Genomic DNA, 72,089 nt, shown 5'->3' on the forward strand with positions numbered 1-72,089 from the left:
GAAGATGTTACCTAGTAAGGTAACGAAACTTCTGGAAATGAACCTTGCAGCTCAGCGAGCAAACCTACATCCAAGTTCATGAACAGTTTACTGGACTAGTACTGGACTAATATCTCGAATGAAAGGGTTGTCTGTTAAAGAAACATTGAGCTGGATATGCTTATATCCTTATTATAAGACAAAAGTGACTTTGATTGAAGCGTATTAGATCCTAAGTGGTCTTGACTGAAAGAATACTTCCTCTTGCAGGAGACTCTAGAATAAAGGTCAATGTTTAAAAAGTTATGACAGAAATGAGGAGACTGTGATGAGTCTTTAGAACTAAGGCAGTGGAATCCTTGAATATTCTTAAGACAGAGGTAAATTACCAAGAATCCAAGTAAGGGATGAACAGTTATCATGGATAGGTGGGTGGGAATGTGGAAAAGTCAGATCAGCCATGATCTTAATGAATGTTGAAGCATTCCCATGAGGCTGAGTGATCTACTCTTGCTCATAATTTGTGTGTTCATGCATAAATGTACAGAATGAACTTCTGGTGGGGGACATAAATGTCCATCAAACATTGCTTTGGTAGCACCACTACTGACTGAAGATTATAACTACCAGACTGGGCCTGCAGAAGGTAGTGAAGGAACCGACAGATGGGGAAAAGTATGTCTACTCATTATACTGCCTGTACCAGGTACATCTGTTAATGACAACATACGTAGGAGTGACCACCACGCATTCTTTATGGAGATTTGACTTCCCACTGAGGATACACTTGATTATGTTGCTTGGTACAACCACAATGCTGAATGGACTAGGTTCAAACAGATATCATAACTCAAATTTGTGCATCCATGAGATACTGCAGCCATCAGCACAGAAGAATTGTGTTAATCATGTACTATGTTCGATAAATATCTGCATACTGATTGACTGTTAAGAATCAGCTTATTTAAGTTTTAAACCAGGCATATTGATTTTGATTAGTGAGGCCTAACTAGTCAGCATTAATGGGTGAATTCTCCATAGCAACACTCTATATCTCAGAGTCTGCTTGCCAACACTCTCCTCTTGTGTAGTACAAATATTAGATTTCCCCATGAATTGGTAGTCTTGCAGATGAAAAGCTTTGACAAATTGTGCATTTTTTTCAGTAATACTTATGGACAAATTAACTGAACTCAAAAAGGGGACTGAGGAAAACAATTCATGTCACAATAGCAGCATTTAACCAAGTGTCACATCAAAGACCCCGAACAAAACTGGAATGTCCCCTATTCAGAGTCATACCAAGCACAAAAAAAAGTTGTGATTGTTTGAGGTCATGCATCTCACTGCAGGAGCTTCTGCGGGTAATTTCCTAGATCAAATCATCTTCAATTGATTCAAAGATTTTCCTTTTATCGTGTGGAAGAAGTGGGGATGTTCTCTGATGACTGCAATGACCTGGTTATTGAAGCTTAGTTTGGTTTCCTCAGGTCCTGATTTTGCTACTGCTTTTGTCTAAAGACGGATGAAAGATCTGAACTCCAGAGATGAGGAGAGAGTCACCAGCCTTGACAAGAATTCATGAAATGACATGAATCTGCTACTATTCTTTACTTTTGGAGTTACCATTATTTGGAAACTGCACTGGACTATCCATCTAAATATGGTGGCTCGTAGAGAAGATCAGAGACTGAGAATCTTGCAATGAATAACTCATGTCTTGACTCCCAAAACCCTGTCCACCATCTATAATGTTTCTCGAAGAGAAAAAGGCAAGGGCATCAGTTCCAGGAAATCTTGGACGTCAAGGGATTGAGAGTTTTGTGAAAAAAGAGTAAGGAAGCAAAAATATAGAGAGTGTAGGAGATTGCTTAAAAAGGAAATTAGGAGGGCAAAGAGGGGCCATGAAATGCTGTTGGCAGATGGAATCAAGGAAAGACCCCAAGGCTTTTAATAACTATATTAAGACAAAGAAGATTACCAGGGAAAGGATGGGACCATGAGGGACAAAAGGGACAACACGTGCATGGAGCCAGTAGATGTGAGTGAAGTCTCATATGAACACTGAAATGAATTCTCTTGGGTTGGTGAGGTTTTAGAACACATTAAGATTAATAAGGCAGTATTAGATCTTTTAATGAGCATAAAGGTGCACAAATCCTCAAGGCCTGATGAGCTATATCTCAGGCTGCTGTGGGAGGCAAGGGAAGAAATTGCTGGAGCCCTGGTGGCGATATTTAATACCTCACCGGTGACAGGTGTAAATGCCAGATGACTGCAGGACAGCTAATGTGATTCCTTTGTACAAGAAGGGCAGCGTGGATAGGCCAGGTAATTACAGATAAGTTAGTTTGATGTCGGTGGTAGGGAAATTATTGGGGAAATGTCTTAAGGACAGCATTAACCAAAAATTGGAAAGGCATGGTCAGATCAAAGATAGTCAGTATGGATTTGTTAAAAGGAGATCCTATGACTAACTTATTTGAACTTTTTGAAAGTATGATGTGATGCATTTTGCAAGGTCTGGTAATGGAAGAACATAGGGAAAAACAATGACTGCAGATGCTGGAATCCAGATTCCAGAATGGAGTGGTGCTGGAAAAGCACAGCAGTTCAGGCAGCATCCAAGGAGCAGGAACACCGACGTTTTGGGCAAAAGCCCTTCATCAGGAATAGAGGCAGAGTGCTTGCAGGTGGAGAGATAAATAAGAGGAGGGTGGCGGTGGGGAAAAAGTAACATAGAGTACAATAGGTGACTGGGGGTGGGGATGAAAGAAATAGGTCAGGGAGGAGGGTAGGGGACGTTAGCAAAGAGTACAATAGGTGGATGGGGGTGCGATGAAGGTGATAGGTCAGAGAGGAGGGTGGAGTGGATAGGTGGAAAAGAAGATAGGCAGGTAGGACAAGTCATAGGGACAGTGCTGAGCTGGAAGTTTGGAACTGGGGTGAGGTGGAGGAAGGGGAAATGAGGAAACTGGTAAAGTCCACATTGATGCCCTGGGGTTGAAGTGTTCCGTGATGGAAGATGAGGCGTTCTTACTCCAGGCGTCTGGTGGTGAGGATGAAGGAGGCCCAGGACCTCCATGTCCTCGGCTGAGTGGGAGGAGGAGTTGAAATGTTGGGCCACAGGGCGGTGTGGTTGATTGGTGCAGGTGTCCTAGAGATGTTCCCTAAAGCGCTCTGCTAGGAGGTGTCCAGTCTCCCCAATGTAGAGGGGACTGCATCGGGATATTGGTGGATGTGCAGGTAAAACTTTGATGGATGTATAAAGTTAAAAATCACACAACACCAGGTTATAGTCCAACAGGTTTAATTGGAAGCACAATAGCTTTCGGAGCAACGCTCCTTCATCAGGTGATTGTCGCTCGGAAAGCTAGCGTGCTTCCAATTAAACCTGTCGGACTATAACCTGGTGATGTGTGATTTTTAACTTTGTACACCCCAGTCCAACACCGGCATCTCCAAATCATGACTACTTTGATGGATGTGGAAGGCTCCTTTAGGGCCTTGGATGGAGGTGAGGGTGGGCGCAGGTTTTGCAATTCCTGCGGTGGCAGTGGAAGGTGCTAGAATGGGAGGGTGGGTTGATGAGGGCTGTGGACCTCACCAGGTAGTCACTGAGGGAGCGGTCTTTGCGGAAGGCAGAAAGGGGTGGGGAGGGAAATATATCCCTGGTGGTGGGGTCCATTTGGAAGTGGCCAAAATGTCGGTGGATGATTTGGTTTATGCGAAGGTTGGTAGGGTGGAAGGTGAGCACCAGGGGTGTTCTGTCCTTGTTACGGTTAGAGGGGTGGGGTCTGAGGGTGGATGTGCGGGATGTGGACAAGATGCGCTGGAGGGCATCTTTAACCATGTGGGAAGGGAAATTGCGGTCTCTAACGAAGGAGGCCATCTGGTGTGTTCTGTGGTGAAACTGATCCTCCTTTGAGCAGATACAGCGGAGGTGGAGGAATTGGGAATATGGGATGGCACAGAAGAACATGTGTAATAAAAGGCCTCTGGTGAGTTCTGAGGGAAAAAGGGACCTTGGTGTACAAGAACATAGATCATAGAACATAGAACATAGAAAAATACAGCACAGTACAGGCCCTTTGGCCCTTGATGTTGCGCCGTTCCAAGCCCACCTAACCTACACTAGCCCACTATCCTCCATATGCCTATCCAATGCCCGTTTAAATGCCCATAAAGAGGGAGAGTCCACCACTGCTACTGGCAGGGCATTCCATGAACTCACGACTCGCTGAGTAAAGAATCTACCCCTAACATCTGTCCTATACCTACCACCCCTTAATTTGAAGCTATGCCCCCTCGTAATAGCTGACTCCATACATGGAAAAAGGTTCTCATGGTCAACCCTATCTAAACCCCTAATCATCTTGTACACCTCTATCAAGTCACCCCTAAACCTTCTTTTCTCCAATGAAAACAGCTCCAAGTGCCTCAGCCTTTCCTCATACGATCTTCCTACCATACCAGGCAACATCCTGGTAAACCTCCTCTGAACCCGTTCCAGTGCCTCCACATCCTTCCTATAGTATGGCGACCAAAACTGCACACAATACTCCAGATGTGGCCGCACCAGAGTCTTATACAACTGCAACATGACCTTAGGACTCTGGAACTCAATTCCTCTATCAATAAAAGCCAGTACGCCATATGCCTTCTTCATAGCACTATTTATCTGGGTGGCAACTTTCAGAGATCTGTGCACCTGGACACCAAGATCCCTCTGCTCATCCACACTACCAAGTATCCGACCATGAGCCCAGTACCCCATCTTCTTGTTACTCTTACCAAAGTGAATCACTTCACACTTACCCACATTGAACTCCATTTGCCACCTTTCTGCCCAGCTCTGCAGCTTATCTATATCCCGCTGTAACCTGCCACATCCTTCCTCACTGTCAACAACTCCACTGACTTTCGTATCATCCACAAACTTGCTCACCCAACCTTCTAGCCCCTCTTCTAGGTCATTTATAAAAATGACAAACACCAATGGTCCCAAAACAGATCCTTGCGGAACACCGCTAGTAACTGCACTCCAAGATGAACCTTTACCATCAACTACTACCCTCTGTCTTCTTCCAGCCAGCCAATTCCTAATCCAAACCTCCAACTCACCCTCAATGCCATACCTCCGTATTTTTTGCAGTAGCCTACCATGGGGAACCTTATCAAATGCCTTATTAAAATCCATAAATACCACATCTATTGCTTTACCCTCGTCCACCTCCTTAGTCACCTTCTCAAAGAATTCAATAAGGTTTGTGAGGCAGAACCTGCCCTTCACAAAACCATGCTGACTATCCTTGATCACATTATTCCTATCCAGATGTTCATAAATCCTATCCCTTACAATTCTCTCTAAGACTTTGCCCACAACAGAAGTGAGACTCACCGGCCTATAGTTACTAGGGTTATCCCTACTCCCCTTCTTGAACAAGGGATCCAGATTTGCTACCTTCCAGTCTTCTGGCACTATTCCTGTAGACAACGAGGACATAAAAATCAAGGCCAATGGCTCTGCAATCTCCTCCCTTGCTTCCCAGAGAATCCTAGGATAAATGCCATCAGGCCCAGGGGACTTATCTATTTTCACCTTTCCAGAATTTCCAAAACCTCTTCCCTACATACCTCAAAGCCATCCATTCTAATTAATTGTGACTCAGTATTCACATCGGCAACAATGTCCTGTTCCTGAGTGAATACTGAAGAAAAGTTTTCATTCAGTGTCTCCCCAATCTCTTCAGCCTCCACATGCAACTTCCCACGACTATCCTTGACTGGATCTATTCCTACCCTAGTCATTCTTTTATTCCTGACATACCTATTGAAAGTCTTAGGGTTTTTCCTAATCCTACCAACTAAGGACTTAACATGTCCCCTCCTTGCTGCTCTTAGCTCTCTCTTCAGATCCTTCCTGGCTACCTTATAACTCTCAATCGCCCCAATTGAACCTTCACGCCTCATCTTTACATAGACCACCCTCTTCCCTTTAACAAGGGATTCCAATTCCTTATTAAACCACTGCTCCCTCACACAACCCTTTCCTCCCTGCCTAACAGGTACATACTTATCAAGGACACTCAATAGTTGCTCCTTGAACAAGCTCCACATATCAATTGCGCCCTTCCCTTGAAGCCTACGTTTCCAAACCACGCATCCTAAGTCATGCCTCACAGCATCATAATTTCCCTTAATTGAAGATCCTTGAAGATGTCAGCACAGATAGACAGGATGGTGAAGAAAGTATTAGCTAGGGTTTCGAATATAGGAGCAAGGAAGTCTTACTCCAACTTTATAATACATTGGTTAGGCACAGATGGAATACTGTATGAAATTCTAGTTGCCACACTATTGAAAGGATGTGATTGCATAAGCTGGGTTTGTTTTCCTTGGAGTAGAGGAGGCTCAAGGGGGTATCTGATTGAAGTATACAAAATTATGAGAGGTACATAACATTAGAATGTAAAACCTAGGAGCAAGAGTAGGCCATCTGCCCCTCCGTACCTGCTCTGCCATTCAGTAAGATCATGGCTTATAATCCTTTTGTGGACTCAGCTCCATTTATCCACCCTCTTATCGTATCCCTTAATTCCTTTAGTGTTCAAAAAAATCAACTTTAGCTTTAAAAACATTTACTGAAGTAGCACCAACTACTTCACTGGGCAAGGAATTCCATAGATTCACAACTCTCTGGATGAAGAAGTTCCTTCTCAATTCAGTCCTAAATCTGATTTTGAGGGTGTGCCCTCTTAACTTAGTTTCACCTGCCAGTGGAAGCATCCTCTTTACTCAGTCTCTCCTGGTAAGACAACCCCCTCAACTCTGGAATTAACCTAGTGAACCTCCTCTGCACCTCTTCCAGTGCCAGTACATCCTTTCTCAAGTAGGGAGACCAAAACTACAATCGTACTTCAGGTGTGGCCTCACCAGTACCCTGTACAGCTGCAGCATAACCATCTATGCTACTTTCTCCCCACCCCCACCCTCCTCTCATTTATCTCTCCACCCTGCAGGCACTCTGCCTCTATTCCTGATGAAGGGCTTTTGCCCGAAATGTCGATTTTCCTGCTCCTCAGATATTGCCTGAACTGCTGTGCTTTTCCAGCACCACTCTAATCTAGAATCTGGTTTCCAGCATCTGCAGTCATTGTTTTTACCTGCAGCATAACCTTCCCATTTTTAAACTCAATTTCTATTGGCAATGAAGGACAAAATTCCATTTGTCTTCCTAATTACTTGTTGTACCTGCAGAACAACTCTCTGTGATTCATGCACAAGGACACCCAGGTACTTCTGCATAGCAGCATGCTGTAACTTTTTTACCATTCAAGTCATAATCCTTTTAACTGTTACTCCTACCAAAATGGATGACTTCACATTTATTAATATTGTATTTCATCTGCCAGACCTTAACTCACTTAAAGTATCTATGTTCTTCTGTGAGCAATTTTGGACACTGCAAGGATGTGCTGGCCTTGGAGGGGGTCCAGAGGAAGTTAGTAACAATGAACTCAGGAATTAAGAGCTTGTCATATGAGGAGTGATTGAGTGTGCTGGGTCTATACTCACTAGTGTTTAGAGGGATGAGGGGGATGTCATGGAAACTTATAGACTACGTGGAGGTGTGGATACAATGGGCATGGCGAAGATGTTTCCACTGCTGAGAGAGACTAGGACCCAAGGCACTGTCTCAGAGTGAAGGGAAGACCATTTAGAATTGAAATAAGAAGGATTCAGCTAAAGGGTGGTGAAGCTATGTAATTTGCTGTAGAAGGCTGTGGAGGCCACTTCATTGAGTGTCTTTCAGATAGAGATAGATAAATTCTTGATTAGTAAGGGGACCATGGCTTACAGGGAGAAACGAGGAGCATGGGTTGTGAAACATACCAACCATGGTTGAATGGTGGGCTGCAGATCTATTTCTATTCCTATATCTTATGCTCTTGTGGATATATTGCACTTAGATATCCAGAAGGCGATATCTAATGAGGTGCCACATCAAAGTTCATTGTAGAAAATAAAAGCTCATGGTGCAGGGATAATATATTGGCATAGATCGAAGGTTGGCTGGTTGACAGACAAAAGAGAGTTAAAATAATGGGTTTCTTTCAGGCTAGCAAGTTGTCACGATTGCTGTTCCACAGATGTGTGTTGGGGTCTCAACTCTTTATGGTTTATCTCAATGACTTGGATAAAGGGATCAGAAGTATGGTCGCTAAATTTGCTGATGACACAAAGATAGGTAGGAAAATGTGAAGAGGTTATAAGAAGCCTATGAAGAGATACAGATAGGTTAAATCAGCAAAGAAAGATCTGACAAATGGAGTACAATGTAGAAAAGTGTGAAATTGTCGATTTTGGCAAAGAAAAGAATAAATGTATTATCTAAATGGTGAGATGCTGCAGAGCTTTGAGCTTCTGCAGAGCTTTGAGATGCAGAGTGATCTGAGTCTCCTAGTGCATAAATCATAGAAAATTAGACACAAAAATAATCAAGAAAGCTGATAGATTGTTGTTGTTAAATGTAAGTGAAATTGAATGCAAGAGGGAGGTTATGTTTCAGTGATAAAGGTATTGGCAAGACCATATCCGAAGTACCGTAGAAAAAGAAGGTTAAGTTAAAGCTGCCGTAATCCCAGAGGATCATAAGACTGCTCTCTGATTAGAGAGAGATGACTGGTGGTATGCTTAACCAAAGGATCACCACTGTGACAGAACTATCCCTTTAAGAGATGAATTTGTTCTGTTCCTCTTGTAGAGGGCTTTTGTCACAGTGGTGCTGAAGTCTTTCTTTCATCAGGCAGTTTCTAAGTAGCCTTTGGGTTTATCCCTGGGTGTTGTTTTTAGAGTGAGACAAAACAATCATGAGTGGGCAGGGTGAGGGTCACACAGACATAGAAGACTTTGGTTTTGTTTTCAGTTGATTTTTGTTAGTTAGCTTCTGGAACAAATAAGGAAAGTTTTCCTCTTAGACATTAGAAGGGGCAGATTGTTTCTTCCAGTGTTTCTTTCTATTGGACTGGAGAGAGATAGTACAAGAGAAGAATAAAAACCGGAAGAACTGTGGGTGCTGTAAATTGGAAACAAAAACAGAAATTGCTGGAAAACCTCAGCATGTCTGGCAGCATCTGTGGAGAGAAATCAGAATTAACGTGTCAGGTGGAGTGACCTTCCTCAGAACTGGTGGTAGCCAGGAAAATGTTGGTTTATATTCAGAAGATAGAATGGGGGGATGGTGTAAGGAGTGAACGATAGATGACAATAGAGCCTAAAGAGCGAGAAGAACAGTTGGACAGACAAAAGACTGGATAACAATCCGGCTTGGAGGGTGAATAGCGATTAATGTTAGTGGCTAACAGTGGGTTGTGTGTTACAGTAGATTGTGATAACAAGGCCTGGTGTATAGGGGTTGGGGTAGGAAAATGGGAGAGCTCAAGCTCTGAAGCCATTGTACTGGATATTGATTCCAGAAGGCTGCGGGGTCCCAAGCAGAAAGTGAGGTGCTGTTCTTCTAGCTTGAGTCAGCAGACCTAAGACAGAGATGTTGGCCAGGGAACAGGATGGTGTGTTGTCGTGGCAGACAACTGGAAGTTCCGGATCTTTTTTGCAGACAGAATGTAGGTGTTCTGTGAAGCAGTCACCCAGTCTATGCTTCATTTCCCCAGTATAGAGGAGACCACATTGTGTGCAGTGAATGTAGAAGCCCAGATTGTGTGAGGTGAAGATAAAGTGATGGTTCACCTGGAAGGTGTCTTTGGGCCCTTGTATACCAAGGATGGAGAAGGTAAATGAACAAGTGTTACCCTTTCTGCAGTTGAGGGGAACATGCCGTGGGGCTTTGGGGGTGTTGTTGGGAGAGAACGGTCCATGCAGAAGGCTGATAAGGGAGGGGAAGGGAGTATTGTAAGAATAATAACTGTTTTGTTGCATTGCATTTTTGCCAAAGGGTGTGTTTATGTGATGCTGCCTTTCTTGGTGATTCACAGTTAAATAATACATTTTCTTAAGTATGTCAGTTGAGTAAAGTTATTCCAATTCTTCATTTTGTTGCATTTCAATTGCATCATATGTATAAAGTGTGTTTTGATTAAAGCTTAGTGGTGAACCAATTGAATCAATCTGGAACACAGCGCCTCTACACTTGCTTTTGAGATAAAAGTAAGGGTCTAGGCTATTTTGATAAAACATTTTGTGGGAAGCTGGTCTTCTCACTTACACCACACTTCAGGTGATGGGCAAGGCTGAGAATGCAGAACTTTCATGGTAACCTCAACTGGTGGTATCAGTCTGCATCACAAACCAGTGTCCAGCCAACTGAGCAGTACTGTTTACCATATTTATGGAAGGATACTAATGTGTTGGGAGCAGTTCAGAGAAGGTTTACTATACTAAAACCTGGAATGAACAGATTGCCTTATAAGAAACTGTTAGACACCCTGGGGTCTGTACCATCTAGAGTTTAGAAGAGTCAAATGTGACTTAATTGCAACATATTGCAACCTTAATTCCTGAGGGAATTTGACTGCATAGGTGTTGAAAGAATGTTTCCTGTTGTGCAAGAATCTAGAACTAGTGTTATAGTTTAGACATAAGGGGGCACCCATTTAAAACAGGAATGATTTTTTTTCTCTCAGAGGGTTGTGAATCATTAGAACTCCCTTCCTCAAAAGGAAGAATCTTTAAATATTTTTACGGCAGAGGTAGATAACTTCTTTTCACTGAGGTGATGAAAGATTATTGCTGATGAAAGATTATCAAGGATGTGTAGGAAAGAAGGGTTCAGGTGAAAATCAATCCATAATCTTATTGAATAGCCTAGCAGGTTCGAATGGCTGATGGCCTACTCTTGTTCCTTGTTTGTATATTCCATTAGTTAGTCAGTTCTGTATCCATGCTAATCCTGTATCCATATCACCATGAACACTTATTTTAGGACAGCCTAAGTGTCTGGAACAAAATTAAATAATCCTCCTGTCCGCAGTTGCTGCCACTATGTTTGCTCACACTGTACCACTGTCCAAATAGATTGCACACATTTAGTTCCATTCATACTTAGCTTCTCACTCTCGTACCATTACCGCTGATATTGCTCAATGCTCTGTACTTGTCCTTGAGTTGACTCCACAAAATAGACTGTGTGCAGCTTTTTGCAGGTACTTACAGGTGTAAAAAAGAAAATCATCAGCCCCTTTGGTTCTTTTGCCAATTACCATAAATCAATCTCCTCAGGTTCCTGACCAAACTGCCAATGGAAATGGTTTATTCCTATTTACACTGTCAAAACCCCTCGATTCGGTTTTTGTATAACTCAACCAAATCTCTTCTTGGCTTTCTCTAGTTTTGATGTGGCAGCATTGTAGAAATTTGTTCTGATTAGTTCATTAGTTTTTGAATTGTATAGCTCTGTATTTAGCACGTTTTACCATACAGATATGTTGTAGTTTCACTGAGTTGATCATTCATTTATGGATACAACTGGTTGTCCCCAAACTCCTCTCCTCCCCCCCCCCCCCAGCACACTGAGCATCTTCTCTTATGATCTTCACAATTTATTTGCAAAATCAGAGTATTCTGGATCCTGGAAATTTAAAATAAAACAAAAAAATTATAGTAAGATTTCACAGATCAACTGGCGTCTGTGGAGGTCTGTGACTTATTATTGGACTGAGAAAAAAACTAAAAATACAATTGGTTCTGAGACACAACTACTGGGAAGAAGATTAAAAGTATAAGCCTGTATTTGGATGGAGAGAAAATGGGATTAAATACAAACAACTTAAATTGCAAGGTCAAAGAAAGAAAGAAAAAAGATCTCTCCAGGGAAGGTATAAGTGGTGGAATCCTGAATAGCAGATGCCGAAAAGCAAAGAATAGAGAAAAATTGCCGACATTTGAAATGTTCATTGTATAGAAATGAGCAGTTGTAGAAAATGGGTGTGCTTTGCTGAGATCAAATCAATGCAAACAAGACATAGTGAGGGACATTGGATATCTGGGGTGGAGAAAGACTTAATCAAAGTGGAGGACAGTGTTCATGCTCTGAAGTTGTTGAACTGAATTTTGATCCTGAAAAATTGTGAAGTTCCTAAGCGGAAAAGGAGATATTTTTTGTCCAGCTCAGATTGGGCTTCTCTGGAGTACTGCAGCTTGCCTAGCTAGAAATGTTAGCATGAGAGCAAGATGATGTGTTGAAATGTCAAGAGGAGAAAGGTATAAAAGGGGCATAAGGGGCAACCTTTTCAGAGGGTGGCGCATGTATGGACTGACCTGCCAGAGGAAGTGGTGGAGGCTAGTAAAATTATAACATTTAAAAGGCATCTGAATCGATATATGAACAGGAAAGGTTTAGATGGATATGGGCCAAGTGCTGGCAAATGAAACTAGGTTAGTTTAGGATATCTGGTCGGCATGGATGAGTTGGACGTAAGTGTCTGTTTCCATGCTGTGCATCTCCATGACTCTATGACTCCAGTACTGAAGGACTGTCGTACTTCAAAAATGTAGAACCAACAATGCATTGTGGCATATAGTTCCTGAAGAAAAATGTTATTTCAGTTTTTTGATCAATCACTGAACAGAAGTACTTTTCATGCATAACATCATTCATTCTGGGACTTGTAGCCTTCAATTCGGCCTTGCTCTGCTGAAGAATATCACTTGACGATTTTCACTTGTGGGTCATTACAGTGTTGATTTCATTTTACTACTGCATCAAAAAGTCATCAAATCATTTCTATCAAAAAGACAGGTTATTAAGTGCCCTAAAATGTTACAACATTGTAACTCTGTACAGAACAGCTGAGTACTCTGTACCCCAATATCAATTGCCAGTCTGTCTTTAAATAGAGATGAGGACAATTTAGTAAGTTGTTGCTGAAGGGAATTGAGCTTCAAAATGCAGGGCTAAGTTAGTGAACCAGCACTTGTCTTTTGTTAGAAGTGTTCTCAAGCAGATGGAAGCATGGAGAACAGAGGAATGATTTCGCTGTTGTTTGTACTTATGTATGCTTTGCAGTATTTTTTTAGGAAAACATTATAACTCAGGCAGCATTAATGATAGAATAGCTAATTATATAACTATACCACTTAGACTGCCTCTTTTATGTTTGTTTTCTTTACAAATGTTCTCGTCGACTGATTTTTATGACTTTTTAAAGGTTCAGTGCTGAATTGCAGAGGCATGACAAGAGTGACTGCCTTGACATTGAGACACCATTTGATTTAATTTTAGCTTCAAGGATCATGAACAAAATTGAAGTCACTGGGAATCACGTGGAAAACACTCCACTGGTTGGGGTCATACCGAGCATGAAGAAAGGTCATGTAGTTGTTAGAGGGCAATGCTATACATGGTCATCAAGGTACTGCCTGAGACCAACTGTCTAAATTGGAAGTTTACTGCTGTTTCTTCATTAATACTGGTCAAATTCGTGGAACTCCCTTCTTAAATAGCACTGTGGGTGAAGTGGTTAAACAGGCAGTTCACCACTGATTTCAAAAGGACAATTTGCAATGGGCAATAAATGCTGACAGAGCCAGCAATACCCACACCCCCAAAACAAAACAAAACAATACAAAAAAAAGCTTCTTCATCAATTATCTTCCTTTAATACCTCCTCATATACTTAAGCAATCACACCTGCATGTAGCAAGACTTTGAAGCTTGGGCTGATAGATAACAAGTGACTTTTGCACTGAATAAGTATATGCAGAAGGATCTTGGAGTCCAAGTCCATAACTCCCCGAAAATGGCAACGTAAGTGGATAAGGTGGTAAAGAATGCAAATGGCATGCTTGATTTCCTCGGTTAGGGAACTGAGTATAAAAGTTGGCAAGTCATGTTACATCTGTGTCAGATTTGAGCTAGGTCACATTTCGAATATTGTGTGCAGTTCTGGTTGCCATACTGGAAGAAGGATATGGAGATTTTGGAAAACGTTCAGAAGATGTTTGTTACGACGTTGCCCAGATTACATAGAACACAGAACAGTACAGCACAGAACAGGCCCTTCAGCCCACGATGTTGTGCCGACCACTGATCCTCATGTATGCACCTTCAAATTTCTGTGACCATATGCATGTCCAGTAGTCTCCTAAATGTCCCCAATGACCTTGCTTCCACAACTGCTGCTGGCAACGCAGTCCATCCTCTCACAACTCTCTGTGTAAAGAACCCGCCTCTAACATCCCCTCTATACTTTCCTCCAACTAGCTTAAAACTATGACCCTTCGTGTTAGCCATTTCTGCCCTGGGAAATAGTCTCTGGCTATTGACTCTATCTATGCCTCTCATTATCTTGTATACCTCAATTAGGTCCCCTCTTCTCCTCCTTTTCTCCAATGAAAAAAGTCCGAGCTCAGTCAACCTCTCCTCATAAGGTAAGCCCTCCAGTCCAGGCAGCATCCTGGTAAACCTCCTCTGAACCCGCTCCAAAGCATCCACATCTTTCTTATAATAGGGTGACCAGAACTGAACACAGTATTCCAAGTGCGGTCTAACCAAAGTTTTATAGAGTTGCAACAAGATCTCACGACTCTTAAACTCAATACCCCTGTTAATGAAAGCCAAAACACCATATGCTTTCTTAACAACCTTGTCCACTTGGGTGGCCATTTTAAGGGATCTATGTACCTGCACACCAAGATCCCTCTGTTCCTCCACACTGCCAAGAATCCTATCCTTAATCCTGTACTCAGCTTTCAAATTCGACCTTCCAAAATGCATCACCTTGCATTTATCCAGGTTGAACTCCATCTGCCACCTCTCAGCCCATCTCTGCATCCTGTCAATGTCCTGCTGCAGCCTCCAGCAGCCCTCTATACTGTCAACGACCCCTCCAACCTTTGTGTCATCTGCAAACTTGCTGACCCATCCTTCAATCCCCTCATCCAAGTCATTAATAAAAATTACAAACAATAGAGGCCCAGGGACAGAGCCCTGTGGAATACCACTCACCACAGACTTCCAGGCAGAATATTTTCCTTCTACTACCACTCACTGTCTTCTGTTGGCTAGCCAATTCTGAATCCAGACAGCTATATTCCCCTGAATCCCATTCCTCCTGTCCTTCTGAATGAGCCTACCATGGGGAGCCTTATCAAATGCCTTGCTGAAGTCCATATACACCACATCCACAGCTCGACCCTCATCAACCTTTCTAGTCACATCTTCAAAGAACTCTATAAGGTTTGTGAGGCATGACCTGCCCCTCACAAAGCCGTGTTGACTGCATTTAATCAAGTCATGCTCTTCCAGATGGTAATAAATTCTATCCTTCAGAATCCTTTCTAACACCTTGCAGACGACAGATGTGAGACTTACTGGTCTGTAATAGGGATTTCCCTATTTCCTTTCTTGAAGAGAGGAATTACATTTGCCTCTCTCCAGTCCTCAGGTACGACTCCAGTGGAGAGCGAGGATGAAAAAATCTTCGCAAGTGGCGAAGCAATTGCATTTCTCATTTCCCAAAGCAGCCGAGGACAAATCTGGTCCGGGCATGGCGACTTGTCAATCTTAATGATTGACAAAATTTTCAGCACACCAGCTTCCTCTATCTCTATCCATTTCAGCATGCACACCTGCTCTTCAAAGGTTTTATTCACTACAAAGTTTGTTTCTTTTGTAAAGACAGAAGCAAAAAACTCATTTAGGGCTTCCCTACCACCTCAAACTCCACACACAAGTTCCCTATGCTATCCCTGATCAGCCCTACTCTTTCTTTGACCATTCTCTTATTCCTCACATAAGTGTAAAATGCCTTTGTGTTCTACCTAATCCGTTCTGCCAAGCCTTTCTCGTGCCCCCTCCTGGCTCTCCTCAGACCATTTTTAAGCTCCTTCCTTGCCTGCCTGTAATCCTGTAGAACTGAGCTTGACCCTAGCTTCCTCCACCTTATGTAAGCTACTTTTTTCCTTTTGAAGAGAAGCTCCACCGTTCTCGTCATCCAAGGTTCCTTTATCTTACCACTTCTTGCCCGTCTCAGAGGGACATATTTATTCATCACTTGCAACAAATGTTCCTTAAACAGTCTCCACATGTCTATAGTGCCTTTATCATGGAACAATTGCTCCCAATCCATGCTTCCTAACTCATGTCTAATCGCATTAGAACATCAAAGGCTGAGGGGCGACCTTATAGAATCATAGAATCCTTGCAGTGTGGAAGCAGGCCATTTGGCCCATCAAGTCGGCACCATGCTTCTGAAGAGCATCCCAATCACACCCCCATAATCCTGCATTTCCCATAATCCATATAGCCTGCATGTCGCTGAACGCTATGGGCAGGTTGAGCATGGTGAATCCACCTCATGTAGGTAAAAACAATGACTGCAGATGCTGGAATAGAGGCCTCTATTCCTGATGAAGGGCTTTTGCCTGAAACATTGATTTTCCTGCTTCTCGGATGCTGCCTGAACTGCGTGTGCTTTTCCAGCACCACTCTAATCCAGAATCCACCTAATCTGCACATCTTTGAACTGTAGGAGGAAACCAGGGCACTTGTAGCAAATACGCACAGACACAGGGAGAATGTGCAAACTCCACACACAGTTGCCCGAGTCTGGAATTGAACCTGGGTCACTGGAGCTGTGTGGCCATTGCTGACCACTGAGCCATCATGCCACATCCAGGTAGAATAGTCAGAATCTTCTTCTCAAATACTATAGTTGATAGGTGCCTGGAACGTGCTGCCAAGAGAGGTGGTGGAAGCAGATAACTAGCAAAGTGCTAGTGTACAGTGTGACATTTCCATTTATCCCATTTCTTTTACAATAATATGATTAAGATTGCTAATTTACTAACCAAAGGCACCATTTTTATTTGTGTTTACAAAATTTAAAATTACATTTAAGGGATGTAGATTGTGTAAAAAAAAACTTTAGATTAAATCTAAAGTCTAACTTTCCCTTGTTACTTAGATATGATTTTTTAAAAATTCTGAAGATTTAAATTTATCTAAAATAATAAAATTATTATTATTGTCCAAGAATTCCTGTGTCGCCGAGCTGGGAAATTGTCTTGCAAACGTTTCGTCCCCTGTCTAGGTGACATCCTCAGTGCTTGGGAGCCTCCTGTGAAGCGCTTCTGTGCTGCTTTCTCTGGCATTTATAGTGGCCTGTCTCTGCCGCTTCCGGTTGTCGCAGGAATTCACAGGAATTCTTGGACATCATCAGAAATATACACATAGACAAGAAAGAAACTATGGTCTCATTCGATGTAACGGCACTGTTCACCTCCATCGACAAAACCCTAGCCAAAGAAACAATAGCCAACCTGCTGGACAGACAGAACAGACAACAGAATGTTGAACCTATGAACAAAGATGGCATACTTAACTACTGGACTTGTGCCTCACAACACACTTCACATTCAACAATCAAATATACGAACAAATCAACGGAACACCCATGGGCTCACCGATCTCTAGACTCATAGCAGAAGCAGTAATGCAAAGGTTAGAACAAACAGTCTTACCACAAATTCAACCCAACCTCTGGGTCAGATATGTGGATGACACCTTTGTAATAATTAAAAACACAGAAATAGAGAACACACACCAAATCATCAACACCACACTCACAGGAATCTGATTCACTTGAGAGGAAGAAAAGGACAAAAGAATGACTAGGGAAGGAATAGGTCCAATCAATGATAGTAATGGGAAGTTGCGTGTGGAGGCTGAAGAGATTGGGGAGGCGCTGAATGAATACTTTTCATCAGTATTCACTCAGGAACAGGACATTGTTGTCGATATGAATACTGAGGCACGAATAAGTAGAATGGATGGCTTTGAGATATGTAGAGAAGAGGTGTTGGAAATTCTGGCAAGGGTGAAAATAGATAAGTCCCCTGGGCCTGATGGCATTTATCCTAGGATTCTCTGGGAAGCAAGGGGGGAGATTGCAGAGCCATTGGCCTTGATTTTTGTGTCCTCTTTGTCGACAGGAGTAGTGCCAGAGGACTGGAGGCTAGCAAACGTGGTTCCCTTGTTCAAGAAGGGGAGTAGGGATAATCCTAGTAACTATAGGCCAGTGAGTCTCACTTCTGTTGTGGGCAAAGTCTTAGAGAGAATTGTAAGGGATAGGATTTATGCACATCTGGATAAGAATGATGTGATCAAGGATAGTTAGCATGGTTTTGTGAAGGGCAGGTCGTGCCTCACAAACCTTATTGAATTCTTTGAGAAGGTGACGAAGGAGGTAGATGCGGGGAAAGCGGTAGATGTGGTATATATGGATTTTAGTAAGGCGTTTGATAAGGTCCCCCATGGTAGGCCACTGCAGAAAATACAGAGATATGGCATTGAGGGTGAGTTGGAGGTTTGGATTAGGAATTGGCTCTCTGGAAGAAGACAGAGGGTAGTAGTTGATGGCAAAGGTTCATCTTGGAGTGCCGTCACTAGCGGTGTTCCGCAAGGATCTGTTTTGGGACCATTGCTGTTTGTCATTTTTATAAATGACCTGGAGGAAGGGTTAGAAGGTTGGGTGAGCAAGTTTGCGGATGATTCGAAAGTCGGAGGAGTTGTAGACAGTGAGGAAGGATATGGCAGGTTACAGCGAGATATAGAGAAGCTGCAGAGCTGGGCAGAAAGGTGGCAAATGGAGTTCAATGTAGCTAAGTGTGAAGTGATTCACTTTGGTAAGAGTAATAAAAAGATGGATTACTGGGCTAATGGTAGACTACTTGGTAGTGTGGAAGAGCAGAGGGATCTTGGTGTCCATGTACACAGATCTCTGAAAGTTGCCACCCAGGTAAATAGTGCAGTGAAGAAGGCATATGGCGTACTGGCTTTTATTGGTAGAGGAATTGAGATCCGGAGTCCTGAGGTCATGCTGCAGTTGTATAAGACTCTGGTGCGGCCGCATCTGGAATATTGTGTGCAGTTTTGGTCGCCATACTATAGGAAGGATGTGGAGGCACTGGAACGGGTGCAGAGGAAGTTTACCAGGATGTTGCCTGGTATGGTCGGAAGATCCTATGAGGAAAGGCTGAGGCACTTGGGGTTGTTTTCTTTGGAGAAAAGAAGGTTTAGGGGTGATTTGATAGAGGTGTACAAGATGATTAGGGGGTTAGATAGGGTTGACAGTGAGAACCTTTTTCCACGTATGGAGTCAGCTATTACAAGGGGGCATAGCTTTAAATTAAGGGGGGGTAGATATAGGACTGATGTTAGGGGTAGGTTCTTCACTCAGCGAGTCGTAAGTTCATGGAATGCCCTGCCAGTAGCAGTAGTGGACTCTCCCTCTTTATGGGTATTTAAGCGGGCATTGGTTAGGTATATGGAGGATAGGGGTTAGTGTAAGTTAGGTGGGCTTTGATCGGCGCAACATCGAGGGCCGAAGGGCCTGTACTGCGCTGTATTCTTCTATGTTCTATGTTCTATGTTCTATGACAACCAACTCCCATTCCTAGACGTGATGGTATAGAGAACACCGAATGGAGAATTCACCACAAAGGTTTACAAGAAAGCCTCACACACAGACCAAGTCCTAAACTATGAAAGCAACCACCCCAACACACACAAACAAAGTTGCATCAGGACACTATTTAAAAGGGCCACAACACACTGCAGCACACCAGAACTACAAAAAGAGGAAGAGGAACACCTATACAAGGTATTCGCCAAAAACGGATACCCTCGCAATTTCATCAACAAATGCCTAAGGGAGAGACAACGGAACGAGGACATGCCACAACCCAAAGGACTAGCCACACTACCATACATCAGGAGCATTTCTGAACTGACAGCCAGACTACTGCGACCACTCGGACTCATAACAGCACACAAACCAACAGCCACGCTCAGACAACAACTCACCAGAACAAAGGACCCGATTCCCAGCATGAGCAAAACCAATGTCGTGTACAAAATCCCATGCAAGGACTGCACAAAACACTACATCGGACAAACAGGAAGACAGTTAACGATCCGTATACATGCTCACCAACTAGCCACGTAACAACACGACCAGCTATCCTTAGTAGCCACACACACAGACGACAAGCAACATGAATTCGACTGGGACAACACTACCATTATAGGGCAAGCCAAACAGAGAACAGCTAGGGAATTCCGAGAGGCATGGCACTCATCCACAGATTCTATCAACAAACACACCGACCTGGACCCAATATACCGGCCACTGCAGCGGACAGCTCGAACTGACAACCGGAAGCGGCAGAGACAGGCCACTATAAATGCCGGAGAAAACAGCACAGAAGCGCTTCACAGGAGGCTCCCAAGCACTGCGGATGTCACCTAGACAGGGGACGAAACGTTTGCAAGACAAATTCCCAGCTCGGCGAACAGAACCACAACAACGAGCACCCGAGCTACAAATCTTCTCCCAAACTTTGAATGTAAAAAAAAGATTGGCTGAAGGGCTTTTTCTGCACTGTAGATACCTGTAATTCTGTGAAAGGGGGTTGATCATATCTGCATACTCCAATTTTAAAAATCAGAATGAGGATTATACAAGTGGGATTGCACGTGAAAACCTGCAAACTCACCAGTCACTGCCATAATTTATTAGGTCATCTTTACTTGTGGGAATCTGAAATAAATTTTATTCTGCAGTGAAACCTCTATCAAGACTTCAAATTAAAGTTAGAGGAGAGCCTTTTTTTTATCAAAGCACTGGTTTGTCAAGATGAGTGGTGCCATTGTTCAGAATATTCTTTATTTCCATTATTTGCATCCAGTTTTAGGACATGATATTTTCTGGTTATATGAGCAGTTCATATGCTGTCTCATAAACACAGGAAGAAGGAGCAGGAGCAGGCCATTCATCCTCGTGAGCCAGTCACAGCATTCATTTAGCTTCTGGCTGAATACCTTCCCCTGCACCATATTCCTCATTATCTCCATATTAATTCACATCATTAGAATCTGGAAATCTATTGATTTTTGACTGGAACATGTTCAATGATTAAGTTTCCACAGCCCATTGAATCAAGAATTCCAATGATTGACCACCCTCTGAGAGAAATGAAACAGAAACAGAAATTGCTTTACACACTTACCATGTGTGGCAACATCTGTGGAGAGAAAACAGAGTTAATAGAGTCAGAGTCCTACAGCATGGAGACAGGCCTTTTAACCCAAACTGGTTCAGACCGACCAAAATATCCAACCATGTGAACCTCATTTCCCTGCACTTGACCCAAATCCTTCTAATTCTTTCCTGTTCGTGTATCTGTCCAAAGCCTTTTAAATGTTGTTGACATACCCGCCTCAACCATTTCTGCCAGCAGATCATTCAATATGCATACCACCTTCTGTATAAAAAGGTTTCTCCTCAGGTTCCCTTTTATTCTTTCCCCTCTCACTTTAAATCGATGCCCTCTAGTCCTTGATTCCCCAACCCTGGGAAAAAGACTGAATGCATTCACCTTACTATGCATCTCATGATCTTATACATTTCTGTAATATCCCCCTCAGTCTCCTACACTCTAAAGAAAAATGTCCTAGCTTGACCAACCTCTCTTGACAACTCAGATCATTGAGTCCAGGCAAAATCCTTGTAAATTTCTGCTGCAATCTTTCCAGTTAAATAAAACCTTTCCCATAACAAGGTGACCAAAATTGAACACAGTACTCCAAGTGCGGCCTCATCAATACCCTGTATGACTGTAATATAACTTCCCAACTTCTGTACTCAATGTCCCGACTGATGGAAGCCAATGTGCCAAAAACCTTCTTCACTGCCCTGTCTGCATATGACTCCACTTTCAGAGAACTGTGAACCTGAACTCTAAGATCCCTCCGTTCCACTACACTACCTTTCACCACGAAACACCATGAAACCATGTTTCAGGTCTTTCTTCAGAACTGATTGGAGCTAGATGAAGGTACTATATGTGCTGAAGGTGGGGGTTTGCTGATGATACAGGAAGAAAGGATACCTGGAACTGGAGCCCAAAGAGACAGAACAGCAATTCGGCAGTCAAAGGGGTGAATAATGTTGAGCTGGACAGAAAGAAAAGCTGATAAGAGACCATTAGTCAGTGAAAATGGGTTGACTGTGATGACAGGGCTAGGGATGTGGGGGTGGGTAAAGATGTGGAATGTAATGTTCAGGCTCTAAAATTAGTGAATTCAATATTGGGTCCTCAATATTCATCTGTAAACTCTTTATCTCCTTATCACAGCCTGCTTTCCCTTCTATTTTAGTATCATCCATGAATTTTGCTTTGTTACCTTCTGTCACTGTTTGAGATCATTTATATAGATTGTAAATAGTTGAAGTTTGAGAACTGAACCCTGCGGCACCCCACAAGTTACAGTACGGCATCCAGAGAAGAACCTTTTTTATCCCGACTCTCTGCTTTCTGTCAGTCAGCCAATCCTCTATCCAAGTCAATACTCCATCTCTAGCCCCCTGGGATCTAACCTTCTGGGTTAGTCTTTTATGCAGCACTTTGTCAAATGCCTTCTGGAAGTCTAGATATATCACATCCACCAGATTTTCATTATCCACCTTGCTTGTTACATTTTCAAAGAACTCCAGCAGATTTGTCATGTATGATTTCCATTTCATGAAACAGTGCTGATACTGGTGAATTGAGCTTTGTTTTTCCAAGTGTTAAGCTATCTATTCTTATATGATTGATTCTCGCAACTTCCCCACTATAGAGGTCAAATTAACTGGTCTACAGTTTCCCACTTTTTGCTCATCTCCCTTTTTCAATAAGGGTGTTGCATTAGCATGTTTCCAATCCACTGGTACTTTCCCAGAATCTAGTGAATTTTGGAATATCTTAAGTAATGCATCCACTTTCTCTGCTGGCACCTCCTTTAATAACCTCAAATGCAGGCCATCAGGTCTGGGACTTATCTACCTTCAACATTATCAGTTTACTTAATCTCCTTTCCCTAGTTGTAGTGCCAAGTTCCTTTGTAGTAACTGCAGTTTTTTGGGAAGTAATTATTGTCTTCACCTGTGAAAACAGAAACAAATATTGGGTTAAGCATTCTGCCATTTCTGAGTTTCCCATTATTACCTTGCAATTTTCATCCTCTAAAGGGCCAACATTTACTTTCACTATTCTCTTTCTTTTTATCTACTTATAGAAGCTTTTGGTATCAGTCCTTATGTTTTATGGTAGTTTCCTTTTGTAGTTCACCTTAGCTCTTCTGATTTTGTTTTTAGTAACCCTTTGCTAATGTTTAAAGTTCTCCCAATCCTCCAGAGGTGCTAGTATGCAGTATGCCCTAGTTTTTGCCTTTATGTTTCCCTTGACTTATTCATTAACAATTCCTCTTCCTCTCAGAAATATACTATAATTAATAAGCATTTCGTATCACCCTCAGCATTTTCCACTGTTCATCAACTGTCTTGCCCTTTGCTTAACTCCTTCCTGAGGCCCATATGATTATCTTTGCTCAATACTAAAATTCTGTATGTGACTCTGTCTTAGTCTTTCAATCTTAATTCGAAACTCAGCATCTGGATGGGTATATGAATAGGAAGGATTTAAAAGGATATTGGCCAAATGCTGGTAAATGGGATGAGATTAATTTAGGATATCTGGTTGGCATGGACAAGTTGGACTTAAAGGTCGTATCTGTGCTGTACATCTCTATGACTCTGACTCCTTCCAAGAGGATCCTGAATGACGAGACCTTTATCAGTCCTCCTCATCACATTGTACCAAATCTAATGTAGAAGTTCTCTAGTTGGATCCATGACATGTTGTTCTAAGAAACAATCTCTCATACACTCCATGAACATTTCCTCAAGGTTAGTCTTGCCAAGTTGATTAATCCAGTCATTACGCAACTGGAACAAACAGAGTTGTTATCTCTAGTTTGTTGCCCGTGCCACATGCTAGTAAAGTGAGGAACAGGGAGAGAGAGCAGAGCTGAACATGTGGCTGCAGGAATGGTGCAGGAGGGAGAGTTTTGGATTATTGGATAATTGGAGCTCTTTCTGGGGAAGGTGGGACTTCTACAAACAGGATGGTCTTCAACTGAACCAGAGGGGTACAATATCTTGGGGGGGGGAAATTTGCTCGTGGTCTTCAGGATGGAGGAGGATGAGTTAAACTAATGGGAACCTGAATTGTAGTTCCAGTGTACAGGAGGTTGAGGGTAGTGAGGTCAGGGATAGGTTTACACGGTCACAAGAGGGCACTGGCAATCAGGATATTGGTTTGAAAAGTATGTACCTGAGTACCAGGAGCAACCAGAATAAGGTGGGTGAATGTGCAGCATGGGTTGGTACTTTTGATGTGGCCATTTCAGAGACATGGCTGGAGGACGGACGGGAATGGTTATTGCAGATTCAGGGATTTAGGTGTTTCAGCAAGAACAGAGAAGATGGTAAAAGAGGCGGGGGTGTGGCACTGTTAATCAAGGGTAGTTTTACAGCAACTGAGATAATGTTTAAGGACTCATCCACTGAGGGAGTTTGGGCTGAGGTTAGAAACAGGAAAGGAGAGGTCACCCTGTTGGGAGTTTTCTATAGGCCTCCAAATTATTCCTTGGATGTAGAGGAAAGGATAGCAAAGATGATTCTCAGTAGGAGCGAGAATAACAGAGTAGTTGTTATGGAGGACTGGGAATACTATAATTCAAGTAGTTTAGATGGCTCAGTTTTTGTCCAATGTGTGCAGGAGGGTTTTCTGATATAGTATGTAGACAGCCAATAAGGGGTGATGCCATATTGAAGTTGGTACTGGTGGAATGAACCTGGCCATGTATTAGATTTGGAAGTAGGTGAGTACTTTAGTGATAGTGACCATAATTTGGTAATGTTTACAACAGCAATTGGCAGGGATAGGTATATACCGCAGGGAAAGAAGGATAAGTGGGGGAAAGGCAATTATGATGTGATTGGGCAACATTTAGGATGCATAGGATGGGGAAGGAAACTGCAGGGAATGGACACTCTTGAAATGTGGAACTTATTCAAGGAATAGCTACTGTGGGTCCTTGATAAGTGCATACCTATCAGGCAGGAAGGTAGTTCTCAAGAGAGGGAGCCCTGGTTCAAAGAAGTTGTCGCTCTTGTCAAGAGGAAGAGAAAGGCTTTTGTGAAGATGAGGCGTGAAGGCTCAGTTAGGGGGCTTGAGAGTTGTAAGTTAGCCAGAAAAGATCTGAAAAGAGTGCTAAGAAGCGCCAGGAGGGGTCTTGAGAAGTTGTTGGCAAGAAGTTGAAAGGATCAAGGAAAACCCTCAGGTCTTCTATAGGTATATCAGGAATAAAAGAATGACTTTTCGGCAGTATTCACATTGGAAAAGGGCAATGTGAGTGAGAATATGGAGATACAGGCTACAGGAGATACAGGTGGGATTGAGGTTGACAAAGAGGAGGTTTAGCAATTTTGGAAGATCTGAAAATAGATAAGACCCCTGGGCTGGATGGGATTTATCATTGGATTCTCTGGGAAGCCAGGGAGGAGATTGCAGAGCCTTTGGCTTTGATCTTTATGTCATCATTGTCACCAGGACTAGTGCCAGAAGACTGGAGGATAGCAAATGTTGTTCCCTTGTTTAAGAAGGGAATTGAGACAACCCTGGTAATTATAGGCCAGTGAGCCTTACTTCGGTTGTAAATAAGATGTTGGAAAAGGTTATAAGAGATAGGATTTATAATAATCTGGAAAGGAATAATGTGATTCGGGATAGTCAACACGGTTTTGTGATGGGTCGGTCATGCCTCAATAACCTTGTTGAGTTCTTCGAGAATTGAATTGAATTGAATTTATTGTCACGTGTACTGAGGCACAGTGAAAAGCTTTGTCTTGTGAGCAATACAGGCAGATCACAGAGTTAAGTCGCATAGATAAGTAAATAATAGGTAAACAGCGGCAATAACAAAAACACAGGTATGTTAAGAGATTGTGAGTCCATTCAGTATTCTAACAGTAGGGTAGAAACTGTTACAAAACCGGCTGGTGCGTATGTTTGGATTTCTGTACCTTCTCTCCGATGGTAGAGGTTGTAGGAAAACATTACCAGGATGGGATGGATCTTTGAGAATGCTGGCGGCCTTTCCTTGACAGCGGGGCTGGTGGATGGATTCTATAGATGGGTGGTTGGCCTTTGTGATTGTCCGGGCTGCGTTCACCATTGTCTGTAACCGTCTCCAATCTTGAATGGTACAGTTGCCATACCAGGTAGTAATACATATAGACAGAATTCTGTCGATGGCGCACCTATAAAGATTTGCAAGGGTATTCGCCAAATTTCCTCAGCTGCCTGAAGAAGAAGAGACGTTTTTTGGCCTTTGTAACCAGTGCGTCCACATGAAGAGTCCAAGAAAGCTTTTGTGGATAACCACTCCCAGGAGCTTGACACTTTCCATTCGTTCCATCTCTGTGCTGTTAATGTGTAAGGGGGCATGAGTAACATCCCGCCGAAAAGTCAATAATGAGTTCCTTGGTTTTGCCGGCATTGAGAGCCAGGTTGTTCTCAGTGCACCATTTTTCCAGGTCTTCCACCTCCCATCTGTAGCCTGTTTCATTGCCGTCTGAGATTCGACCAACCATGGTGGTGTGATCAGCGAACTTGTAAATGGCATTAGTCTGGTATTTGGCAACACAGTCTCGGGTATACAGGGAGTACAGTAGGGAGCTGAGTATGCACCCTTGGGGGGCTCCAGTATTGACTGTTAGTGAGGATAAAATAATGTCCCCAATCTTCACTGATTGTGGCCTGAGGGTCAGGAAACTGAGGATCCAGTTGCAGAGAGTAGGGCTTAGTCTGAGATCACTAATTTTAGTAATCAGTCTTGAGGGCATAATAGTGTTGAAGGTTGAACTGTAGCCAATGAGTAGGATTCTGACGTAGCTGTTCTTGGTGTCAAGATGTTCTCGGGAGGAGTGAAGGGCAAGTGATATGGCAACTGACGTGGATCTATTGGTCCGATAGGCAAATTGGAGTGGTCAAGAGTAGTGGGGAGGCTGGATTTGATTAATGCCATGAACAACCTTTCAAAGCACTTCATGACCACCAGTTCGAGCCACTGGGTGATAGTCATTGAGACATGCTGCATGAGTCCTCTTCGGCACAGGGATGATGTTGGCCCTCTTGAAACAGGCAGAGGCAGAGACAGTGACCTGCTGCAGGAAGAGGTTGAAGATTTCCAAGAAAACCTCTGCCAGTTGATCTATGCATGCTCTGAGTGCACGGCCTGGTACTCCATCTGGTCTTTGGATTCACATGAAGGAAAACTGATCTGACCTCTGATATTGTGACTGTTGGGATACGTTCGTCAGGACTTAATTGAATAACCAAAATTCTGCTCAAAGCGAGCATAGAAGGCGTTGAGATGATCTGGGAGGGATATGTCATTGTCTGCTATCATGCACTGTCTCTTTTTAGACCCTGTGATGTCATTCAGTCCTTGCCCTAGTCGTCGGGTGTCTGTCTGGGTCTCTAGTTTGGATCGGTATTGGTCCTTGGCTGTCTTAATGGCTCTGCGAAGGATTCTTTTTATTTGAGTGTGTCTCCTGATCTGAAGATCTCACACCTGGTTCTTGGTAGATTCTGTATGTCCTGATTCATCCAGGGTTTCCTGTTGGGAAATACCCGGATTGACTTCCTCGGTATGCCGTCTTCCACACACTTGCTGATAAAGCCTGTGACAGTGGTGGCGTACTCGTCCAAGGTACCTGCGGACTGTTTGAACACGGCCCAATCAGCCGATTCCAGACAGCACAGGAGTTGATCCTCTGCCTCTTCCAACCAGCAATGGACCTGTTTCCGCGAGGGGGTCTCCTGCGTGAACTTTTGCCTATAAGCCAGGAGAAGAAGCACAGCATTATGGTCAGAGTTCCCGAAATGAAGGCGGGGGATGGAGCAGTCGGCATCCTTCATAGGTGACAAAGCAGGTGGATGAAGGTAACGTGGTTGATGTGGTGTATATGGACTTCACTAAGGCGTTTGATAATGTGCTACATAGGATGCTATTGCACAAAATGAATTTCGGGTTTGAAGGTGATTTAATATTTTGGATCAAAAATTGGCTTGCTGAAAGAAGACAGACGGTGGTGGTTGATTGGAAGTGTTCATCCTGGAGGTCAGTTACCAGTGGCAAGGATCTGTTTTGGGGCACTGCGGTTTTGTCATTTTTATAAATGATCTGGATGTGGGTGTGGAAAGATGAGTTGGTAAATTTGCAGATGACAGTAAGCTAGGCAGAGTTGTGGATAGTGCCAAAGGATGCTGTGGGTTACAGAGGGACATAGAACTTGGTTGAGAAGTGTCAAATGGAGTTTAATGCGGAGAAGTGTGAGGTAGTTCACTTTGGAAGAAGTGACAGAATTGCAGAGTACTGGGCTCATGGTAAAAGTCTTGGCAGTGTAGGTGAACAGAGAGATCTCAGTGTCCAGGTGCATAAATCCCTGGAAGTTGCCACCCAGGTTAACAGGGTTGTTAAGAAGGCATATGGCGTGTTGGCGTTTCTTGATAGGGGGATTGAGTTTCTGAGCCATGAGGTCATGCTTCAGCTGTACAAGACACTGGTAAGGCCACACATTGAGTATTGCATGCAGTTCTGGTCACTGCATTGGAGGAAGGATGTGGAAGCTTTGGAAAGAGTTCAGAGGAGATTTACTAGGATGTTGCCTGGTATGGAAGGAATGTCTTACAAGAAAGGCTGAGGGAACTGAGGCTGTTTTTGTTGGAGAGCAGAAGGTTGAGAGATGACTGAATCGAGACATATAAGAACATTAGAGGGTTAGATAGGGTGGACAGTGAGAGCCTTTTTCTCAGATGGTGAAGGCTAACATGAGCAGACGTAGCTTTAAATTGAGGGATGATAGATTTAGGACAAATATCAGACGTAGTTATTTTACTCAGAGGCATAGAATGGCCTGCCTACAACAGTAGTACTCGCTGACGTTAAGGGCATTTAAATGGGCATTGGACAAACATATGGATAATAATGGAATGATGTAGGTTAGATGGGCATCAGATTAATTTCATAGGCTGGTGCAACATCAAGGGCCAAATGGCCTGCACTGTGCTGTAATGTTCTATGTTCTATACATGTTAAAAGCTCCCAAAATTACCATTGTGTCCTTCTCACAAGGCCTCATTACTTCCTTGTTTATTTATGTCCTACTTCGGAAGTATTGTTCAGGGCCCTATAAATTACTTCTACCAAGGGGTGACTTCCCTTGCTTTTTATTTCCGCCCAGACTAATTCAACATTTTGATCCCTAGTGTCAATATCATTTCTTTAATGCAGCCTTGATGTCAACCTTAACCAATAAAGCAACTCCACCTCCTGCTCCCTCTTGTCTATCCTTTCAGAATACGGAGTACCCTTGGATATTTAATTCCCAATCCTGATCATCTTGTAACCACATTTCAGTAATCCCATCAGATTGTACTCATTTGTCTCCATTTGTGCCATCAGCTCATCCATCTCATCAACTATATTCCAAATACTGCACATGTTTAGGTTTTTAAATAAGCTCTACTGATTTGTTTATCACTTTTAACATTTTCTTGTGCAATACGCTTTCTATCGTCTCCATGCTATTTATTAATCGCTGATAATACTGATCTTTGACCACATTATTTATTTCCATTTTAAACTCACATTTTTATCTTATATGATTCCTTCTTTCACCATGGTTGTTCTTTTCCGTAGGGTGGGAGAGTCCAAAATTAGAGGGCACAGGTTGAAGGTGAGAGAGGAAATATTTAAAAAGGATTTGAATGATAACTTTTTCATGCAGAGATTAGTGCATGTATGGAACAAGCTGCCAGAGGAAATGGTGAAGTCAGGTACAATTACAATATTTTTAAGGTATCTGAATGGGTACATGAAATTGGAAGTGTTTAGAGGGATGTGGGCCAAATGCTGGCAAAAGGGACTAGGTCAGATTAGGGTGTCCGGTTGGCGCAGATGAGTTGGATCGAAGAGTCTGCTTTCATGCTATAAGTCTCTGTGATTCTGTCTATGGTTGTTCAACTGGCCTGTCTGTTTATCCCATTAACCTCTACCTTCAGGTCACATTCTGACCTGCTACTTTGGTTCTGACCCCTGCCTTATTTGTTTAAATCTACCCATTTGGATAATGATGAAGCATGCTATACATCGCATACTTTTGTTTTGCAAGTTAGAGCCAGTGGGTCACATCATGGGGCTGATGCTGATGCATTATGAATGAGAAAAGACAATCTCATCCAAGAATCACTGACTGACCTGCTATAACCACAACCGTCTTCCTGTGTGCCAGGTATGACTCCAAATAGTAGAGAGTTTGCCCCCTGATTTCCATTGATTCTAGTTTTACGAGGCCTCCTTGACATCTCTCTCACCTCACCTCTGGAATTCAACTCTTCTGTCCGTGTTTGAACCATGGCTGTAATGAGGTCAAGAGCTGAGTGACTTGGTGGAACCCAAACTGGGAATCTTATGAGCAGGTTACTGCTAAGCAGGAGCTGCTTGATAACACTGCTGATGACACCTTTCATCACTTTACTGATGATCAAGATTAGATTGATTGCCAGGAATTGGTTGGATTGGATTTGTCCTGCTTTTTGCACAGGGCATACGAGGGCAATTTTCCACATAGTTGGGGAGATACAAATGTTGTAACTATACTGGAAGAATTTGGCTAGGGGAGTAGCTGAAGCCTAAGTCTTCAGTACTACTGCCAGAATGTTGTCAGGGCCCATGCCTTTGCAGCATCCAGTGCCTTCAGGTGTTTCTTGTATCACGTGGAGTGAATTGAATTGGCTGAAGTTTGGCATGTGTAGTGCTGAGGACTAATGGAGGAGGCCGAGATGGATGATTGTTGCTAATGGCTTAGCCTTATCTTTGCATTTGTTGGGTTCTTCCATTTTTGACTATGTGGATATTTTTGGAGCCTCCTGCTCTCGTGAATTATTAAAGTTCCACCACATCCACATTCACAAGTGGATGTGGCAGGAGTACAGAGTTAGATCTGTCCATTGGTTGTGGAATGATTTAGCTCTGTCTATCACTTGCTGCTGATGTTCAGTCTTGAGTTGATAGATCTATTTAAAGTCTGTCCAATTTGGCACAATGCTAGTGTCACACAACACATGGAGCGTGTCACACAACACAATGGAGCGTTTTCTCAATGTGAAGGTGGGGCTTCATCTCCTTAATGACTATGCGGAGTCTCTCTTATCAATACTGTCATGGACAGAAGCATCTGGAGCTGGCAGATTGGTAAGGATGAGATCAAGTATGTTTCCCCCCTTGTTTCACCACTCACTGCAGACTCAATCTCATAGCCTTGTCCTTTAGAATTCAACCAGCTCAATCAGTTGTACTACTGCTGAGCTACTCTTGATGGTGGACATTGAAATCCTCCACTCTTGCCAATCTCAGTAATTCCCCGAAGTGTTTATACAACATGGAGGAGTACTGGTTCACCAGCCGAGGGAGGATGGTACATGGTAATCAGCAGAGATTTCCTTGCCCATGTTTAACCCAAAGCCATGAGATTTCATGGACCTGGAGTTCGCTTTGAAAACTCCCAGGCCAACTCCTTCCTGACTGTATACCACCATGCTGACATGTCTGCTGGGTCTGCCCTGCCAGTGGGACCGGACATATCTAGGGATGGTGATGGTTGTATCTGGGATGATTATGTAAGTATGACCATATCAGATTGTTGCTTGATTAATCTATGAGACAGCTCTCCCAATTTTGGCACAAGCTCCCCTGATGTTAGTCAGAGGACCTTGCAGGGTTGACAGGACTGTTTCTGCTATTGACTTAGAACATAGCACAGTACAGGCCCTTCAGCCCACGATGTTGTGCCAAGCATTTGTCTGGTGCCTATGTCAATGCCAGGTGGTCTGTCCAGTTTTATTTCTTTGTTGAGATTTCATAGTAATTGATACAACTGAGTGGCTTGCTGGACCATTTCAGAGGGTGGTTGAGAATCAACTACTTTGTTAAGGGTCCAGAGTCACATGTAGGCCAGACCAGGTGGAGATGGCAGATTTATTTCCCTAAGGCACATTAGTGAGCCATATTGGTTTATCTGACATTTGTCAATGATTTCATGGGCATTTGTAGATTCTTAATTCCAAATTTGGATTAATGAATGCAATTTTAACCACCTGGCTTGGAGAGATTAGAACCCGTGTGCCCAGAACATTAGCTGAATTTCTGGATTAATAGTTCAGTGGTAATACTGATCAGTGACCAGTGACCAATGATAATACATCACCTCCCTGGTGCTTTTAATTATGTTGCTTTAGAGATAAAGCAGGGTGAGTCAGATGTAATTTTACATTAATAATCTTAATTAGAAAATATCAATCCAATCATAAAGGGTCATGTCAAGTTTATAGAAATGTATATGTATACCTTTGTCAGTAAATAGGTGTTTATTATTTTTCTTTAAAGCTATCTAAAAAGTTTTGACTTGTAGTAACACACTGGATATCATAGTGGCTGTTGCTGAAATTTTTTGCTTTATTCTTTAATGGAGTGTGGACATTGCTGGCAAGACTGATATTTATTATCCATCTCTAACTGCATTTGAGAAGGTGGTGGTTAGCTGCCTTCTTGTATCACTGCAGTCCTTGTGGTTAGCGTTATCCACAGTGCTACTGGGAAGGGGAGTTTCAGAACTTTTACTGAGTGACACCTGCTGTCCTTGTCCTTCTAGTTGGTAGAGGTCATGGAATTGGAAGATGCTGTTGAAGGAACCTTGATTATTTTTTTCTTACACTACACCATGTGGATGGTACACATTGCTGCTGCTGAGTTGGTGTTGGAAGGGGTGAATGTTGAAGGTAGTGGATAGGACGCCAGTCAAGTAGAGTATTTTGTCCTAAATGTTAAAGTCATCATATCAAAGTAGCACAGAAAAAGACATATTGGTCCATTGCATCCATACTGGTCAAAAAGCAACCACCTAACTATCCTAATCCCATTTCCCAACACTTGGCCCAAAGCCTTGTATACCTTGGCATCACATGTACACATCTAAATACTTACATTCTATGAGGGTTTCTGCCTTGATGAACCTGACAAGCAGTGGGTTTCATATTCCCACCAGTTTCTGGTGTAAAAGTGTTTCTTCATGTCTCCTATAAGCATTTAGTCCCTTAACTGAAATCTATGTCCCCTGGTCATTGATCCCTCCAGCAAGGAAAAAGAATCTTTCTGTCTACCCTATTTATGCCCATCATAATTTTATGCATCTCAGTCACATTTCCTGTCAATCTCCTCAACTTTAAGGAAAACAACCCCATTCTATCCAATTGCTCCTAATAACTGAAACTCTCCAGCCCAAGCTTTGACAAGACTCTGATGAATGGAGATGGTAAGCAAGTCCCAAGCTTTTGGGGTAAGAAGACATAGAAGACATTGGTCACCCTGGAAAGGGTGCAAGATAGGTGGACACGGGTGAGGTGGCAGTTCTGGAGGCCTGGTGAGGAGGAACAAAGAGGTAATGTCATCTTATGGAATGTCTCTGACATAGTCAATGTGCCTCTCTTGCTTCTAGCCTTTTCATTAAAAAGTTAAGTGTAAGCCAATTGAGACCCTTAATTGCCACTAATTTAAACAGTCAAGGGTCTCCACAGACCTATGTTGTCGTCCACATTTTAACATTCCCCCTCACAAAAACACTGAAATTCACAAAAATAATCACCAAAATGTTTAATAAAAACCAAAAGGACTGCAGATGTTAGAAATCAGAAACAAGAACAGAAATTGCTGGAGAAGTTCTGAGGAAGTGTCACTGAACCTGAAACGTTATCTCTGATTTCTCTCCACAGATGCTGCCAGACCTGCATTGAGGTCATTCAACCCACTGAGACTTCTCTGTCATTTAATGAGATCATGGTTCATATCATTAAAAATCATTGAAGGACATTTAGTGCACTGAGCCGTTAGTTTTGTGGAAGGTTTCTTGATGAATGAATGATTTATTGTCACATATATCTCGGGAGACAAAATGAAAAAAGTGTTCTGCACCATAATCTGGCGCCATTTTGAGGTACAAAAGAAAGTACTTAAATAGAGTTCATCTTCATCTTTGGGATCCCAAATTCAGCACCAGGACCTCTGCACTGTCCCCAGTCTGGGCCTATGACAGCCAAGAGCCCCTGCTCCAGGCACTGACACCACTGCATTTGACGACTTGTTGCTGGCAATAGGCCTGGAGCGTAGACTGTAACACACTTAAGAATTCCTGGTCTGCCAATGCTGCAGCCAATGCCCCAATGCTATTCCAGTAGTCCGTGTATTGAGTCTACAAGCCAGGTGTCACTGCTGACACCATTCCGGCCTCCTCACAATGTCAGGAAAAAAACAAAAAACAATGAAAAAGAAAAGAAATGCTCCCTGCTTGGAGCAGATGAGGTCAGTCTGAACACTACCTACCGTGCTGGCACCACTATCTTGAATCTGGATCAAGATTTCATGGGTTTTCTCACTCTATCTTACCAAACTCACTTCATTAATTGCATAACTGTTGTCACCCAAACATTGTCAGTCAGGATTGTCCCATTCAGTTGCTTTTTTTTTGCGCTGGACATGTAGAGCGAGATAATTCAACACTCTGCTTTGTGGGCAAGTTTCTGGAAGGTCTGCTGAATGGGATCATGCCAACATGGGACTTCTCTTCCCCCTGTTGAGGCCATGACACCAGTCCATGCCAGTCTAGTCCATCTGGCTTAAAACAATAATTTCGGGAATGCACAGCAATGTCGAAAGGAGATCAATGAGCTCTTCATTCCATGGCAATAGGTGCTACCATCCTCTCTGATACTATTGCCTGAAACTTCTTCCCTGATGCGCTGTCACTAACCCCAACCCCCTACATTAATAACTCTGCATGCCCTCTATGCTGCTAAACTCACTTGCTCATGACACTTCCCCACACGCACCAACAGCAATGGCTGTGCCACCCATTTCTGTCTTCAATAATACCTACCTGTATGTATTTCCATGAGGAATACAACCCAAAATAAGGCACAACGACTCAAAATAGTGTGCTGCCCATCATTTGGCTTATTGCTGTCGACTTTAACCACCCCAATCGCGTGTTGGAGATTGCTTTTGACTAATTATGCCCGGAATCTCTGAGCATGGACCTGCTAGTAACTATGTCAAGCTTCCTGGTTTTGTGTCTGCACTAAACAGCAAGATAAGATAGCAGCAGTATGAGTATGATAGATCTGTCTGAGGAGGGAAAGCACAAAAAGGCAATGCAGTGATGCTGTGAGCATTCTGGAAGGTTTAAAGTGAGTGAGCAAGGGATAGATGTATACCACTGGGCAAGAGTAACAGCTGGAGGAAAGGCAATTACGATGCGATTAGGTAAGATTTAGGAAGCATAGGATGGGGAAGGAAACTGCAGGGGATGGGCACATTAGAAATGTGGAGCTTATTCAAGGAAAAGGTCCTGAGTGTCCTAGATAAGTATGTACCTGTCAGGCAGGGAGGAAGCTGTAGAGTGTGGGAGCCGTGGTTTACAAAGGAAGTGGAATCTCTGGTCAAGAGAAAGAAAAAGGCTTATGTTAGGATGAGATGTGAAGGCTCAGTTAGGGCACTTAAGGGTTACAAGGTAGTCAGGAAAGACCTAAAGAGAGAGCTCAGAAGAGCCAGGAGGAGACATGAAAAGTTGTTGGCGGATAGAATCAGGGTAAACCCTATGGCTTTCTGTAGGTACTTAAGGAATAAAAGAATGACGAGAGTAAGATTAGGGCCAATCAAAGATAATAGTGGGAAGTTGTGTGTGGAGTCAGAGGAGATAGAGGAAGCACTAAATTAATATTTTTCGACAGTATTCACTCTAGAAAATGTCAATGTTGTCGAGGAGAATACTGAGATACAGGCGACGAGACTAGGTGGGATTGAGGTTCACAAGGAAGAGGTATTAGAAATCCTGCAGAGTGTGAAAATAGATAAGTCCCCAGGTCCAGATGGGATTTATCCTAGGATCATCTGGGAAGCCAGGGACGAGATTGCCAAGCCTTTGATATTGATCTTTAAATCGTCATTGTCTACAAGAATAGTGCCAGAAGACTGAAGGATAGCAAATGTGGGTTCCCCTGTTCAGGAAAGGGAGTAGAGACAACCCTGGTAATTGTAGACCAGTGAGCCTTACTTCAGTTGTTGGTAAAGTGTTAGAAAAGGTTATAAGAAATAGGATTTATAATCATCTAGAAAATAATAATTTGATTAGGGACAGTCAGCACGGTTTTATGAAGGGTAGGTCGTGCCTCACAAACCTTAGTGAGTTCTTTGAGAAGGTGACCAAACAGATAGATGAGAGTAAACCGGTTGATGTGGTATACATGGATTTCAGCAATGCGTTCGATAAGGTCCCCTACAGTAGGCTATTGTACAAAATGTGGAGGAATGGGATTGTGGGAGATATAGCAGTTTGGATCAGTAATTGGTTTGCTGAAAGGAGACAGAAGGAGGTGGTTGATGGGAAATGTTCATCCTGGAGTCCAGTTATTCATGGTGTACTGCAAGGTTCAGTGTTGGGTCCACCGCTGTTCGTCATTTTTATAAAACGACCTGGATGAGGACGTAGAAGGGTGGGTTAGTAAATTTGCAGATGACACTAAGGTCGGTGGAGTTGTGAATAATGACGAAGGATGTTGTAGGTTATAGAGAGACATAGATAAGCTGAAATCCATATACACCAGATCAGACACTTTACCCCTATCCACCTGTTTGGTCACCTTCTCAAAGAATTCAATAAGGATTTTGAGGCACGACCTACCATTCACCAAACCGTGTTGATTTCCCTAATCAACTAATTCCCATCTAGATGATTATAAATCTTATCTCTTATAACCTTTTCCAACACTTTACCCACAACCAAGACAAGGCTCACTGGTCTATAATACCAGGGTTGGCTCAACTCCCCTTGAACAAGAGGATAACATTTGCTAATCTCCAATCTTCTGGCACTATTCATGGAGACAATGACGACAAAGAACAAAGCCAAAGACTCTGCAATCTCCTCCCTGACTTCCCAGAGAATACTGGGATAAATCCCATCCACCCCAGGGGTCTTATCTATTTTCACACTTTGCAGAATTCCGAGCATTTCCTCCTTGTGCACCTCAATCCCATCTAATCTACTAGCCTGTATCTCAATATTGAAGGAGAAAGTGAGGACTGCAGATGCTGGAGAAGAGAGCTGAAAATGTGTTGCTGGAAAAGTGCAGCAGGTCAGGCAGCATCCAAGGAGCAGGAGAATCGACGTTTCAGGCATCAGCTCTTCTTCAGGAATGAGGAAAATGTGCCAAGCAGGCTAAGATAAAAAGTAGGGAAGAGGGACTTGGGGGAGGGGCGTTGGAAATGCGATAGGTGGAAGGAGGTTAAAGTGAGGGTGATAAGGTGAGGGTGATAGGCTGGAGTGGGGGTGGGGCGGAGAGGTAAGGAAGAAGATTGCAGGTTAGGAAGGTGGTGCTGAGTTCGAGGGTTGGGAATGAGACAAGGTGGGGGGAGGGGAAATGAGGAAACTGGAGAAATCTGAGTTCATCCCTTGTGGTTGGAGGGTTCCTAGCTCTCTCTTAGGTCTTTCCTGGCTAACTTGTAACTCGCATGTGGCCTAACTAAGCTTTTACATCTCATCCAAACATAAGCCTTCTTCTTCCTCTTGACAATAGATTCAACTTCTTCAATAAATCCTGGCCCCCTTGCTCAATCACTTCCTCCTTGCTTGACAGATACATACTTATCAAGGACACGCAGTAGCTGTTCTTGAATAAGCTCCACGTTTTAATTGTGCCCAGCCCCTGCAGTTTCCTTCCCCATCCTGTGCATCCTAAATCTTGCCAAATCGCATCATAATTATCTTTCACCCAGCAATACCTCTTGCCCTGTGGTACGTACCAATCCCTTTCCATCACTAAAGTAAATATAAGTGAGTTATGGTCACCATCACTAAAGTGCTCACCTACCTCCAAATCTAACACCTGACCAGATTCATTACCCAGTACCAAATCCAAAGTGGCACCGCCCCTTGTTGGCCTGTCTACATATTGTGTCAGGAAATCATCCTGCACGCTTTGGACAAAAACTGACCCATCTAGAGTACTCAAACCATAGTATTTCCAGTCAATATTTGGAAATTTAAAAGTTCCTCCATAACAACTACCTTGTTACTCTCGCTCCTCTCTAGAATTATCTTTGCAAACCTTTCTTACACATCTCTGGCGCCATTCAGAGGCCTATGGAATTCCCCCAACAGAATGACCTCTCCTTTCCTGTTTCTCATCTCAGCCCATACTACCTCAGTAGACGAGTCTTCAAACATCCTTTCTGCCACCGTAATACTGTCCTTGACTATCAATGCCACACCTCCTTTACCATCTTCTCTGTTCTTACTGAAACATCTATCTCCTGGAATCTGCAACAACCATTCTTGTACCAGCTCTATCCATGTCTTTCAACCCATGCTGCAAGTTCACCCACCTTATTCCGGATGCTCCTGGCATCGAAATTGACTTCAAACCACCTTCCTGCTTGCCAGTGAACTCTTGCAACATTCAAACCACATTTCTGACTTCACTACTCCCAATTTCCTGGACATTGGAACTACAATTAAGGTTCCCATCCCCCTACTGAATCAGTTTAAACCTTCCGAAGAGCATTAGCAAATTTCCCCTCCAGGATATTGATACCCCTCTGGTTTAGGTGTAGACCACCCTGGTTGTAGAGGTCCCACCTCCCCCAGAATGAACCTCAATTATCAAGGTATTCAAACCCCCCCCCTCCTGCACCAACCCTGTAGCCACATGTTCAACTCCTCTTTCCCCCTGTTCCTCACCTCACTAGCATATGGCATGGGCAATAAACCAGATATAACAACTCTGTTTGTTCTTGCACTAAACTTCCACCCTCGCTCCCTGTATTTCTGCCTTAAATCCCCATCCCTTTTCCTATGTCATTAGTACCTATGTGGACCACAACTTGGGGATGCTGTCCCTCATCCTCAAGGATCTTGAAAACATCATGCAAGGCATCATGAACCCTGGCACCTGGGAGGCAACAGACCAACCGTAAGTCTCTTTTGTTCTCACGGAACGTCCTATCTGTCCCCCTAACTATGGAGACCCCAATGACTAATACACTGTACATCTCCCCCCTTCCCTTCTGAGCAAAAGGAACAGACTCTGTGCCAGAGACCTGTACCCCATGGCTTACCCCTGGTAAGTCGTCCCCCTCAACAGTATCCAAATAGTATACTTGTTAATGAGGAGATTGGCCACTGGGGTTCCCTGCATTGCCTGCCAGTTCACTCAGTCCACTGACGGTTACCCATCTGCCTCTTTCTTGCACCTGAGGTGTGACTACCTCCCCGTAACTCCTCTCAATAACCCTGAGCACTTCCCGAATGCTCCAAAGTTCATCCAGTTCCAGTTCCCTCATGGGATTTCCGAGGAGCTGGGGTTGGGTGCACTTCCCACAGATGAAGTCAGCAGGGACATGAGTGGTGACCCTTAATTCCTACATTCTGCAGGAGGAACATTCAACTGCCCTGACCACCATTCCCACTATTCTGAATTCCGAAAGTGACTGTGGAAATATAAATAATTTTTTAAAAACTAGTTACCTTACCAATCCGACGCACAGAACATTTTTTTTGGTTAGAGGAGAAGGATGGGTGGGAGACACTATCTATCTAAGTCGTGTTTTGGGTAACTTCACTTACTCAGCAGTCCCGTGTCCGATCCTGCTCAGCGTGTGCTCCATGTATTCATAAGGTAAGTTTTAAAAGCAGCGATCCACCTTCCCATCAGTCCCCTGATTGATGCTCTCGCTCTTCCTCCTGCTGAAACAAAAATGGAAGGCCTCAGTGCTCAAGGTAAGTTTTTAAAGCAGTGATTCATCTTCCCATCAGCCCCCTAGTTGATGTTCCTTCTCTTCCTGCTTCCTGTAAGCCCCGGTCGATACTCCCGCACTTCATTCTGCTGAAGGAAAAAACTCCAGGTAGAGTCGGAACCTTTTCCAGGTGGCAGCCAGTGATAAGTGGGATACTGAGGAGATCGATGCTTAGACCCCAGCTGTTCACAATATGTGAATGATTTAAATGAGGGAACTAAATGTGATTTCTCCAAATTTTCAGATGACATAAAGCTGTGAAGAAGATGCAGAGATGCCTCTGTGTGCTTTGGACAAATAGAGTGAGCGGGCAATTAATGGCAGATGCAATAGAATATGGATAAATGTGAGGTTATCCACTTTGGTAGCAAACACATGAATACAGGTTATTATCTGAATGGCAATAGGTTTTAAAAGGGTCATTTGCAATGAAACCTGGTCGTCCTGGTAGACCATTTGCTAAAATTACATGTGTATGTGTAGCAGGGGTGAAGAAGGCAAATGGTATGTTGGTCTTCATAGTGAGAGGATTCAAGTACAGCAGCAGGGATGTCTTGCTGCAACTCCACAAAACCTTGGTGAGACCACATTGGAATATTATGTGCAGTTTTGGTATCCTTATCTGGGAAGGATGTTTGAGCTCTGGTGGGAATGCAACAAAGGTTTACCAGTCTGATTCCTGGAATAACAAACTGATGTATGAAGAGAGACTGGATTGAACATATTTACTGGAGTTTAGAAGAATGGGTGGAGAGGGATCTCATAGAAATCTATGTAACTCTAACAGGGTTAGATAGGGTAAATGGCGGAAGGATATTCCCAATGATTGGGGGGTCTCGAACCATGTGTCACATTCAAACAATATGAAGGTAGGCAATTCAAGATTGAGGTGAGGAGAAATTCCTTTACCCGGAGAGTGGTGAACCTGTAACATTTTCTGCCATAGAAAATGGTTCAGGCTAAAACATTAAATGTTTTCAAAAAGGAGTTGAAAATCACGCAACACCAGGTTTTAGTCCAACGGTTTATTTGGAAGCACTAGCTTTCAGAGCGCTGCTCCTTCATCAGATGGTTGTGGAGTATCTCCACATCCACCTCACGAAGGAGCAATGCTCCGAAAGCTATTCTTTCCAGAAAAACCTATTAGACTATAACCTGGTATTATGTGATTTTTAACTTTGTACACACCAGTCCAACACTGGCCCAACACCGGCACCTTCAAATCACAAAAAGGAGTTGGATATGGTTCTTAGAATGAAAAGGATCAAAGAATATGGGGAGGAAGCAGGAGCAGAATCCTGAGTTGGATGCTGAACAATGATAACATTGAATGGCAGAACAGGCCTGAAGGGCTGAAATGTCTACTCTTGCAACTATTTTCTATGTTTCCATGTTACCTTTCAATATTTAGTTCCCAGCCTCAGCCATACTTCATTCAGGTTTCTTTATAACTGCTATCTCATAGCAGTTTCTTTCTATTTGCACTATCAATTGATCCATCTTGTTACAAATGCTATGAGAATTCAGATAAAGATCCATTCAGAGTCATAAAGATGTACAGCACAGAAGCAGATCCTTTGGTCAACACATTCATGCCAACCAGATACCCGAACCTAATCTAGTCCCATTTGCAAGCACTTGACCCATATCCCTCTAAGCCCTTCTTATTTATGTACCCATCCGGATGTCTTTTAAATGCTGTAATTGTACCAGCCTCTACCATTTCCTCTGGCTGCTCATTCCATACATGCACCACCCTCTGTGTGCAAAAGTTGCCCCTTAGGTCCCTTTTAAATCTTTCCCCTCTCACCCTAAACTATGCCCTTGAGTTCCGGACTCCCCCACCCCAGGGAAAAGACCTTGTCTATTTACTCAATCCATGTCCCTCATGATTTTAAAAACCTCTATAAGGTCACCCCTCAGCCTCCGATGCTCCTGGGAAAACAGCCCCAGCCTATTCAGCCTCTCCCAATAGCTCAAACCATCCAACCCTGGCAACATTCTTTTAAATCTTTTCTGAACCTTTTCAAGTTTCACAACATCCTTCCTATAGTAGGGAGACCAGAAGTACACACAATGTTTCAACAATGGCCGAATCAATGTTCTGTACAGCCGCAACATGACTTCTCAACTCCTGTCTCAATGCTGTGACCAATACAGGCAAGCATACCTATCTTGTTCTTCACTATCCACCCACCTGTGACTCCACTTTGCAAGGAACTATGAGCCTGTACTCCAAAGGTCTTTGTTTAACAACACTCCCTCAAACCTTGCCAATAAGTGTACAAGTCTGCCCACACTTGAGCCCTCCTCCTCTCGTAGAACATAGAACATAGAAAAGTACAATACAGAACAGGCCCTTTGGCCCACGATGTTGTCCCAAGGTTTAATCCTAATGTAAAGTATAACAACTTAATCTATGCACCCCTCAACTCACTGCTATCCATGTGCATGTCCAGCAGTCGCTTAAGTGTCCCCAGTGACTCTGGTTTCACCACCACATCTGGCATCACATTCCATACATTCACAACTCTCTGCATAAAGAACCTACCTCTGACGTCTCCTTTATACCTTCCTCCTAATATCTTCAAACTATGACTCCTCGTACCAGTCAATCCTGCCCTGGGGAAACGTCTCTGGCTGTTGACTCTATCTATTCCACTCATTATCTTGTATACATCGATCAGGTCTCCTCTCTTCCTCCTTCTCTCCAGACAGAAAAGTCCAAGTTTATTCAACCTTTCTTCATAAGGCAAGCCCTCCTGTCCAGGCAGCATCCTGGTAAACCTTTTTTGCACTGTCTCCGAAGCCGCGGTGTCTTTCCTTTAGTAGGGCGACCAGAACTAGACACAATATTCCAAGTGTGGTCTCACCAGGGACTTGTTGAGCTGCAGCAAAACCTCGTAGCTCTAAAACTCGATCCCCCTGTTAGTGAAAGCCAAAACATCCCATATGCTTTCTTAACAACCCGATCCACTTGGGTGTCAACTTTGTGGGATCTATGTACTTGCATACCCAGAGTTCGACCTTCCAACATGCATCACTTCACATTTATCCAGATTGAACTCCATCTGCCATTTCTCAGTCCAGCTCTGCATCCTGTCCACATCATGCTGCAGCCTGCAGTAGCCCTCTATACTATCGATGCCACCTCCAACCTTTGTGTCATCTGCAAATTTACTAAACCACCCCTCAACCTCCTCATCCAAGTTATTTATAAAAACTACAAAGAGCAGAGGCCCAAGAACAGAGCCCTGTGGGACCCCACTCAACATTGACCTCCAGGCAGAATACTTTCCATTTACAACTACTCTCGCCTTCTGTCAGCCAGCCAATTCTGAATCCAGATAGCCAAATCTCCCTGTATCCCATACTTCCTGACTTTATGATGAGCCTACCATGGGGAACCTTATCAAATGCCTTTCTGAAGAGCATATGCACCACATCCACTGCTTGACCTTCATTGACCTGTCTTGACACCTCCTCAAACAACTCAATAAGATTTGTGAGGCATGACTTGCCCCTCACAAAGCCATGCTGACTGCCTTTAATCACACCAGGCTTTGCCAAATAGTCATAAGTCCTATCTCTCAGAATTCTTCCCAAAACTTTGCTGACCACAGACGTAAGACTGGTCTGTAATTGCCAGTGATTTCCCTATTACCCTTCTTGAAAAGAGGAACAACATTCGCCTCCTTCCAATCCTCCGGTACGACTCCTGTGGAGAATGAGGAGGCAAATATCCTTTCTCGCTTCCTGGAGCAGCCTAGGCTAAATCTGGTCTGGCCCTGGGGACTTATCAATCTTAATGTTTTTCAAATTTCCAGCACATCAACTTCATTAATCTTGATCTGGTCAAGACTGTATCCCAGCTCTTAAAAGTTTTCATTCACAACAAGTTCCCTTTCCTTGGTGAAAACCGAAGCAATCTCACTATTTCATTTTAAAGTTGTCTCTACAGTACCATTATGTAATTCATTAGTATGGTTGTCCAAGCACAAGTCAGATGAAGACCTTCCCAATAGTACTTCTCCTTTATTGCCCCACCCATCAAAATCTATTTCTTTCATAGCACTGAGCCAAATATTCAACTCTGATTTTACTTAGCCAATGCGATCTTGTTCATATTCTTATGATTAAATATTTGGCTCTGCTTTTTAATTTAACTTCCAAATGTTTATACTCAGTTTGCAGAACCTGTCTCTTACTCCTACCTATATCATTGGCACGCATGTGAACCACAACTGTTGGTTTCTTACCTTCCAACTGCTAGTCCCTTTCTAGCCCAAAGGAATATCCTTTTTCTTGAACTGGATAGGCAAAGCAGACTTTAGGATACATATTCACTGCTGCAGAGAACACTATCTATTCCCAGATCAAAGATCCTTTACTGTAATTACATTCCTTTAAGCTCCCTCCACTTACCCACCCCCATAATTGAATGGCATCCTTCACCGCAATTCCTTCATCAGTCTGCTCATTCTCCCTGCAGTTGTCCAAAAGAACTGCCAGAGTATCAAAGCTGTTATACAATTGCAAGGATTAAACCTCCTTCTGTGTTTTCATTGGAGATATTTTCAACCAAACTGTTCAGACCTGCTATGATACGCCTCTGGGGCAGATGGGACTTCAATCCGTGGCTCCTGGTTCAGTGGTAGGGACATGATTACTGTGCCACAAGAGCCCTGTTTGAGTGACCATATACAACTCATGTTTGTTCCTGTTTAGATTACAATATTTTCAAAACACTATGATTCAGTGATGTTATTACTTTTGGGAGCAGGTGGGTCTTGAACCCAGGCCTCCTGGTACTACCATTATATAATTCTATGATTAAGTTGTCAATCCAACCATTCACTAAGTCAGTCCAAGCCTCACATATAAACATTTTTAGCCCAACCACCTCACTCTTCTTTCAAAGTGACTTAGCCAGCATCTTTTTCCTTGGTAAAGGCAGCTGCAAAGTATTTATTTGGTACCTAAGTTCAACGGATTTGGGTGCAGTTCAAAGGAGAGTTGATTGGGTGAGATTCAAGCGTGGTCTATCCTAGGAAAGAGATAGTTTACAACAATTAAGGGAGTAACTTACTTCAGTGAAAGAATTTAGCTTGTGAAACTTCCAGACCAAGTGCATTTCATCAGAAACATGCATTGGTTATTCAAAGCAGAGTTTGATACGTAGTCAAGAGAGCTTTACAGCTCACAGGATAGGAACTGAGAATAAGCAGTTAAGTTAAACTTGCAGATTTAACAGGAAAATAAAATTCCTCTAGATTTTGATTAACTATAATGAGAAGGGACTTTACCGCTTTTTTTGGAATATTGCAGGTATTGCTATATTTCTTGAAATAGTTTTTTTTCAATTCTTCAGTGCAATAAACTTCTGATTTATTGTTGTAAACAAATATGTAGTGTTGTTTGCTTATGTACCAGTGAAAGACCATCATGTTAAGCAAACCAAAAAAAAATCTATCAAGCCAGATTTCATTATTGAATCTGACTTGTCCAGTGATAACATCAGCTGGGGGCATAACAGTTCGCTTTTACTTTAAAGGTGTTACATAAATGTTATCTGCTATTTGTGTTTGTGTGTGTGAATATACATTATGTATTAGTTAAAGCAAGGATGCTGTTGCTTAGGAATTCTTCATTTGGAATGTCTTACCTGGTGTGCTGAATGCAAAAGTGGAATTCGTTATACTATAAAACTGCCCGATGTGCTTAATATCTTGATGGGAGAGAACGTGCAGTGGATTTTAATAGCTGTTTACGAGTTCACTTCACAGCTCTTTGCTACCATCTGCTATAACTATGCAATGTTTTTCATTACATAATATTTTGACAGTTGATGTATTTCTAATTTTATAGCCAAAATTAGTTTGGTAAAAATGTGAATTACCAAAAACAGAGATCTAAATAGTGTAACTTCTATACACAGAATGTGACCACTGTCATTGCTACAACAGCATTCTTTACAATTTTTAGTGAGATCTGAAAGGGAATCTTTCACTAGCATAGTTGCCAAGTTGTTTTGTGTGCTTGTGTTTTTTTTAATCGTTTCAAATAATTTGCATATTGAGTAAATAATCAGCTTAATTATACAACAGAGGCTAGATCTTGCAGATGTGGTGGAAGGGGGAAACAGATTAGATCATTTTGTTCTATTTTTCCTCTATTGTAAATTGAGGAAAAAGTAAAACATAAGATAGGCTATTTCTTATTATTTCTGCTCCATTCCTAAAAGTGTAAATGTTAGGCAGAGGACCATAATTATGAGTTCAAATTTACTAATTTGACCTGCTATTAATCCAATAAATATAAGGTGATTTTAGTATTTCCATTGCCTTGTTTTTCAGTGAACTCAAAATTCAGAAAGATTTTTGTGTCCTCTTTCTGACTGAGGTCTTCAAAGTTACAAGCTGGACCTCTGTTGCTGAGTGAATGGAGAGAAGCCTCATTATGTTTTGTCCAAGAATTTGCAGCATCCACACACTCATTTAAACAGAACCAAGACTTAAAAATGAGAGTTTTCCAAAAAATGTTAATGGTAAAATTAGTAGAATTGCCTTTTCAGATTTACACTAAGCATCAAAAATATTAAATATTATGTGCACTTTTATCATATGCACCTTCCCCACCTACATCCTCCCACATGTATAGAATGATCTTTTGTTGGTTTAGCTATGTAGTCTAGCCACTGGCTTTGCCAGTCAATCTCCCAGCTACCTCCCCCATCTCACAGTTTTTTTTCTTTAACTTGTATATTTTACTGGTTGCATATTGTTTTTCTTACTGTTTTTGAAAATATTGAGCGAGAGAATAACCCCAAATGTACAATTGTGTATGATTTAGGATTAACAAAATCTGAAAATGATTGTTAGTTGTGCAAAATATGCTTCTAATAAATGATCATCCTGATTCACACTGTACCTGTTTTTTTTTAATTGATCAATGAAAGAGCAAAGCAATCTTAGTGTAAAATGAGTTATTGCTTTTTGTATTTTGCTACTGGAATAGACCCAAAATTTCAACTCCTACTGAAGGCGAATAAGTACATATAAATTTAAAGAGAAAGTTGTCAGAATAAAAAAGGAGGGCAAAGGCAATTGTCTCAAAGATGCAATGCTAACATTAATTATTGCTTTTTAGCCTCATACTTTTTCCTCTTCTCACTGAAAGCTCACAACTCTTCCTTGGAATATAATTCCACAAGTAGCTGTAAAATTTTTGACTCCATGAAGTTGATGCTGATGGTGTGAGCTTGGATGTAAAGCGCTTGGCTATTATTTGATCTGAGCCAAATTTGTCCCTGTCTCTAACTGATGCCCACACATGAAGCAGGAATTTTCAGATGAGAGGTATCCAATCAGGCCACTCAAAGAGACATTTAATGTTCCATGTAGTGACAATTGCATGAATGCATTTTCACTTCTCATTCAGGAGTAAGTTCTGCCTCAGGCAGCCACTGGCCATCAACTTGGCCAGCAGTTCTGTCGTACCAGCTGCGCAACAGAGTGGTGGCCACAGCTGGGACTACAGATAATTCCAACAGCCTAAGTGCCAGAGCCACCACAACTAACAGAGGTACAGAGTCTCAGAAGAGGGCTGCGGAAAGCTGCCACTGTAAAATAATTTCTCTGAAGGTAACAATTTGAATAATATTGTCCTTCAAGCCAAGTAATTTTGTATTACTTAGTATGGGCCTCATGTAAGTGCTTTTCTGCTTGGCGATCAGTGACTACTGGTGTGACTCAGGCATCAATGTTGGGACTGCAATTATTCACAATTTACACAAATGATTTAGAGTTGGGGACCACGTGCAGTGTGTCAAAGTTTGCAGATGACACTAAGATGAGTGGTAGACCAAAGTATGCAGAGGACTGTGAAACTTTTCAACTGGACATAGATAGTTTAAGTGAGTAGGCAAAGATCTGACAGATGGAGTACAATGTTAATAAGTTTGAAGTCATTCAGTTTGGAATTAAGGAATTGGGGTTATGGTGAAACAGCAGGTAAGTGGAGCTGAGGCCACGTAAAGATCAGCCATGATCTAATTGAATGGCAGAGCAGGCTTGAAGAGCCAAATGGCCTACCCCTTCTCCGAGTTCTTAAGTTTTTCTGACTATTGGGAGGCCTATAGCATAATCCCAATAAGGTGATTATCCCTTTCGTATTTCTCAGTTCCACCCAAATAACTTCACTGGACTATGTTTACTTTCTTCAGTGATCACACTTGTGATCCTGTTTGGTGTTGAAGGGTAACTTTCAAATACTAGTTTGATTGCAATGGCATCTATTGTGTCAACTGGCTCCCTTACAGCAATCCATGACTATCACAGGTGGTACCCTGGTTCTGCTTCCAACAAAAGTCCTTGTGGGCAGCTGTGAGCACACACGAGAAGGGATTCCTCACATCCAGGATGACTAAAGTTTACAGCAGGCCAATAATAGGTCAATTTTTTTTCATTGGATAATCTTAGAACCATCCAGTGATGACAACATTGTCTGAGTCCTCTGAGAGTAGCAAGATAAACTGTATACCTCCTCAAGAAATAGTGAGGAGATGACATGCCAGTGAGTCCAGTGAACCATCTAAATTTGGTTTTAACTTTTAAAAAAAGGTGTTCTAAAATGTTAAACTTTTAAAAATGAAGGCTGTTTTAAGTTTTTGACTATATTTTTAATAAAAGCTAGTCCTCATTTTTCACTTAAAAAAAATGAATAGAACGGGTTGAGAGGGATGTGGACCAAATGCTGGCAAATGGGATGAGATCAGTTTAAGTCTGGATGGGATGTTTTTCGGAAAGTCAGTGTGACTTGATGGGCTGAATAGCCTCTTTCTGCACTGTAGGGACTCTATAAATCTATGATATACGAACATAGTGGCTTTGGTGGTCTAAATTGTTACCTTCCTTTGTTCCTTCTTTCATAGCTATTGTTAATTTTGTGGAAAGTAAGTAATTGCCTTATCAACCATTTTATGAGGTCTTATGTTGCATGGGAAATACTGAAAAATTCAGTTTTAATGGGAGCCTGATTTCCAGCTTAACTGTCCGTCCTGACAGACATGTTCCTGAGCAAATAACACTCTGTGATACAACCTACAAGAATCGTCTCAGACTGTGAATTGGACCAGAGTCGAAAGTGTGATGCTGGAAAAGCACAGCAGGTCAGACAGCATCCGAGGAGCAGGAGAATCAACGTTTCGAGCATAAGCCCTTCATCAGGAATGTTGCATTATGAAGGACATTATCAAAGGCTTTCCTAAAGTCTAAATAGACAACATCTACTGCTATGCCTCATAATCATCTTTGTCACTTCCTCAAAAACGTCAATCAAATTTGTGAGAGAGGACTTTCCCTACACAAAGCCATGCTGACCGGCACTAATAAGTCCATATTTTTTCCAAATGAGTAAATCCTATCCCTAGGAATCTTCTCCAATAATTTCCCTCCCACTGATGTAAGGTTCACCAGCCTGTAATTTCACAGATTATACCTAATGCCTTCCTTAAACAAACGATCAACATCGGCTATTCTCCAGTCCTCTGGGACCTCTCCTGTGACTAAAGAGGATTCAGAGATTTCATACAATTTCCTCACCTGCCTGCCTCAGTATTCTGGGATAGATCCCTTCACTTCCTGGTAACATTCCAGCTATGCTGAGGGAAGATATTCCTGGAAATACATCCAGGGTAGTTATTTGGGTAGAACTGAGAAATAAGAAAGGGATGAGCGCCTTATTGGGATTGTATTATAGACCTCCTAATAGTCAGAGGGAAATTGAGAAACAAACTTGTAAGGAGATCTCAGCTATCTGTAAGAATAATAGGGTGGTTATGGTAGGGGATTTTAACTTTCCAAACATAGACTGGGACTGCTGTAGTGTTAAGGGTTTAGATGGAGAGGAATTTGTTAAGTTTGTACAAGAAAATTTTCTAATTCAGTATGTGGATGTACCTACTAGAGAAGGTGCAAAACTTGACCGACTCTTAGGAAATAAGGCAGGGCAGATGACTGAAGTGTCAGTGGGAGAGCACTTTGTGGCCAGCGACCATAATTCTGTTAGATTTAAAATAGAGATGGAAAAGGACAGACCAGATCTAAAAGTTGTGCGGGGGAGATCGTGCCTTGCCAACTTAATAGAGTTCTTCGAGGAAGTGACCAAGTTAATAGATGAAGGAAGGGCTGTTGATGTCATATACATGGACTTTAGTAAGGCATTTGATAAGGTTCCCATGGTAGACTAATGGAGAAAGTGAAGTCACATGGTGTGCAGGGTGTTCTAGCTTGGTGGATAAAGCACTGGTTGAACAACAGGAGACAGAAAGTATTAGTTGAGGGAGTTTCTCGAAATGGAGAAAGATGACCATTGGTTTTCCACAGGGGTCAGTGTTGGGGCCACTGTTGTTTGTAATATACATAAATAATCTGCAAGAGGGCACTGTTGGTATGATCAGCAAGTTTGCAGATGACAAGAAGATTAGAGGAGTAGCAGAAAGCAAAAGAGACTGTCAGAGAATACAGGAGGATAGAGATAGACTGGAGAGTTGGGTGGAAAAGTGGCAGATGGTTTTCAATCCAGAAAAATGAGGAAATGCATTTAGGCAAGACTAATTCTAGAGCGAATTATACAATTAATGGAAGAGCCTTGGGAAAAGTTGATGGGCAGAAAAATCTGGGAGTGCAGGTCCATTGTACCCTGAAGGGTGCTGCACAGGTGGATAGAGTGGTCAAGAAGGCATATAGAACATAGAACATAGAAGAATACAGCGCAGTACAGGCCCTTCAGCCCTCGATGTTGCGCCGATCAAAGCCCACCTAACCTACACTAACCCACTATCCTCCATATACCTATCCAATGCCCGCTTAAATACCCATAAAGAGGGAGAGTCCACTACTGCTACTGGCAGGGCATTCCATGAACTTACGACTCGCTGAGTGAAGAACCTACCCCTAACATCAGTCCTATATCTACCCCCCCTTAATTTAAAGCTATGCCCCCTTGTAATAGCTGACTCCATACGTGGAAAAAGGTTCTCACTGTCAACCCTATCTAACCCCCTAATCATCTTGTACACCTCTATCAAATCACCCCTAAACCTTCTTTTCTCCAATGAAAACAACCCCAAGTGCCTCAGCCTTTCCTCATAGGATTTTCCTACCATACCAGGCAACATCCTGGTAAACTTCCTCTGCACCCGTTCCAGTGCCTCCACATCCTTCCTATAGTATGGCGACCAAAACTGCACACAATATTCCAGATGCGGCCGCACCAGAGTCTTATACAACTGCAGCATGACCTCAGGACTCCGGAACTCAATTCCTCTACCAATAAAAGCCAGTACGCCATATGCCTTCTTCACTGCACTATTTACCTGGGTGGCAACTTTCAGAGATCTGTGTACATGGACACCAAGATCCCTCTGCTCTTCCACACTACCAAGTAGTCTACCATTAGCACAGTAATCCATCTTTTTATTACTCTTACCAAAGTGAATCACTTCACACTTAGCTACATTGAACTCCATTTGCCACCTTTCTGCCCAGCTCTGCAGCTTCTCTATATCCCGCTGTAACCTGCCATATCCTTCCTCACTGTCTACAACTCCTCCGACTTTCGTATCATCCGCAAACTTGCTCACCCAACCTTCTAACCCTTCCTCCAGGTCATTTATAAAAATGACAAACAGCAATGGTCCCAAAACAGATCCTTGCGGAACACCGCTAGTGACGGCACTCCAAGATGAACCTTTGCCATCAACTACTACCCTCTGTCTTCTTCCAGAGAGCCAATTCCTAATCCAAACCTCCAACTCACCCTCAATGCCATATCTCTGTATTTTCTGCAGTAGCCTACCATGGGGGACCTTATCAAACGCCTTACTAAAATCCATATATACCACATCTACCGCTTTCCCCTCATCTACCTCCTTAGTCACCTTCTCAAAGAATTCAATAAGGTTTGTGAGGCACGACCTGCCCTTCACAAAACCATGCTGACTATCCTTGATCACATCATTCTTATCCAGATGTGCATAAATCCTATCCCTTACAATTCTCTCTAAGACTTTGCCCACAACAGAAGTGAGACTCACTGGCCTATAGTTACTAGGATTATCCCTACTCCCCTTCTTGAACAAGGGAACCACGTTTGCTAGCCTCCAGTCCTCTGGCACTACTCCTGTCGACAAAGAGGACACAAAAATCAAGGCCAATGGCTCTGCAATCTCCTCCCTTGCTTCCCAGAGAATCCTGGGATAAATGCCATCAGGCCCAGGGGACTTATCTATTTTCACCCTTGCCAGAATTTCCAACACCTCTTCTCTACATATCTCAAAGCCATCCATTCTACTTATTCGTGCCTCAGTATTCATATCGACAACAATGTCCTGTTCCTGAGTGAATACTGACGAAAAGTATTCATTCAGCGCCTCCCCAATCTCTTCAGCCTCCACACGCAACTTCCCATTACTATCCTTGATTGGACCTATTCCTTCCCTAGTCATTCTTTTATTCCTAACATACCTATAGAAAGCCTTAGGGTTTTCCCTAATCCTACCAACTAAGCACCTTTCATGTCCCCTCCTTGCTGCTCTTAGCTCTCTCTTCAGGTCCTTCCGGGCTACCTTATAACTCTCAATTGCCCCTATTGAACCTTCACGCCTCATCTTTACAAAGGCCGCCCTCTTCCATTTAACAAGGGATTCCAACTCCTTATTAAACCACGGCTCCCTCACACGACCCTTTCCTCCCTGCCTGATAGGTACGTACTTATCAACGACACTCAATAGTTGCTCCTTGAACAAGTTCCACATATCAATTACGCTCTTGCCTTGGAATCTACTTTTCCAATCCACACATCCTAAGTCATGCCTCAACGCATCATAATTTCCCTGCCCCCAGCTATAACTCTTGCCCTGTAGTACACACTTATCCCTCTCCATCACTAGAGTAAAAATCACCGAATTGTGGTCACTGTCCCCAAAGTGCTCACCTACCCCTAGTTCTAATACCTGGCCTGGTTCGTTACCCAGAACCAAATCCAGTATGGCCTCACCTCTTGTTGGCTTATCTACATATTGTGTCAGGAAACTCTCCTGCACACATTGCACAAACACTGACCCATCTAACGAACTTGAGCTATAGCTTTCCCAATCAATATCAGGAAAGTTAAAGTCTCCCATAACAATCACCCTATTACTGTCACTCTTCTCCTGAATCATCTTCGCAATCCTTTCTTCAACGATTCTAGGACTATTAGGAGGCCTGTAAAAGACTCCTAACAGGGTGACCTCACCTCTCCTATTCCTAACCTCCACCCAAACTACCTCAGATGGCAAATCTTCGTCCATCTTCCTTTCCACCGCTGTAATACTATCTTTGACAAGCAAAGCCACACCCCCCCCTCTTTTGCCCCCACCTCTGACCCTACTAAAACATTTAAACCCTGGAACCTGCAACAGCCAATCCTGTCCCTGATCTAGCCATGTCTCCGTAATAGCCACAACATCGAAGTCCCAGGTACCAACCCACGCTGCGAGTTCACCTACCTTATTTCGTATACTTCTGGCATTAAAGTACACACACTTCAAGCCACTCTTCTGTTTACAGGCACCCTCCTTTAAGATTGATGCCATATTCCTAACCTCCCTACACTCCAGGTCCTGCACCCTAAAGCTACAGTCTGGGTTCCCATGCCCCTGCAGAGTTAGTTTAAACCCCCCCCAAGAGCACTAGCAAACCTCCCCCCAAGGATACTGGTGCCCCTCAGGTTCAGGTGCAGACCATCCTGTTTATAGAGGTCCCACCTTCCCCAGAAAGAACCCCAGTTATCCAAGTACCGAAATCCCTCCCTCCTGCACCATCCCTGTAGCCACGCATTTAACTCTTCTCTCTCCCTATTCCTCGACTCTCTATCACGTGGCACGGGTAACAAACCAGAGACAACAACTCTGTTCGTTCTAACTCTGAGCTTCCAACCTAGCTTCCTAAAAGCCTGTCTAACATCCTCAGCACTCCTTCTACCTATGTCATTGGTGCCAATATGGACCACGACTTCAGGCTGCTCCCCCTCCCCCTTAAGGACCCGGAAAACACGATCAGAGACATCACGTACCCTTGCACCTGGGAGGAATGTCTAGAATATCTAGAATGCTTGCCTTCATTGGATCAGGTATTGAGTATAAGAGCTGGCAAGTCATGTTAAAATTGTACAAGACATTGGTTGGGCCGCATTTGGAATACTGTGTACAGTTCTGGACGCCACATTACCAAAAGGATGTGGATACTTTGGAGAGGGTGCAGAGAAGGTTTACGAGGGTTTTGCCTGGTATGGAAGGTGCTAGCTATGAAAAAAGGTTGAGTAGGTTAGGTTTATTTTCATTAGAAAAAAGGAGTTTGAAGGGGGACCTGATTGAGGTTTACAAAATCACGAAGGGTATAGACAGGGTGGATAGAGACAAGCTTTTTCCCAGGGTGAAGGATTCAATACCAAGAGGTAACGCTTCCAAGGTGAGAGGTGGAAAGTTTAAGGGGGATACAAGCAGTAAATACTTCACACAGAGGGTGATGGGCATTTGGAACGCATTGCCAGCAGAGGTGGTAGATTCATTTAAGATAGATCTGGACAAATGCATGAGTAAGTGGGGAGCAGAGCGATACAGATGCTTAGGAATTGACCGACAGGTTTAGACAGTACATTTGAATTGGGTCAGTCTTGGAGGGCTGAAAGGCCTGTTCTTGGGCTGAAAAGTTTCTTTGTTCTTTGTTCTAAATTGGAGAAAGGCCAATTTTGATGGTATTAGGCAAGAACTTTCAAAAGCTGCTAGGGGGCAGATGTTCGCAGGTAAATGGACGGCTGGAAAATGGGAAGCCTTCAGAAATGGAATGACAAGAATCCAGAAAAAGTATATTCCTGCTAGGGTGAAAGGAAAGGCTGGTAGGTATAAGGAATGTTGGATGACTAAAGAAATTGAGGGTTTGGTTAAGAAAAGGAAGGAAGCATATGTAAGGCATAGACAGGATAGATCGGGTGAATCCTTAGAAGAATATAAAGGCAGTAGGAGTGTACTTAAGAGGGAAATCAGGAGGACAAATGGGGGATATGAGATAGCTTTGACAAATAGAATTAAGGAGAATCCAAAGGGTTTTTAAAAATACATTAGGGACAAAAGGGTAAATAGGGCCCCATAAAGATCAGCAAGGCGGGCTTTGTGTGGACCCACAGAAAATGGGGGAGATACTAAACGAGTATTTTGCATCAGTATTTATTGTGGAAAAAGATATGGAAGATATAGACTGTAGGGAAATAGATGGTGACACCTTGCAAAATGTCCACATTACAGTGGAGGAAGTGCTGTGTGTCTTGAAATGCATAAAGGTGGATAAATCCCCAGGACCTGATAAGGTTAACCTTGAGGTAAAAGCAATGACTGCAGATTCTGGAAACCAGATTCTGGATTAGTGGTGCTGGAAGAGCACAGCAGTTCAGGCAGCATCCAAGTAGCTTCAAAATCGACGTTTCGGGCAAAAGCCCTTCATCAGGAATGGAGGGCTTTTGCCCGAAACGTCGATTTTGAAGCTACTTGGATGCTGCCTGAACTGCTGTGCTTTTCCAGGTTAACCTAGAACTCTGTGGGAAGCTAGAGAAGTGATTGCTGGGCCTCTTGCTGAGATATTTGTATCATTGATAGTCACAGATGAGGTGCCGGAAGACTGGAGGTTGGCTAACGTGGTGCCACTGTTTAAGAAGGGTGGTAAGGACAAGCCAGGGAACAATAGAGCAGTGAGCCTGACGTCAGTGGTGGGCAAGTTATTAGAGGGAATCCTAAGGGACAGGATGCACATGTATTTGGAAAGGCAAGGACTGATTAGGGATAGTCAATACGGCTTGGTGTGTGGGAAATCATGTCTCACAAACTTGATTGAGTTTTTTGAAGAAGTAACAAAGCGGATTGATGAGGGCAAAGCAGTAGATGTGATCTATATGGACTTCAGTAAGGTATTCGACAAGGTTCCCCATGGGAAACTGGTTAGCAAGGTTAGATCTCAAGGAATACAGGGAGAACTAGCCATTTGGATACAGAATTGGCTCAAAGGTAGAAGACAGAGGATGGTGGTGGAGAGTTGTTTTTCAGAATGGAGGCCTGTGACCAGTGGAGTGCCACAAGGATTGGTGCTGGGTCCTCTACTTTTTGTCATTTACATAATGATTTGGATGCGAGTATAAGAGGTGCAGTTAGTAAGTTTGCAGATGACACCAATGGACAGCGAAGAGGGATACCTTAGATTACAACAGGATCTTGACCAGATGGGCCAATGGGCTGAGAAGTGGCAGGTGGAGTTTAATTCAGATAAATGCGAGGTGCTGCATTTTGGCAAAGCAAATCTTAGCAGGACTTATACACTTAATGGTAAAGCTCCTAGGGAGTATTGCTGAACAAAGAGACCTTGAAGTGCAGGTTCATAGCTCCTTGAAAGTGGAGTCGCAGGTAGATAGTGAAGATGATGTTTGGTATGCTTTCTTTTATTGGAGTTGGGAGGTCATGTTGTGGCTGTAGAGGACATTGGTGAGGCCACTTTGGGAATATTGCGTGCAATTCTCGTCTCCTTCCTATCGGAAGGATGTTATGAAACTTGAAAGGGTTCAGAAAAGATTTACAAGGATGTTGGCAGAGTTGGAGGATTTGAGCTAGAAAGGGAGGCTGAACAGGCTGGGACTGTTTTCCCTGGAGCGTCGGAGGCTGAGGGGGTGACCTGATAGAAGTTTACAAAATTATGAGGCGCATGGATAGGGTAAATAGACAAAATCTTTTCCCTGGGGTTGGGGAGTCCAGAACTCGAGGGCATAGATTTTGGATGAGAGGGGAAATATCTAAAAGAGACTTCAGGGTCAACTTTTTCACACAGAGAGTGGCACATGTATGGAATGAGCTGCCAGAGGAAGTGGTGGAGGCTGGTACAATTGCAATATTTAAAAGGCATTTGGATGGGTATATAAATAGGAAGGGTTTGGAGGGATATGAGCCGGGTACTGGCAGGTGGGACTAGATTGGGTTGGGATATCTGGTTGGCATGGATGGGTTGGACTGAAGGGTCTATTTCCATGCTGTACATCTCTGTGACTATATCTACCTTCATATTTTTCAAAACTCTGAAAAACTCCTCCATCTTTCCATTAACATGCCTTAGAATATCAACGTATCCTTCCTGAGCCGCACCATCTGTCATGTCCTTCTGTTTGTGAATACCATCTACATCCACTTCTTCTGGCTCACGCCTAAGTTCCCTCCTTTGTTCTTGAGTAGACCTACCGTTCTCTGGCTATCCTCCCGCTCCTCATATATGTATAAAACATACTGGAATCTTCCTTAATCCTGTTTACCAAAGACATTTCATGACACCTTTTAACCTGCGTAATTCTTCAGTTTCCTAAACCTTATGCCTCATTTTCCTTTTGACTAAGCTCTTAACTTCTCTTGTGATCCAAGTTTCCCAAATCTTGCCATCCTTAGCGTGGAAAGTTCTTTACACAGATGCTGGTGGGTGCCTGGAACGCAGAGGACATGGAAGAACCAGGCATGACAGCATCATTTAAGATGTATCTGGACAGATATGTGAGTGGGCAGGGAGCAGAGGGATACAGATCCTTCAAAAATATGCAACAGGTTTAGATAGAGGATCTGGATTGGCACAAGCTTGGAGAACTGAAGGGCCTGTTCCTGTGCTGTAATTTTCTTTGGTCTTTGTTCTTATCCTTCATTTGCACTGGAGTATGCTAGTCCTGAATTCTAATCAATTGGCCTTTAAAAGATTCCCACATGCCAGATGTGGATTTACTCTCAAATAGCTGTTCCTAATATGCATTCCCCAGTTTCTACCTAATATTATGGTAGTTAGCCTTCTCCCAATTTAATACTTTCACCTGAGGACTACTCTTGATCTTATTTATAAGTAACTTAAACTCACAGAATTATGGCCACTTTTCCCGAAATGTTCTCCCAATCAAACTTCAATCACCTGGCCGTGCTCATTCTGCATTTCTAGGCCTAGTGCAACCCTTTTCCTAGTTAAACTAATCACATTTTGTTTCAATAAACTATCCTGGACATGCCTAACAAATTCTCCCTATCCAAGTCACTGGCACAAAGGTAGTCCCAGTCAATATGGGAGAAGTTAAAAACATAACAAACCGTGTTGTTTTGAATTTTTCCATAATCTATCCACATATCTGTCCCTCTATCATCTATTTGCTTTTGGAAACCTGTAGTACAATCTCAACAAAGTGACTGCACCCTTCCTATTCCTGAGCTCTATCCATATGACCTCATTGGCTGTGCCCTCGAAAGTGCCCTTCCTCAGTACAGCTGAGGGGCTTGATATATTTGTGTGTGTGTGTACACACGAGTGCATGTGAGAGTGAGAGAATCTTTTTGCTTGATCCATTTCATCATTCAATATTCAACCTCAACCAGCCTCCACCCACCTACAATGCCACTGCACTTCACAAAAAGTACACCCACATCAACTCACACTCCTCCACCATGTTCTGAGCAACACCAATACGGTAACACCATCATTGGGGTGGAAAACACAGCTTTAGCATTAACTTGACCATCGTGTACAGTTCCCCTTTTATCAAGGCTTTGAAAGCAATGGAGAAAGTGCAGGAGGGGTTAATGATCACATTTCTAGAGATGAGTTATTTCAATTACCTGGATAGACTGGAGAAGGTGAAACTGGTCATTTTGGGAAAGAAAAGGTTGAGGAGATGTGATTGAAGTGTTCAAATCATGAGGGATTTTGAGAGAAGTAATTGGGAGAAACTATTTCCATTGATGGTAGGATCAGGAACCAGAGGGCACAGATTGAAGGTAATCGGCAAAAGAAGCAATAGAAACACGAGGAACAACCTTCACACTCAATGAGTGGTTAGGATCTGGAATGCACTGCCTGAGTGCATTGAAAAGAAGATTCAATCAATGGCTTTCAAAAGAGAAGGTTGTTATCTGAAAAGGTATAGCTTGCAGGTCAATGGGGCAAAGATGGGGAGGGGCACTGGGTGTTTCCTTCTTCTCAGAACTTGGAAACGGAGAAGCTCCCTAGTTTTCTCAGCAATTGCTTTATCATGTTCACTGTCAGCTTAGCTGAAAAAAAGAACATTCTCACCATTTAGTCAGAGTGTTGGGTTCAGAACTAACAGCTAAACCCAAACATATAACATGGGATGGAATGTGTCATCAACAGTGATATCAAGCAGAACCTACTTAACAATAACCTGCGCGGTGATGTCTAGTTTGGATTGCGCCAGACTGCACAGCTGCTGACCTCATTACACCCTTGGTTCAAACATGGACATAAGAGCTGAATTCCAGAGCTGGGGTGAAAGTGACAGCCCTTAAAATCAAGGCTGCATTCAACCGAGTGTGGCATCAAGGACTTCCTGAAAAACTGGAATCAATGGGAATCCAAGGTCAAACTCTCCAGTGGTTGGAGTCATACTTGACACATAGGAAAATAGTTGTGGTTGTTGGAGGTCACTCATCTCAACTTCAGAACTTCTCTGGAGGAGTTTCATCAGGGTAGCGTCCTCAGCCCCACCATCTTCAACTGCTTCATCAATGACCTTCCCTCCATCATAAGGACAGAAGCAGGGAGGTTCATTGATAATTGCATAATGTTCAGCGCCGTTTGCGACTTCTGAGAAATTGAAGAGGTCCATGTCCAATTGCAACAAGATCTGTACAATAAACGGGCTTGGGCTAACAAGTGGCAAGTAACATTTTTGCCACACAAATGCCAGGCTATGATCATCATCAATAAGAGACAATCTAACCACCGCCTCTTAAAATACAGCGGTGTTACCATCACTGAATTCCCCACTGTCAACATTCTGGTGGTTATTCTTGACCAGAAACACAACTGGACTTACCACATCAACACAAGAGCAGGTCAGAGGCTAGGAATACTGCAGCAAGTAACACACCTCCCAACTCCCCAAAGCCAATCCATCATCTACGAGGCACATGTCAGGAATATGATTGAATACTCCCCACTTGCCCAGATAAGTGCAGGTCCAACATCCAGGACAAAGCAGTCCACTTAATTTGCACGACATCCGCAAGCCTCCAGATCCATCACCACCAACACTCAGTAGCAGCAGTGTGCATTATCTGCAAGATGCACGCCAGAAGTTTACCAAAGATCCTCAGACAGCATCTTCCAAATCTACGATCATTTCCATCTGGAAGGACAAAGGCAGCAGACATATGGAAACACCGCCACCTTTAAGTTCCTCTCCAAGCCATTCGCCACTCTGACTTAGAAATACATCGCCGTTTCTTCACTGTCACTGGGTTAACATCTTGGAATTCCCTCCCTAACAGGAGGTGGACTGCAGCAGTTCAAGAAGGCAGCTTACCACGACATTCTCAAAGGCAATTAGGAATGGGCAATAAATGCTGGACAGATATCAATGCCCACATCCCACAAATAAATACATTTTTAAAAAGCCTCATGTTTTGTCGAGCTGCCCCTCAAGGAGCTTTCTGATATCCTGCCAACATTCCATCCTGCCATCAAAAGTAAGCATCTCTAATCAAATTTATTGTATATGGGATCATTCTGTGTGCAAAATAACAAGAGCATTTTCCAGTAGTCGTTGCTTTGAAGTTAAAATCTCTTAATGATTAAGATTGAAGATTACTCACTCGTTTATCGCATACCTTCAAGGAACAGCTCCCAGCTTCACTCAGGATACGCTGAGGATGAGCATGGGATGAATACAAGAGTCCTGGAGCAAACTAGCAATAGTCTACATCTGCCAACGTTGATTGAACTCAGCATGCTTCTTGTCTTCCCTTTTTGATTTTATATTCTCGACAGCCTGGGTCTCCATGCTGGAGTTCAGTCATACTTACACACCACCCCCTTCTCTCCTGTTCTGAATACTTTATATTCCTTCAGATACGTTTCTCGTTGATTGGAATCATTCCACTGTGCCTCTGTGACACTAATGATATCCAATCTACCAACCATTGCAAGACTTTTCAGGTCAGATGCCTTGCATCAATGTGATCACAAGTCCAATACTTCCTCCCTTTCTTGTTTACTTTATTAACTTTTTGACTTTGTTTTGCCCCCACCAATTGGAACAAAAGCTACAACACTTGGGTTTATGTTTTCACTCACACTGTGATTGCCCTCAGTGTGTATTTGCTCTCTTACCACAATCACTCATGGTTTAAACTTAGTTTAAACATTCCCACCCTTCTACCTGTCCTTCCTCCGAACACTTTTTAACCTTCTGGTCTGTGTAAGTTTACGTTATACAAAAGGTCTCCTGTTTTGGGGATCAACCCTGACTTCCAACCTCCACGAAAACCATAGTCTGCATCGGATATCATTCCTTCCTGACATTATGAATACTCCAAAAGATAAATTGTCTAAAATCTATAAGCTGATCAGTTGGTGGTTTCTGCTCCATATTGCAGGAGGAGCATTCTTCTGAGCCAAGTTCTCCTGCCAAATCAAACCTTAAGAGCTACAGACAACAATTTGATTGCACAATCGAATTCATTAATCACTAAACTCATGTCTCCCATACCACTGTTTATTCCTAGCAGGCTACAACGACAAAAAGAAAAACCATTATCTTTCTGCAGGCACGACTCATTCATTCAGTGTGCAACACTAGTTTCTGACCAGCCAAGCCTATGTCTTCAATCCCCTTCTCATTCATGGTGACTGCGCTGATGTCTCCCAGAAACCTTTGTTTTCTCACTAGCTCTGTTGGATACTCTTCCTCTTGATGAATACTTGTCTTCTGCAATCCCTTCTTAGTCTTGGTGACTTCTCCCAGAATCCTCCTCGATCCTTTCTTAGCAGCACCCTTTCTTCTAAGTCCAGTAGCCAGATAGAACCCCATTCATTGATTCTCCAAAGAAGTGCAGTCAGCATATTCAGAAGCCTTCAGCAGAATTGAATGAGATGGAATGAAATGGTATAATTTGGAAGATCGATGATCACATAGAATAGTTTGGCTCTATTATGTCTATACTTAAGAAGGATGACACTATAACAATATGCCTAGACCAAGGCACCTTAACCTTTCACTTTAAAGCTGTCCATATAACACTATGACATTGGAAGTATTCAATCTTAAATCATCTGAAATAAGGTTCTTTACCAAGCAGGATGTGAAGCAGGGCTACTGAGCTGACCTTGGCTGGTCTGAATCCCAAGAATTCACAACATTTAGGATGCTAGTTCAATGGTGCTGCTTCCAATGGTTGCCATTTGGTCTGTCTTTCAGGCAACAGCACGGTATGACCATAATGTCCATCGTTTGATGGCAGAAATGCAAAAACGTGGATTGGCTGTTATTGGAGTCTGTTAATCCAAGAGTTCTATCTTACCTTGAGCTGGTCATTGAGTACTTTCCATGTCTTTCTGATTGATAGTACAAAATACCACATCACGTCAGCCAGAAAAACGTTTTCAGTTCCGACAGAGTCCATCCCAAAGCAAGCAAGATTGAGGATATAAAGCAGATGCCAACCCCACAAATAAAGAGGACCTGCAAAACTGCCTTAAGTTCCTTTTCCAAACTTTATATATTGCCAAATTCATAGAAAAGTTGTCTCCACTTGAGAAATGTGCTTGAGAAGGACATCCCCTATGTGTCACAAAATGATCAATGTCTTGCCTTAGGTCTTTGATTCAAAATTTATTTGATTTCTTCAAGCAGGTTTTGTTTGCAGAATCTTTCCTGCTGTGATATTTTGTCCCAAGAAAGGTACAATTTTCAAGGTGAATCAACTGCTGACAGGCAAGATGAAAATCAATTGCTTTTGATGTGAAAACTTTTCCACTTGCTCAATACAACACCTCAACGTTTAGCACAAGACATGGCTTTGGCATTTGGCATCTTGTGATTTTACACCGAATCTGAGGAACCTTGCGATGCATATACACTGGTTTCCTTATGATATCTGGACAAGTTAATAAAGTGGTTAAAATGGCAAATGGTATACTTATCTTTATTAATTGAGGTATAGCATTTAAGAACAGGGAGATTATGCTGGAATTGTATAAAATTTTGACTAAGCCAGAGTTAAAGTCTTGTGTGCAGTTCTGGAATCCACTTTATAGGGGGATGGAATGTGATAATACTGGAGAGGGTGCAGAGGAGGTTTGTCAGGATGTTGCCTCAGCTAGGTAGTTTCAGAAAGTTTGGACAGACTAGGATTGTTACCCTTAGATTAGAGGAGATTGAGAGGGCATGTAATTAAGATGCACAAAATTGATGGACATAGATAAGCTACACATGAATAAACTCTTCCCCTTATGGAAGGATCAATAACCAGGGACTGTAGATTTAGGGGAAGGAGCTGAAGGTTTAGGGGAGATGTGAGGAAAAATGTTTTCACCTGCAGAATAGTGAGAATCTAGAACTCACTACCTGTAACAGTGCTGGAGGCAGAATCCCTTATAACATTTAATAAGTATTTTGATAGTATTTGCAATGCCAAGGCATACAAAGCTATGAGCCAAGGGCTTGAATATGGGATGAGAATAGTCAAATTGTCATTTTTGATTGCAGAAGATACGACAAGCTGATAGGTCTTTTTCTGTGCTGTTAATCTCTATGACTCTAATCAAATAGTCTGATACTTGCACAGATTCTCATGTACATGTGAATGTAATGTTTGTATATAACAGTTAGCTATAAGAAATATCTCTTGGACTTCTCAGTGCCATGTTATCAATGTCTAGCTCTTGAGTTATGATAGATAAGATAAGAATTGCCAGTCCCACTTGTCTAGAGGTATGTAATAACATCTGTAAATAGGTTCATTCAGAAATAAAGAAAAATGAATTAACACACCAGGTGAACTATTAGAGGCAAAAATATACATTCATGAACCCAAGTAATTGGTGTCATTATTTTTCTGGGTGATAAAGATTGTGGATTTGGGAATGTGCAATGTAAGGAAGTCTTATTGAATTCTTCGAGGAGGTGACCAAGCATGTGGATGAGGGTAGAGCAGTGGATGTAGTGTACATGGATTTTAGTAAGGCATTTGATAAGGTTCCCCATGGTAGGCTTATGCGGAAAGTCAGGAGGCATGGGATAGAGGGAAATTTGGCCAATTGGATAGAAAACTGGCTAACCGGTCGAAGTCAGAGAGTGGTGGTAGATGGTAAATATTCAGCCTGGAGTCCAGTTACAAGTGGAGTTCCGCAGGGATCAGTTCTGGGTCCTCTGCTGTTTGTAATTTTTATTAATGACTTAGATGAGGGAGTCGAAGGGTGGGTCAGTAAATTTGCAGATGATACAAAGATAGGTGGAGTTGTGGACAGTGAGGAGGGCTGTTGTCGGCTGCAGAGGGACTTAGATTTGATGCAGAGCTGGGCTGAGGAGTGGCAGATGGAGTTCAACCCTGCCAAGTGTGAGGTTGTCCATTTTGGAAGAACAAATAAGAATGCGGAATACAGGGTTAATGGTAAGGTTCTTGGTCAGGTGGAGGAACAGAGGGATCTTGGGGTCTATGTACATAGATCTTTGAAGGTTGCCACTCAGGTGGATAGAGTTTGTAAGAAGGCCTATGGAGTATTATCGTTCATTAGCAGAGGGATTGAATTCAAGAGTCGTGAGGTGATGTTGCAGCTGTACAGGACTTTGGTTAGACCACATTTGGAGTACTGTGTGCAGTTCTGGTTGCCTCACTTTAGGAAAGATGTGGAAGCTTTGGAGAGGGTGCAGAGAAGATTTACCAGGATGTTGCCTGGAATGGAGAGTAGGTCGTACGAGGATAGGCTGAGAGTTCTTGGCCTTTTCTCGTTGGAACGGCGAAGGATGAGGGGTGACTTGATAGAGGTTTATAAGATGATCAGAGGAATAGATAGAGTAGACAGTCAGAAACTTTTTCCCCGGGTACAACAGAGTGTTACAAGGGGACATAAATTTAAGGTGAAGGGTGGAAGGTATAGGGGAGATGTCAGGGGTGGGTTCTTTACCCAGAGAGTGGTGGGGGCATGGAATGCGCTGCCCGTGGAAGTGGTAGAGTCAGATTCATTGGCGACCTTTAAGCGGCATTTGGATAGGTACATGGATGGGTGCTTAATCTAGGCTAGAAGTTCGGCACAACATCGTGGGCCGAAGGGCCTGTTCTGTGCTGTATTGTTCTATGTTCTATGTTCTATGAAGCTTTGTGACTTGTTATAGAGCAGTAGATGGCATACATTACTGACACTGTGCATTGATGGTGGAGGAAGTGAATATTAAATGTGTTAAACTATTAAGGAAGTAATAACAGGAAAATTGGAAAATTGATGAATGCTATGTAATACTTGACTTTTTTGAAGATGTAACAAGCAAAGTGGGTAATGGGAATCCTTCCAGGAGGCATTTAATCAGGTGGCCCACAAGAAGTTAATAAATAAATAAGATCACAAGGGGTTTGAGGTAATTTCATAGTTTGGGTGGAGGGATTGGCTAACCAACAGAAAGCAGAGAGTCGGGATAAATGGGACTTTTTCTGGTTGACCTGGATGCCACAGATCTTGGTCCTCGGCTCCAACTATTTACAGTCTATATTATTGACTTGAATGGAGAGATAGAATGTATTGCAACCAAAATTTTGAATTAGTGGGAAAGTAAGTTGTAATGAACAAATAAATAATTTATAAATGGACATAGAAAAGTGAGGTGAATGGGCCACAGTTTGGCCAATATCATTTTATGTGGATAGGTGTGAAATTATCCATTTTGGTTGGAGGAATAGAAAGGCATCTGATGATGTAAAATGAGAGAAACTTCAGACTGCTTCAGCGCAGAGGGATCTGGGTATTACTGTGCATGAATCAGAAGACTGAGATGCAGGCACATCAGGTAATAAGAAAGGCAAATGGATATTTGGCATTTTTTGCGAAAGTAGTAGAGTTTATAAGTAGGGAAGTGTTAATGCAACTGCATAAGCCATTAATGAAACATCATCTAGAGCACTGCTTATAATTTTTGTCCCCATACTTGAGGAGGGAATGTAGTCACATTGGAGGCAGTTCAGATGGGGATCTATCATCCAGAGATGTTTGTCTTATGAAGAGCGATTGAATAGACCGATACCGTCTGGGGTTCAGAGGCATTAAAGGAGATCTGATTGAATGAGGTTATAGTTTTAGGATAAGGGGTAGTAGATGTAGAATTGCCTCTTTCAAAGCATCATTTATCTGTGGAATTCATTACTCCAGTTTGAGGTGGACACCAGGACACTAAATAAATTTGAGGAAGAGATGGACAGATTATTAGTTAGTAATAGGTTAAAGGATTGTCAAGAGCAGGCAGGAAAGTGGAGTTGAGGTGCAGGTGAGATCAACCATGATTGTATTAAAAGGTGGAGCAGGCACAAGGAACTGAATTGCCTAGTCCTCCTCCTAGTTCTTAAGTTAAATGGAATGCAAATCAAGTGGGCTGGTTTCTCCTGATGGTGCAGAACTTCTTGACTGTTGAGGGAAATGCATGCATCCAGGATAGTTAATGAGGTGGCACGGTAAGTGAAAGGAAAAAAATGTTGTTGGGTAGAAGTAGGCACTAAGTTGGTGAGAGGTATGAGAGGCCGGGGGATTAGCAGAGGGAATTAGATTACATGAGATGAAATGGAAAGTGTGATGGGTGTCAGGGTGAGTGCTGGAGGAATATTTTATATTTCCTCTTGAACCTGGTTCTAAGAAAATTTTGGTTGGAGGTACTATTGGGGATTGTGAAAAAGAGGAAAGTGAGGACTGTAGATGCTAGAGATCAGAGTCGAAAGTGTGTTGCTGGAAAAGCACAGAAGGTCAGGCAGCATCCAAGGAGCAGAAGAATCAATGTTTCGGGCATATGCTCTTCATCAGAAATGGTGGTGCTCAAAATGGCTTATGCCCGAAGCATCAATTCTTCTGCGCCTCAGATGCTTCCTGTCCTGCTGTGCTTTTCCAGCAACATATTCTTGACTCTGACCTCCAGCATCTGCAGTCCTCACTTTCTCCTAGTTTATTTTAACCAAACTGCGAAGCCTATTCCAAGGATGCCTACCTTGAAGAAGTTCTCCTCCTCTCTCTACAAAGATCTCAGTGTATCCCTCTCTCACTGTACCCCCCCCCCCCCCCCCCCCCACCAAAGTTCTCTCCACTGCCCTGAACAAACTCACGATCACAGCCACATTTCATTCCTGATGAAGGGCTAGTGCCCGAAACAGCAATTCTTCTGATCCTTGAATGCTGCCTGACCTGCTGTGCTTTTCCAGCAACACACTCTTGATTGTGAAAAAGGCATGCCTGTGCCTAATAAAATATGCAAACTCAACAGGACTTGCAAATTTTGTCATGGAGATGTCTTGAAAGAAGTGGAGTTATTTAAAAACAAAACACTACTTTGCTTATTTGAGAATGCCCACCAATATAAAACAATTGTAGCATTTGCATTGCATGACAGATTGCTCAAACTATAGTCTACATAACGTGTGCCTATTGATGGATAACTCTACCTGCTTATTAAGTGGAAATGTTTATTGGCTTAAGATTTTTGAGTACTTTGGGGAGATATTGATTGACATAAGGTGTTAAGGTAAGTAATTGAACATTTCAGCGAAATGTTTATTTTAATGAGGAATTTGAGCTTGCAATTTCACTGGATTGGATATTGTTTTGTTTCTTTTTTTTCAATAGTGACATAACCAATGTGCTGAACTTTATTTTCTGTTCTAATGCCTCCCAATTAATACTGCATAATAGCTTAATTGGCAAGACAGGGAAAGGCAAAGAACAAAAACTAACAAAGAACAATACAGCATGGGAATAGGCCTTTCAGCACTTCAAATGGCACATTTTGCCCTTCCATACTAAAAAAAGGCTTCATTTGCAAGATCTTTACCTGTCTATTCCCTTTCTGTTCATGTATTCATCCAGTTGTTTCTTGAATGCTGCAAATCTGTCTGCTTCCACCATCACCCCTGGCAGAGTGTTCCAGGCACTCACCACTCTTTGTGTGAAATTCTTGCCTCGCACATCTATTTTAAACTCCTCCACGCCCCCCAAAACCCACACCACCCCCACATCTTGAACCTGTGCCTCCTAATAATTGACTCCTCTACCCTGGGAAAAATCCTCATACTTTCTACTCTATCCATGCCATTCACAATATTATCAACTTCTATTAGGTCTCCCCTCAACCTCCTGCATTCTAGTGAAAACAAACCTATTCTACCAAACCTTTCTTCATAGCTCAAATCCACCATACGAGGCAACACCCTGGTAAACCTTTTCTGTACACTCTTCAAAGCATTCCCATCCTTCTGGTCGTGTGGTGACCAGATATGTATGCAATATTCTAAGTATGGTCTAACTAACATTCTATAAAGCTGCAGCATAACTTGCCTATCCTTATACTCAATGTCCCTTCCAATAAAGGCAATCCACCATATGCACTTGTACTGCCACCTTCAGTGATCTGTGGACCAACACACCCAGATCCCTCTGCATATTCAATACTCCCAAGGGCTCTGATATTCACTGTATAATTTCCACCTTTTAAAACGTATCACCTCACATTTATTTGGATCAAACTCCATATGCCATTTTTCTGCCCATGCCCCCAACAGATCGATATCCAGCTGTATCCTCTGACAATCCTCCCCACTTTCCGTAACTCTGCCAACCTTTGCATCATCTGCAAACATACTAATTAGCCCAGCTACATTTACCTCCAAATTATTTATGTAGACCATGAACAACAGAGGTCCAGCATTGATCCCGGTGGAACATCACTCATCACAACACTCCATTCCGAAAAGCATCCCTCCACCGCTACCCTCTGTCTCCGATGACTAAGCCAGTTCTGTATCTATTTTACCAGCTCATCCATGATACCATTTGACTTTACCTTGTCAAAGGCTTTACTGTGATCCATTTTATCAACATCAATCGTTTTTCCCTCATCAATCATCATCATCAACTCCTCAAGAAAATTCAGTCAAGTTAGTGAGGCACATCGTCCGCCCGCACAAAACCATGCTGTCTATCGCTAACCAGTCTATTTGCTTCTAAATGTGTATAGATTTTGTCCCTGAGAATATTTTCCAATAATTTCTCTACCACTGATGTGAGACTCACAAGCCTGTAAATTCCGGGATTATCCCTGCTACCCTTCCGAAACAGTGGAACAATATTGGCTATTCTCCAGTCCTCTGGGTCCTCACCTGTGGCCAAAAAGGATACAAGGATGTCTGTCAGTGCTCCAGCAATTTGTTCTCTTGCCTCCCTCAATATTTTGGATAGATCCCATCAGGACCTGGGGACTTATCCACCTTAATACTTTTTAAGACACGCCACACCTCTTCCTTTTTAATAGCAACTTGGCTTAGAAATTCAAAACTCCCTTCTATGAAATCATCTTCCACCAATTCCTTCTCTTTGGTGAAAACCAGCACAAAATATTATTTCAGACCTTACCTACCTCTTCTGGTTCCATACAGAGATTACCTGCTTTGCTTTTGAATGAGTCAACCCTTTCCCGGCCACCCCCTTGCTTATTATATATATAAAAAAAAACCTTGGGATTCTCCTTCATCCTGTTTGCTAACAACATTTAATGACCCCTTTTTGCCTTTTTAAATCCTTGTTTAGGTTCAATGGGTGACAGATGACAGGTAACTTTGCACTTAGTTGGCAAACAGTCTTTAAAGGGTTATAGGAATATTTGGAGGCCCGTGCAGTATGAATGACCTTCAGATAAATCCAGCCATATCTAAAGGTCAGGACTGTAGAGTGAGATTTCCTCTATACCCTGCAGCCTGACCTAGGAACAAATATCAGACCTTTCGCCTGATGTTAACTTTGCAATAATTTACTTTCTAATGTTTTTGTGCATGTTCTCTCGAGGAAGAATTTACTACCTGCACAACATGACAGTTAAACAATACTACAGGCAATTTGGCAGACAGAGCAGTAACATTGGAATAGTCAAGCTAAATCTACATTTGTACGGCCAAGATAAATCAATGTAAACTGCATGGTCCCTTTTCTGATCTGCCTCAATTCAAGCAAGTTGTAAGAGATTAGAACAAGCCAAAGAACAGGACAGCCTGACTTCTAAACCTATACATGTTTGTATTCAAAAGTGATTTAGGGAGAAAACATGTTTAAGGGTCATGCCTGTTACGATTTACCTTAAAGATCTAGCTTGTAAGAGTCAGACTCATAGAGAAAGGTTCTTTGTCTTATTGCATCTGCACCAGTCAAAAGCAACCATTTAACTATTCTTATCCAGTTTTCTAGCACTTGACCTTGTGCATAGCCTTGTATATCTTGGCATCACAAGTACATATCTAAATACTACTGAAATGTGATGAGGGCTTCTGCCTCTGCCACCCTTCTGGAGAGAGCTTCAGATTCTCAGCATCCTTTGGATGAAAATGTTTTCTTCATCTCTGAAACTTCTTTCCCTTCCTTTAAACCTATGCCCCTGAGTTCTGAAGAAGAGTCACTGGACCCAACACACTAACTCTACTTTCTGTCTGTAGATGCTGCCAAATCTGCTTAATTTTTCCAGACATTTCTGATTTTGGCCCCTGCAATTGATTTCTCCATCAAAAGGAAAATTGCATTCTTATTTACCCTATCAATGCCCCTCATAATTGTGTGCATGTCAATCATGTCCCCTCGCAATCTTCTATTTTCCAAAGAAAATAACCCCAGTATGTCCAACCTCTTTTCATAATTGAAACTGTCCAGTCTTCATCCTGGTAAATCTCTTCTGCACCTTATCCATTGCTAACATATCTCTCTTATAATGTAGACTCCACATCTGCAAACAAGACAACTAATTCCTATTATTATAACCCTTGTTATAAAACCTTATTTAATTCCCTCTACAGTTAACCCACTCACAAACAAAAACAGAATTTTTTTTCTGTCTATTCATTTTGTGGGAAGTGGGCATCAATGGCTGATCAACATTTATTGCCCTTCCCTAGTAGCACTTGAGAAGATGGTGGTAAGCTGCCTCTTAAAACCGCTGCAGACCATCTGCTGTGGGTTGACCCGCAATGCCACTGGGGATGGAATTCCAGCATTCTGACTCAGCGACAGTGAAAGAAGGGCGATATATTCCTAGTCAGGATGGTGAGTGACTTGGAGGCAAAGTTGAAGATGGGGGTGTTCCAATATATTTACTGCCCTTGTCCTTCTAGGTGGAAGTGCTCGTGGTTTTGGAAGATGCTGTTGAGGTTCTTTGCTGAATTTCTGCAGTGCATTTTGAAGATAGTTAACACTGCTGCTAATGAGCAGTGATGTAGGGAATAGAGGCTTGTGGATATCGTGCCAAATAAGTGGGCTACTTTGTCCTGGCTGGTGTCAAGCTTCTTGATTGTTTTTTTGGGGCTTCACTCATCCAGGCAATGGGGAAATATTCCATCACATTTCTGATTTATGCCTTGTCTATGGTGAACAGGCTTTGAGGAGTCAGGAGGTGAGTTTCTCGCCGCAGTCTTCTGAGAGTCTGACCTGCTTTTGTAGCCACTGCATTTATGTGGTGAGTGCAGTTGAGTTTCTGATCAATGATAATTCCTAGGATATTGCCTGAAACAGTGATTCTCCTGCTCCTCGGATGCTACCTGACCTGCTGTGCTTTTCTGGCACCACACTCTCGACACTTATCACCAAGCCTACCTCCCAAAGTCGATCGAACAATTCTGATGAATGTTGCAAATGTTCTTTTCATGTGTGACTAAAAATCACCAGGTCATCTATGTATACGATACAATTGGGTAATCCAGAAATGACCTTATTGGCTAGTCTTAGGAAATGTGGCTGGCACATTTTTCATTGATACGTTGATACTGTCCATTTGGCATTATGAAAGCCAAAATTGTCTTCGCTGTTTCGGATAGAAGTACCTGCCAGTATCCTTTGACCAAGTCCAACTTAGAAATATGAGTTGCTTGTCCCACCTTTTCAACACAGTCTTCCAAACATGGAATCGGATAATGCATCAGTTTTTGTAACTGTATTGACTTTGCAATAGACCACACATAACCGTTGGATCATACCTGGTTTTGGCACCATTACTATGGGTGAGCTCCAGTCACTGTAATTCACTTCAATTATGTTGTCTTGGAGCATGCATTCAATCTCCTTTTGAACCTGTGCCAACTTTAGAGGGTTATGCCTGTAAGGATGTTACTTAATCTGTAATTCCTCTCTCTACATCATGTATAATTAGGTTAGTACTTCCCAGCTTATTTCTACGTATC

At 42.6% G+C, this 72,089-nt stretch overlaps 1 long non-coding RNA gene across 1 annotated transcript; it reads right to left on the reverse strand.

Moving 5' to 3' along the window:
- Nucleotides 1-20,289: 20,289 nt before the first annotated feature.
- Nucleotides 20,290-39,930, reverse strand: LOC140486530 (uncharacterized). Its single transcript, XR_011962627.1, has 3 exons — nt 39,627-39,930; nt 25,911-27,727; nt 20,290-22,926 (listed from the first exon to the last, which is right to left on the reverse strand). It is a non-coding gene; the product is annotated as an uncharacterized lncRNA (long non-coding RNA).
- Nucleotides 39,931-72,089: the final 32,159 nt, after the last annotated feature.

Source organism: Chiloscyllium punctatum, chromosome 15 (assembly GCF_047496795.1).
Source record: "Chiloscyllium punctatum isolate Juve2018m chromosome 15, sChiPun1.3, whole genome shotgun sequence".
NCBI classification, from domain to species: Eukaryota; Metazoa; Chordata; class Chondrichthyes; order Orectolobiformes; family Hemiscylliidae; genus Chiloscyllium; species Chiloscyllium punctatum.